The sequence below is a fragment of the Dipteris shenzhenensis genome, chromosome 23 (genome assembly GCF_047967505.1).
Source record: "Dipteris shenzhenensis isolate YYH24624 ecotype China chromosome 23, Dip_SZ_1.0, whole genome shotgun sequence".
Lineage (NCBI taxonomy): Eukaryota > Viridiplantae > Streptophyta > Polypodiopsida > Gleicheniales > Dipteridaceae > Dipteris > Dipteris shenzhenensis.
The window spans coordinates 49,289,152-49,361,240 of NC_141618.1; positions in this window are offsets into that span (position 1 = coordinate 49,289,152).

Here is a 72,089-nt window from a genome sequence, read left to right on the forward strand (position 1 = left end):
ATTGGGGTGCAAATCAAAAGGAAGAGGGTCCAAGGGAGGACAAAGGAAAAGTGAAGATCGAGGAGATCAATGCAGTCACACGTGATAGTGACAATGATGTTCTCTTCATGTCTAGTTTATCTGCAGAGTTGCTTACCACTTCAGATGATGCATATTCCCAGGATTGGATTTTGGATTCTGGTGCTTCATTCCATGTTACTCCCCATAGGGAATGGTTCTCCACTTATGATAGTGGAAAGACAGGTTGTGTGCATCTTGGAAATGACTATGCATGTGACATAGTAGGAGCAGGTGACATAAAGTTTTCTTTTGCAAATGGGTCTACATTTGTTTTGAAACATGTGAGACATGTGCCTAAGCTGACCAAGAGTCTTATTTCAGTGGGTCAGCTAGATGATGCTGGTTTTCACACCACTTTTGGCTTTCAGAGTTGGAAAATTCAAAAGGGCTCTATGCTTTTGGCCAGGGGTGCCAAGTGTGGGACTTTGTATCCCTTACATGTATCAAGGGTATTTGATCATGTTGTTGCAATAACCGAGCAGCCAAGCACTTCTTTGTGGCATTGCAGGTTGGGGCACATGAGCCAGAATGGAATGAAACTCTTATGCCATTTGGGTTATGTACCACATTTGAGTTTCTCTGATTTTGAATTTTGTGAGCATTGTCTCTATGGGAAGCAGACTAAATCAGCCCATAAAAGAAGGGGAAAGAAAGAGTTTGAAATGCTTGATTTGGTGCATTCAGATGTATGTGGTCCCATGCCTACACACAGTCATTAGGCGGCGCTGAATACTATGTGACATTTATTGATGATGCAACTAGGAAAGTGTGGGCTTATGCTATAGCTCGGAAGAGTGATGTGTTCCAGGTATTTTAGAAATGGCTGGCCTTGGTTGAGAATCAGTCACGTGGGATTAAGAGGGAGCTCACATCCCCTCGTACTCCAGAGCAAAATCCAATTGCAGAAAAGATGAACCGTACCATTCAAGAAAGGCTGCAATGCATGCTTTCCAATGCAAGTCTTTCTGGTGGTTTTTGGGCTGAGGCAATGAAGACTGCAGTGCATGTGATCAATAGATCACCTAGTAAGAGTTTGGATGGTGGTATTCCTGAAGAGGCATGGAGTGGAAAGAAGCCCTCTTACTCTCATTTGTGTATATTTGGGTGTGAGGCATATACACATGTGCCAAAAGAGCTTCGAAAGAAGCTAGATCCTAAGTCTAGGAAATGCATCTTTCTAGGTTATGGTGAAAGTGGAGAGATGGGCTATCGTCTCTGGGATCCAGAAGCAAAGAAGATCATACGCAGCCATGATGTGGTCTTCAATGAGAAGAAGATGCATAAGGCACCCATGAGGGATGTGGAAATGAGGAGAATCACTTTCCAGGATGTGAATCCACCTGCCTATGTTGATAGACAGCAAGCTGTCCATGCACCAAATGTGCAAGAAATGGTACCCCCAAGTACTCCCACAGGTATACAATCAAGGGTAGATGATGGATCATCTATTGGTGGAAATGATGAGCCAAATGTGGCTGATATGCAAGTGGGACAGCAAGCTGAAATGCCCTTGAGAAGATCATCTAGAGTGTCTAGACCGCCTGATAGGTTTGTTCCAGGGGTAGACTATGTGATGCTTACTGATTGCGGGGAGCCTTCTTGCTACAGAGAGGCTATGATGCGTGAGGATCAACGCAAGTGGGAGTATGCTATGCAATCAGAGATGAGTTCACTTATGAAGAATAAGACTTGGGACTTGGTTTCTTTGCCACATGGAAAGAAAGCATTGCCATGTAAATGGGTCTACAAAATGAAAGTCACAGGTGATGATGTGCCTAGGTACAAGGCCCGTTTGGTTGCTAAAGGGTTCAAGCAAGAGAAGGGTGTGGACTTTGATGAGATATTCTCTCCAGTTGTGAAGATGACCACACTTAGATGCATGCTTGGACTAGTGGCATCAGAGGATATGGAGCTTATGCAGATGGATGTCAAGACAGCTTTCTTGCATGGGGATTTGCATGAGGAAATTTACATGGTGCAGCCGGAAGGCTTTGAAGAAAAGGGCAAAAAGCATTTAGTTTGCAAGCTGAAGAAGAGTCTCTATGGTCTTAAGCAAGCACCTAGAGAATGGTATCAAAAGTTTGATGCTTTCATTCAGTCCCAGGGTTTTAGAAGGAGTGAAATTGATCACTGCCCCTACACTAAAAGGGCTAAGGATAGTAGCCTGATAATCCTGGCAGATCTGCAACACTGACGAAAGTGGTATTTCACCACACAGTCACTTCCTAGTGACGATTTTGCATCAACAGGCAACAGGCATGAATCTGCAACTCCCAATATCTCTGCACACATGCATACGATGCAATTTCTGTGGCACCTTTCCACCGACTAGCCGCGCGCAGCAGTGGTCGCACAGTGGTCGCACACCGAAAAACAGGGCCTTTTTCTGAGTGCCTGCGAAGAACTTCCGCCTTCAAAACGGGGCCCGAAACGGCCTCAAATCAGAAAAATAAAGTCACCAAGGGCTTCGCCCTTACCTGCAGCATATACTACGCTCCTTCCCTTCCCTTTCTCCTCTCCTCTCTCCTCTTGCTAAACTAGGTTATACTTCTTGGTATCGAAATTTGGTACTGTGACGCCAAAAATTGATATTTTTTTATTTGGCATTAGTATTGTTTTCTTCTATGTTTGATAAGAGTTTGAGTATCAAGTGATAGCCTAGCGGCTCTCATTTATTTCTATTTTCTAAGATATTGTATGGGATTGAGAGGATGAGTAGAATGGATCATTGTAAATACCATAGGTATGAATTCTAATGATACTTTGGTATGAGGTGAGAATTATTTGTGTATGCGATATTATGGGGTTTTTAGAAAATAGGAAGAGTGAGTCATATAAAGAGGTGGGCTCATGTCCATGTGTTCCAATAATATAACAGAGGCCTGTTGGGATAAGTGTGATCGAGGGAGGATCAAGGGCTTGCTCTATGGTGCATGTGTTCATCTAAGGAAGTCACATGTGTGTTTGTGTGTGTTGTAAAGGCACATCAAGTGCTATGATGTGTCTAGTGTGTGACCTAAGTGATGATGTAAGCCAAAGGCCCCCACATGGGAGGTTCCTTAAATTTAGGCTAGTCCCACTGATGTAGGGACTGATTCCTAGTGATGTAGGGGCTGATTGCCACTTATGTAGGGAAGGTGCTACCTTCTCCCCCTTTCTATAAGAGAGAGTCACCTCTCTCACAATCTATAATAGAGAACTATATTTTGGTTTCATCTTGTGCTCCCACTCCTCTTCCAAGATGCATCTATTCTATCCCATAGGATTCTACACTTGGTATCAGAGCTTTAGGTTCTAGATCTAGCTAGCCTAGCATTAGATGCTCTCTCTAGCATAAACTACTAGTTTTTCAAAGCTTCTTCATCATCTCCATTTTCCTCTTTCTTCCCCAAATCTATAAGAGCTCAATTCTCCCATTATATGCAACCATTGTTCAAATCCTCTGAGTTGTAGACTCCTCGTGTATGGGCGACCTTCCAGCTACAAGCAATTAGAGATATATTACCTGTATGCACAATGCCAACACAAACTTCACTCGCCGATGTATCACGTAATGTTGCCTCTATGGTTACCCATTTGCAAATTCCGCTAAGCTCAAGTTGGATGACACTACAGGCAAGCTACTAATGAATTTTGAGCCTGTTTGGTCAAGTATTGGAGGAGAAAATGCGAAAAGACCAATCGACTTTACCAAGCTTGGCTATGGCAACTTGGCACAAAATTGCCCGCTTCCTTGGTGGAGGACCTTCTTTGGTATAAGGCCTTTCTTCCTGCATAAAAATCCCCTTGAATAGAGCTATGATGGGTAAGTCAAAAATTGTTGTTTGTCTATAAGACAATTGATTACTCACACTATCATGGGTAGGACAACAACTGTAAAAGTAAGCAATGAATGCTACTCTTTGAACATAAAACATCACACTAGAATGTCAAAAGTTATGAAATTCCTCGCTCGAACCATCACCTCGCTCGAACCCAGTCGCTCAAATTCTGGTAATCCTCAGCTATCTCAGCTATGGGTAAGTCAAAACATCGAGCGACTGCATTCGAGCGAGCCCAAAGTTGGAGCGACACTTATGAGGAACTTTGTGTAAACCTGTAGGAGCAACAAATTTTTAGTAAAAATGGTTGAATCTACATGACACTATTACAGATTGTTTTAAATTATTTTTTGTATGATTCTTGGCAACTTACAAAGATTAAACTTACTAATGGATAACTCATAAATCCATGCAAGTCAGCAATCATTCAATGAATACCAAAGGGAAAATTCTTGGCAACATACAAAGAGAAAACCTATTCTTCAATAAATAATAAATACATGCAAGTTAGCAATCATTCAATAGATACAAAAGGAAAAATGTTGCAATGTCTACACCTCGAGGTGATCACTCAAAATCATGTAAGGTAGCACGTGAGTTGAACAAGTTTCTTTATTTTATGGAGTTACATACATGGCAATAATAGTCCCACCGATGATATAGAAGCTCCTCCTAGCAAAATCTCTCACAAACAACTATTTGTAGCTCATCGATTTTTATGCTACCGACATGATTTGATCCCATTTTGTACACAAAATGATCACATGAATAAAATGTTTAAACTATGGAACTAATAAATTATTGATCACCTTATGACCATGATGATGCTAACTAAATATGGATCACCTTCATATGTCCTTGACCATGTATACACCTCTAGGATGGATGGAGGAAACCGAGGACCCAGACTCTATATGAGAAAAATCCATGGTCATAATTAAATATAGATTTTGATAAGGTCCAACTCTCATGAAACAAAGATAAGTATAAACTTTCTAAAGATCTAGGATTTTGACACTTTAACATGATAAATGTATTCATTCATATCATTCCGATTGTTTTGACTACAAACATGACCATATTTGGAGTCCAATTGGCCAAGTTATGGCCCAAATAAAATTGGCAAGAGGAGCCTCCCAAGAGGCCGCGATATCGCAGCCTCTAGGGAGGCTCCTCCTCCCATTATTTTTTTGCCTTGAAAATGGAAATTGCACAAGAAAACCACATAATTTTACCCCTTTCTTCCACCCCTCCTTCGGTGACCCTTGAAAAATATTGCCAAACATTTTCAAAAATTGTTGTTTGTCTATAAGACAATTGATTACTCACACTATCATGGGTAGGACAACAACTGTAAAAGTAAGCAATGAATGCTACTCTTTGAACATAAAACATCACACTAGAATGTCAAAAGTTATGAAATTCCTCGCTCGAACCATCACCTCGCTCGAACATAGTCGCTCGAATTCTGGTAATCCTCAGCTATAAGCTATGAGAATTGCACCCTCCAATCTACTCTGGTCTCTGTTGACAGAATTCTGCATATTTTGGTCAAAGGGTGTTGAGCAATCACCATAAGTTTGGGGCTCTCATTATTTATGCATACTTTCATTGCTTTGATTGTACTTGAGTAGTAGAACTTACTCATGGAGCTCATAAGTGTCCTTATACTTTACATTTAGAATGATGACTATGTGATTCTCTCTTGATGAGTACTTGAATTGTAAACATGACTAAGCCCGAGCAAATAGAGAAGTTTGATGGAACTAGTTTCCATACTTGGCAAACAAAATCTAAGTTTATGCTTATGAAAAAGGAGATATGGTATGTTGTGAATAGAAAGGAAAAGAAGTCTACAAAAGAAGAAGCTAATTGGTTGATCAAAGACAAGAAGGCTCTTGCTATCATTGCTTTGGGATTAAGTGACTCATACATTCACCACATTGATGGCTTTGAAACTTCACATGAAGTTTGGGATCATCTTCTCATAGTATTTGGTGCACAAGGAAAATGCTTCAAATATATCTTGCTCCTTTGGCTACAATTGAAAAAGGGAATGTGTTATTCCATGAAGAACAACAACTTCAAAGAGAATCAAGCATTTCTTGTGAAGAAGGGCTACCTCAACAACAAAGCAAATCTGGCTGTAGGAAGAACTCCATCAACAAATGAAGAATCAAACTTTCAAAATAAAGACTATGCTTTTTAAGCACTTTGTCTTTTGAATTTTTGTTTATCATCACTTGGTCAATTTTGAGGTTCTCTGCTTGGAGTAGTACTCCAAAAAGAATATCATATGTTGTCTTTTGTAAATCACCTCTGGTTACCACCTCTGGTTACCATATGATGTAGACCATGTGATATGTGCTTTGTCTATCCCATTTCTGTGAACCTCACACCCTTGGGAACCCTTTCTAGCATGAGATCCTAGCCATAGATTTATCCTTAACCACCATGAGATTGCATGAGAAACTATGAGACTAGATGTATCCTTGACATTGCAAGAGGCATTTGAGGGAGGGTATGTTGGGATAAGTGTGATCAAGGGCTTGCTCTATGGTGCATGTGTGCATCTAGGGGAGTCACATGTGTGTTTGTGTGTGTTCTAAAGGCACATCAAGTGCTATGATGTGTCTAGCATGTGACCTAAGTGATGATGTAAGCCAAAGGCCCCCACATGGGAGGTTCCTTTGATTTAGGCCAGTCCCACTGATGTAGGGATTGATTCCCACTGATGTAGGGGCTGATTGCCACTTATGTAGAAAAGGTTCTACCTTCTCCCCCTTTCTATAAGAGAGAGTCACCTCTCTCACAATCTATAATAGAGAACTACATCTTGGTTTCATCTTGTGCTCCCACTCCTCTTCCAAGATGCATCTATTCTATCCCACGGGATTCTACAAGGCCACATGCCAAGTGTGTGGAAGGCAAGTGGAGGAGTGTGGAGTCAAGAGGAATCCTTCTAGAATTCCCATGTGGAATAAGGAGGATGTGGACATATGGAAAAGAGAGGGTCTCTATGGGCTCCATGTGGGGAGACTCTTGACTTCTCAATATTTTAAGAGTTTTGAGCATCTTTTGATGGGACACATGGCAAGAGTATCCAAAAAGGACATGGATGGTGACATACGGGCTTATGTGATTGATGGGCAAAGGAATCTATAGGTAGCAATTGTAAATGGGTAAAAGAGGGTGACAAAATCTCTATAAAAGGAGCCCTCCTCTCTCCCTCCTCTCCCTTGTTCATCATCTCTCCACAATTAGGCCTCATGTTGCTGTAGCTCTAGCCTCCTCAAGCCTCTTCCATGAGTCTTCTTTCCCTCTTGTAAATATTCTCTTATGTAGACTCTTGAGTCCATCTCTCTCTAGTTCATTCTTTATGTATGAGTAGTCTTGGATCTTCTACTCCCTCTTGTATGTATGAAACCTCTTCTTCTCTCTTGTGTTTGTAGTATTTTGAAATGCATTGGATTGGAGTCTCACTCTATTGACAATGAAGATCACTTTGTATTCCCTCTCTTGAGTCTCTCTTCCCTTTTCTTTCTTTCAAAGCCTTAAAAGTTCTTTCTATTCGGCCGCCCATTGACCATACGTTCCATTTCTCGAGCTAGTAAGGGAGTTACTTACCCTATTCTAGGAAAACTCTATGAGTGGTGTATCATTGATGAAGGTGGAGTCTTGAGGGAGCATCTTGCTCAAGTGAAATTAGCATGGGTGGAGGGCAGTTTTCATGACAATTTCACCCCCTGTTAGTGTTTTGCTCATAACTTTTTGCTTGTTAGTCCAATTTTGATGAAACTTATATTATGCAAAGCTCTCTTCAAGGGCATGTCTTTGTGTTATGAGACCTTGAATCAAATACTACGAAAAAAAGTTATGAGTCTCTGTGTTTAACAGTTTGTTTTCATGATAGTTTTTATCCCCGTTTAGTAAACCACCCATAACTTTCTGGCCGCTTCTTTGTTTCTTACCAAATGTATATCAGTGCAAAGCCTATCTCAAGGCACATCTCTATATGTCTTTGAATCTTTGGTATCATGTAGTTACCCAAAGTTATAGGCCTCTCTGTCTAATGACAATTTGCAGAGTGTTTTGAGCTACGTGTAAAGGTATCTATGAAGGAGGTGCAATGTTTCCTTGGAACCTACCCATCCGACCCAATCAGCCCCTTCAAGCTCCTTGATATTTATCAGTTCATGTTATGTTGAGCCACAAGATCTTCTTTCAACAACGTATCACTCTTCTCTTTGGCATACACCGGCTTGCTGAGATTATGGCCTCTGCTAATCTTTTCCTTCTCCATATGCTTGAGTACAACATCACTTGGGATGTTACCATCTTCATTCTCATCTAAGGGAGGAAAGTATGGTGTGGTATCTTGGCATAAAAGCTTCTTTTTAATGTCCCTTTCTCAATGATAAATATCTTTGTCACTTAGTTCAAAAGTAGTAGGAATTGAAGAGGTGTGTAAAGTTTATTACCCCCAACTTCATGTCATTGTACATAAATAAATAACTGAATAACTATTTTAGGATGCTGACTATGACACTATACCCTATAGGTACTAATTAGGACTACAACCAACTACTCAAGGGGTACACTACTAAGAAATCGTGGGTATCATGTGCGTTCAAGGGGTGATTTGAAAAACCCCTCAACTAAAACCTTTCCCCAATAAAACTACACCTCTTTACTTATGAACTAACGGGTTTGTTTCTAAAGTTGAATTAGAAAGTTATTGTAATCCTCTTAAATTTTTTCCAAATTTGGGATCAAAATACCCCCTCTTTTGAATGGACGTGGTACACTAAATTTTTTGGATGTCAACCCCTTGAAGCTAACTATAGATGCCTAGACCCCTAACAAAACACATTGACAATTTATGGGTCATGGACCTCTGCGCAATAGCTCTAGATCACATGAGGAACAAATTGGCAGGACAACTTAGGGTTGTGTTGGAGTAGGTTAACTAAAATGTCGAATCAAAGGTCGCATGAATCAGAAAACTAGCAGGTTGTAGATTTGCAAGTAGGTTTGGTGTTTTATTTTTTGAGTTTTTATGAGTTTTTATAAATGAATTTTTTAAATACATAAATATCTAGCCATGTAGTATACATATGAAATTGTATTTAAAAGAAAAAAAGCCCATTTATGTAGGGTGATATAAACATAGAATACATATATATTTATATATATATGCATGCACACGTGCTTTTGTACATACTCTTTTAATTGTAGGATTGAAAAGATTTTTCTCAAAGAAAGTGAAAGTAGGGTTTGGCATTTCATTTTTGTCTTGTGGTTTTTAAAATGGTTTTTACATGATTCTTTAATACATATATATGTATCTAAATATATATAATATGTACATATACAAAACGAAGCTATATAAAACACCTTAATAAATCTTTAGAGTCAATTCTCCAAAGGATGGGGTTGTGCTACTTCTAGATGCATTATTTCCTATTTCATAGCATATAAGGCTAGTATTGATACTATCCCTTTTAGATTGGTGTATTGTCTCAAGGTGGTGATGCCTTTGTGTTTCATATGCAAGATAAATGGGTGTCTGAGGAGTGAATGAGGATTTTTATTCTCTACACCATTGAAGACATATTGAAGGTTTGTGGGTCTTGGAAGATCTAATAGGCTAGTGGAGAGGGTCCATCTTTGCTTAGCAAGTGCAACAAGCCTTTAAAAATGCCTTGTATGACAACGACTTATGCCCTTAAAATCTAGCCTTTATTTCTTACCACCATGAAGTTGACACATGTTATCTGTAGGGTTTATAAGATGCAAGTGACTTCACGGGTCAATCTCTTTCTCTCTCTCTCTCTCTTTAGGAAGGATAAAAATAGCTAAAAGTGGACCTAAAAAAATATAAAAAAGGTGAATAATCTCTTATAGAATGACCACTAAATACATCATAAACTTTCATTAATTTCCCTTTTGTAAAGCCTTCAAAAAATACGTTTTCATGATTGATAGATGCACTTGGACTCTTTTGCCATAGGATATAAAACTCTTTCAAGATATCTTCTTTTGATACCCTTGAAACTTGGCCATAGGATCTGAAGATTCAAATGATGTAGTTACAACATCAACTTGCAATGGCACGAGAGTAGCTAGAGTCATAGGTGTCACATTAGCACAAGGAAATATAGGTGAAGCAAGAGACATGGCTTTCATGATGGGTGGGACATAAAATGGTTTAGTACATTATTATAAAAGGTGACCTTAATTCAAATGCAATTGGGGCTAGGGATAACAATTCAATGGTTATAAGTTCTCATAGGGAGCCCTAAAACCAAAAGTAAGAACAAGTTAATGATCCTCATACTACACCTTTGCACTTGGTGTTGAGATATCGAGCTCCACTCGTGATATGCCAGGGTGACCGTTGTGCATTTATGTCACTGACTTGTTGGCTGCAGATGCGGTTGGTACACCGCCCATGAATAATAGCTAGATGATAGCTATCTTTATGTACTCTAGTTAGGGGCTCAATTAGTATGCCACCTAGGTTAGCTGACTTTGGTTTGAGACCCACATATAGCGTTCATCTATTCCTTTTGTACTAAGAGAGAAATCTTTTGGCTTTCACAACTAAGAAGAAAAAAATTGTTTTCAGCCTCCACCTTTGTGTGTATTCCCCCATTGTGTATGTGAGAAAGCTGCAAGTGAGACTCCTTACCTCTCTCCCACTCTCTTGACATGGTATCAAAACTCGGTTCATGGTAAGGAGCTCAAGGAAGAAAACCAAGTTCACAGTGTCTTGGTAAGAGGATCAGTGTTGCTTTCCTTTTTCGAGTTTCAGAGTAAATCTCTGCAGGTAGCACAGCCGAAAAGTGCAAGAGTGCACTATCTCAAATTGAGATGCCCTTTGCAGTACGGCGAGAAGGTAGTAAATGCCGTTTTGGGGCCCGCTTGGTGGCAGAAGTTTTTTGCAAGCACTCAAAAAGGTGCCCTGTTTTGGCTATGCAAGCATTGGTCTACAGGTCGGTGAAAAGTTGCCATAGAAATTGCATCGTATGCCTATGCACAGAGATATTGGGAGTGACAGAATCATTCTTATTGCCTGTTGATGCAAAATCATCACTAGGAAGTGGCTGTGTGGTCGAATACCATTTTCGTCAGTATTGCAGATCTGCCCTTGTGAGATAGAAGTTGTGTTTTTTGCAGTGACATAATATTTTTGCAGTGTTCTGTAATGGCATTTGATGCTCTTTCACAGATAGTCACTAAAAAGCTTGACAAGAACAACTTCCAAGCATGGAAGTTTAGAATGATGAAATTCCTGAAGGGAAAAGGCTATTGGGAGTTCATTACTGGAGCTGAACAAGAACTAGTTATTTCTAATGTTCCCAATCAACAGGAGTTGCAAACATTTAAAGGATGGCATGAGAGAGCCAAAAACGTTATGTACTAGCTGTCTATCAGTATTTCAGATTTTATGATTGTGCATATTCAAGATGCAAGCATGCTGAAATACTTTGACAAAAATGTACAGCACAAATACGCAAGCCAGGAAAATGCAGCTCAAGCAAGAGTTGCATAATGTGCAGAGAGAAAATATGAGTATCAATGACTACCACATGAAGGTGAAGAAGATTGCAGATGCACATGCTTCCATTGGTTCGCCAGTGGAAGATGATGATTTAGTTTTTGTGACCTTGAATGGTGTAGGAAAGGATTATGCATAGTTCCAAACATCCATTGCTGTCCATGAAAAATTTCCTGATTTTGAGGAGTTGATTGCTCTGGTGGTGCATCTTCTTCAAGAGGAACTTCAAAAGACAGGAGAACTTCAAAAGAAACTATCTTCTACTCAAATGCTGGAAGAGGTAGAGGCAGAGGTAGAGCAAGCCGATCTGGAGGCTGTGGCAAAAATCACAATATGCAGCAAATTCAAGAAAACCGACTATGGAGGAGGACGTGGTAACCTTAGAGGCAAGGGGAGCCAAAGAGGTTGTGGTGGATGGCAGAGAGGCTAAAATGCAAATAGCAATGTTGAATGCTACTACTATGGTAAAATGAGTCATATGGCTGAAGATTGCTATAAAAAGCATAATGACATTATGAACAAAAAATTGCAGCAAGGCAATTATGCATCCTCTAGTAGACAGGGTGATGACAGAAATGAGCATTTGTTTATGGTGCGGCACATGACCAATTCTATGACAAGTGCAGAAGAAAGTAATGATGTGTGGTATGTTGACTCAGGTGCATCAAACCACATGACAGGTCATGCAGAATGGATACAGGATGCAAGGAAAATGGAAAAACCAGGATTTGTGGAGACTGGTGATGATACTGCACATCCTATTGTGCAGATTGGTAAAATTTCTTTGTGTATGCAGGATGGGAAAAAGAAATACCTGTCTAATGTATTTCATGTCTTGAACATCACCAAGAACCTAGTTTCTGTTGGTCAAATGGTTGAGCAGGGCTTGCAGGTCAGATTTAATCCTCATGCATGCTTTGTTGAGGATATGAAAAATAAACGTTGCTTGATACCAAAAGGGAAGAAGAAGGGCAGGATGTTTACGTTGGATGCGAACATGCCTGAATTAAGTGCAGCAATGTTTGCACATGGGACCGTGTAGTTGCATATATTGATATTTGGCATAAATGCATTGGTCATGTTAATGTATAGTGACTTAAATTAATGCAGGCCCAAAATATTGTTGCAGGATTACCTAAGTTCAAGGTTGTAGAAATGCATAAGGTATGTGAAGCTTGTCGATTTGGAAAATAGGCAAGGAAACCATTTCCTAGACATGTTCAAGAGAGTAAGAGGCCATTGGAATCAATCCATCTGATGTGTGGACTACTAAAGCTGCATCTATTAGAGGCTGTCATTATTTTGTCACTTTTATTGATGACTACAACAAAAAAGTTTGGGTGTATTTTATGATAAAGAAAAGTGAAGTGCTTCGGCGTTTCAAAGCTTTTAAAGCTATGGTTGAAAAAGAAACAGGCTTGCAAATAAAATGCCTAGGGTCAGATGGAGGGGGAGAGTACCTCTCAAATGAGTTTGCAAGGTTCCTATAGGAGCATGGCATAAAGCAGCAATATTCATGCAGTCATACCCCACAGCAAAATGGACTTGCGGAAAGGAAAAACAAGCATATTGGAGAGGTATCTCATGGCATGCTCAATGAAAAAGACCTGCCAGATTTTTATTGGGCTAAAGCAGTTGCTACAGTAGTCTACATAATGAACACGACTCCCATTGCAGCAATACATGGCATGATGCCAGATGAGAGGTATACTGGTAGGAAACCAAATATTTCTCATTTGAAAGTTTTTGGTTGCATTGCCTATGTTCATGTGCCAGATGAGTTGAGATACAAGTTGGATCCAAAGGCTGAGAAGTGCATCTTTATTGGATATTCTCTGCAACAAAAAGGGTATAGATGTTATAATCCTTCTACTCGTAAGTTTACAGTGAGCAAAGATGTTGTTTTTGATGAGATGAGCAGCTGCTGGTATAAACCAGTAAATGTGATTGATGGTGTAGATGTACAAAATGGTAATGCTGCACAGAATTCACAGCAGTAATCACAAAATATTAGTGGACCTATAGTGTCCTCTAGCTGTGGTTCACATACTTCGCTATGGACAGGCAGATTGAGATCAGAAGAATCTCCTCAAAGCAATGCAAATAGTGGTATGCAAGTATCACGAAAAGGAAAATAAAAAGTAGATCAACCCATGGTTGATGTGAATGCAGGTCATTCTTATGTGGATGGTGAATCCAGTGGCTCAGAACAGAGCCTTGATGATGAGTTGGGTATTCCTTTTGTTGTTACACCTGGAGTAAGAAAGACAAGGGATGTTTTGAGAGCACTTGGTAGTGAGCCTATTTTGCGCAGGTCTACCAGAGTCAAGTATCCTATGGATAGGCTAAAATATGATGGATTTACAGCCATTCCCTATGCCTATATGGTGAAAGTGATACAAGGACCAGAACCCACTTCTTTTGAGCAAGCCATGGGTAAAGAAAAATGGGAGAAAGCCATGGATGAAGAAATGGATGCCTTGGAAGCAAATACTACATGGGAATTTGTGCCTTTGCCTAAAGACAAGTTCAATGCAATTGGTTGCAAGTGGGTTTATAAGGTGAAGCACAATCCAGATGGTTTTGTGAGCAGATACAAGGCAAGATTAGTTATCAGGGGTATGAACAAACATATGGCATTGATTATAAAGAAACATTCAGTCTAGTTGCAAGGATGGCAACTGTAAGAGCAGTCATTGCAATGGCTGCATTGAAGGGATGGTCTTTACATCAAATGGATGTAAAGAATGCCTTCTTGCATGGTGATTTGCAAGAAGAGGTCTATATGGTGCAGCCACCAGGTTATGTGCATGCTGTTCATCATGAGTTTGTTTGCAGGTTGAAGAAAGCCTTGTATGGCTTGAAGCAAGCACCCAGAGCATGGTCTGACAAGATAGGATAGTATCTTGTTACTATTTGTTTTCAGATTTCCACGGCAGATTTCTCACTTTATGTGAGAAAAATAGAGAAAGGTATTATGCTGCTTGTCATTTATGTTGATGATTTGATCATCATAGGTGATAGTGATGAAGATATCCTTCATGTGAAAATGCTATTGAAGCAAAAGTTTGAGATGAAGGATTTGAGAGAGCTACGATACTTCTTGGGCATTGAGGTGATTAGATCCACAAGTGGGATATGGCTTTTGCAGAGGCAGTATGGATTGGACATGCTGTCCAAATATGGGATGACAGGCTGTAAGCCTATTTCAATTCCTTTGGAGGAGAATGTGAAGCTGAGTTCAGATACATGTGAGCTTCTGGAAGACCCTACTATGTACAGACGCATAGTAGGAAGTTTGATTTATATGACTATTACTAGGCCAGATTTGAGTTATGCCATTGGGTTGGTAAGTCGATTTATACAGGCTCCAAGGAAATCGCATTTGGATGCGGCTAGACACATTTTGAGGTATGTGAAGTCCACATTGCAGTATGGATTGTTTTATGAGATTAGGGTTTAGATATAGTTGCATGGGTACACTGATGCTAATTGGGCTCGTAGTATTTCTGATAGACAATCTACCAGTGGATATGTGTTTTCTTTTGGAGTGCTGCAATCACTTAGAGCAGCAAGAAACAACCTATAGTTGCCTTGTCGAGCATAGAGGTTGAATATAGGGGTGTAGCAATGGCTGCATGTGAGGCAGCTTGGTTGCATAAGTTGCTTTATGATATGCATCAGTCTACAGATGGGCCAGTTGTCATTTATTATGACAACATGTGCAGTATACACTTGGCAAATAACGTAGTCTATCATGCTAGAACAAAGCACATTGAGGTGCATTACCATTATGTGTAGGAGAAGGTTCTAGTAGGTTTTATTGATCTAGTTTATGTCAGCACAGAGGATCAGGTAGCTGAGATATTCACGAAGGCATTGGGTGCAGAGAAGCTGCACAAGTTCAGAGACCTGCTTGGTGTGTAGGAATTGGGATTGAGCTAGAGGGGGAGTGTTGAGATATCAAGCTCTCACTCGTGATATGCCAGGGTGACCGTTGTGCATTTATGTCACCGACTTGTTAGCTACAGATGTGGTTGGTACATGATCCCAAAATAATAGCTGGATGATAGCTATCTTTATGTACTCTAGTTAGTGGCTCAATTAATATGCCACCTAGGTTAGCTGAGTTTGGTTTGAGACCCACATATAGGGTTTGTCTATTCCTTTTATACTAAGAGAGAGAGTTCTTTTGGCTTTTACAACTAATAAGAGGAAAACTGTTTTCAGCCTCCACCTTTGTGTGTATTCCCCCATTGTGTATGTGAGAAAGTTGCAAGTGAGACTCCTTACCTCTCTCCCACTCTCTTCACATCACTATCTAGAATTTTTGCTCCTATCTTGTTGAATCTCACCTCATGGTCAAGGTCAGTCATGGAAGAAACTGATAGCAAATTTCTCTTAATTTGTGGAACATATAGCACATTAGATATTTTCTTAACATCTCCATTTACAGAAACAAATGAAATCGTACCTATACCCTCAATAGGGCATTTTGCATTATTACCAACCGTCATGGTGATGGGTTCCTGTAGAAGCTACATGGAACAATATAGACCCTCCTTGCAGGTCATGTGACGGGAGGCACCACTATCCAACACCTATGAATCAGTGGTTGAATCTTCTTGAACTAAGGAAGACTCTTCCTCAATGGGTAGAAATAGATCCAACTCTGCTTCCGCTATGTTAGCTATCTCTTTCCCCTTATCTATCTTCTTCAAGATACAATTCTTTTCATCTGCTTTCTTGACCCAGCAATCTACAATCATATGGCCCTTATTTTTGCAATAGAATCATTCTCCCTAAAACTTCTTCTTGCCACCCTTCTTCTTTTTATCACCACTAGTATGTGCGAGAGAAGGTTTTAGTAGGTTTTATTGATCTAGTTTATGTCAGCACAGAGAAGGGAGGGGGAGGAGGAGGAGGAGGAGGGAGGAGGAGGAGAGAGGAGGAGGAGAGAGGAGGAGGAGGAGGGAGGAGGAGAGGGAGAGGATGGGTTGCAAGTTTGGAGGAGAGGGGAGGAGGAGTTGCAAGGTTAGGACATGCCTTTGGATGGGGGACGAGCATTTTCTGAGCGAAATCTTCCGAGCGTCCGAGCGAAGGAAAAAAAAAGCTTCCAACTATGCATAAATATGGCAAAAATCGATCAGAAGAAAACATAGTTTCACTTAGAAATATGCAAAGTATTATAGCAATGCCTATTTTATACAAAAATCTTTAGGTGAATCTGTAGGAATGGTGAGAGCATAATGGGATGGCTTTTGAAGAAACCCACATGTAGAGTAGACTTCTCTATAAAAATTCCCTTATGATCCTTCTTACAACTTTTACTTAATAGGGGGTGACATTGAAAACCCTCTCTCAACCTATCTTCATGAAAGAGTTTCTTCAAAGAAAACTCATTGAAGCAAGCCATCCAGGTAGTTTCACCAGCGAAACCCCTTTGAAGCAAGTCTCCCAAGGTAGTTTCGCTGGCGAAACTACCTTGGACAGCACTTTTAAAAGTGACATAACTTTCATATCCAATGTCCAAATATAGTCATTCAACCACTCAAATTGATCGGAACACCCCATTTGAGCACATTTATGGAGTTATATTTTGGAAAATCTTTCATATATAGTATTAAATATTACATGTATTTTATGAGAGTGATATATAAGCCCAAGTTAATACTTATTTATAGTAATTTAAACTTCTTTAGAAACATGTCCATAAATATGCTATAAAAACACTAAAAAGATATTGCCATATGATATAAATGTGTTAATAAGTAATTATATATGCATAGTATTATTACATTGAGAGTGATTATGAGGAATGTTTCTTAAAGGAATCAACACTTTTTTAAGGTAATAACAGGGGTACAAAGGGATGTCTCTAAATAAGAAAATTATGTTGTGTAAAAATGAATGAGTGACTAGTCTGTATATTTTTATGATAAAGGGATCTAGTTCTAGTGAAAATAAAAGTGTAAAAACCATGTTTCCTAAAGAAAAACATTTTTAAAAATCTCTTGAAAAACACGCTGGGATAAACCTGCTCATAGGTTTTTGCTCGTAAAATTGACGCATCCCCTTTGGACGTGGAGTGCAAGGAAGCATGGACACTTGAGACAATTGCTTGCAATACGAGGCAAAAACATAATACAGAACATTGGAAAGGGAGATTGAATATTCCTTGCCTTGAGCGTAGGGTGAAAAAGGAACATGGAGGATTTCGTTGCTTTCATTGCAACCAAAGGCCATTAAGTGAATTGGAATGTGCATCTAGGATATATCATGTTATTCCATCATCAGTGAGGTACACAAGGTTTGTTGTTCATTTGGGTAGCCATAGTTATGAAGTTGAAAAGGAAGAATGCACTGATCATATCAACATCATGAGAAACTTGGTGGGGGATTATGTCGAAAGCACTATGCTACCTGCCTAAAGATCCTTGGAGCAAGACAAAAAAGGGTCAAGAAAGAGGTGTCTAGAGATATAATATTGAATAGCATAATATCTACGAGCAACAATGCCACAAATTTGATGGACAATGGGACCTTTGGTGAGTTGCTATCACATTTAGAGCCATTGACGAATCAAAGGAGGTATGTGGGCCTTGGATCTCCTTGTAACATTTCATTAACAATATCACATAAATTTTGTTGATACCACTTTTCTTTATGTGGACTTCAGAGATGGATAGAGACATTTAGAGCGGCTTCAAATCTAGCTGATCATTCAATTGATTCTATTCTGAAGCTGAAAGCAAAGTGTAAATATGAATACTTCCATGCTTCCCTGTTTCCTAGGAAACTGTGGATACTACCAATGATAGATCTTGCATTTTTAAAATGTCTACCAATGGACCGGCATCAGGTGTTGATTTGGTGAGGAGGATGCAAAAAGAAGGGGATTTATGGAGTAGAAGATGACTTACCAGATGCCACACTATTTCAAATAGATGCTATTCCAAAGTGGTGTGGAGATATCATTGGGTACATAATGGCAGGAAGACCACCCCTTGAAATGAAAGCAGTAGATGCCAAAAAATTGATTCTAAAGGCTGCACCCTATCAACTCATTGCAGGACAATTGTATAAGATGGGCAAGGACTAGATATTAAGAAGATGTGTAATGCCTCATGAGATCATGCCGATCCTGAGTGAAGTCCATGAAGGCATTGTAGAAGGACACTTCCAAGGGGAAGCCACAACAAGAAAAGTTCTCCTTGTAGGCTACTAGTGGCCAACACTATGGGCAGATGCCTATGAACATGTAAAAGGCTGTGATGTATGCCAACGGACTACTAAACCACAACACAAAGACTTCAATCCCTTAACAACAGTTGTTGCACAAAAACCATTTGAAAAATGGGGGATTGACTATGTGGGTCCCATACATCCAGCAACAAAAGGGACATGGGCACGCTAGATCATTGTGGCCACTGATTACTTTACAAAATGGGTTGAAGCTAAAGCAGTTAGAAAGGCAGATGTCAGAATCACAACAAGATTCTTATACAAAAATGTTATCACCCAATTCAGATGCCCCATTGAAATTGTGTCAGATAGAGGCACACATTTTGTCAATGAGGTAATCCAAGAACTCTTGTTTCGCTTCATGGTAATCCATAGAAAAAGCAAACCCTACTACCCCTAAGGGAATGGCCAAGCCGAATCCACCAACAAAATAATATGCATTATCCTCACCAAGGTAGTAGAACCACATTGTTCTGATTGGGCAGAGAAACTAAATGCAGCTTTATGGGCAGACAGAACCACATTCAAGGTCAGTATAGGGAACACACCTTTTCAATTGGTGTACGGCCTTGAAGCTATGGTCCCACTCAAATTTGTAATACCAAGTCTATGCATAGCAATACAGGAACACATGGGAGACCATGAATCCTTGCAAGAAAGGCTCTATTAGTTGGAGAAGCATATAGAGACAAGACTAGTCACCTACCATGCCATGATAAAAGAAAAACACAAAATAAAGGCATGGTTTGACATAAATCTGAAAGCTAAAGACATCAAGGAAGGCACCTTAGTCCTGTTATACAATGCCAAAGTACACAAGGGGAAACTAAAGTATCTAGGTCAAGGACCCTACCGAGTACGAAAGATGAATCCCATCGAAGATGTGCTGCTAGAAACATTTGATGGAGTCTTATTCAACACAACAATAAACGGGAGCCGATTGAAGTGCTACTACATCAACACGCAAGCCATCCTCGACAAAAATGCAGATTTGGGAAACCAAGTATTCCTTAGTTAGGATTAGATACATGTTTTTGAACATTATATTATTACACATGCACTCACTAGCATATGCACGTTTTTGCACATATAGTTTGCACTAGATTGTTACACGCACACTCACTAGCATATGCACATTTTTGCACATTTAGGAAGACATAATCAATTTCGTATTAGGAATGATTGAGTCTTAGTTTCCCTATTCAAGCCCACAAATAAGCATATAGTCAGACACATCACGTGCACTCACACGATTTTGCATAGGGACATAATAGATTGCATCAATAATAGTATCACACCCTTTCATTCCATACTCTCAAAGCATGCAATGAATTCACAAGAAAGACAAGAAGCTATGCCAAAACTCAAGATGAATTGGCAAAAGAGTCTGCAGCCTCAGCAATGAGACCCCCGCCAAACATCATAGCCATCTTCGATATGCAAAAATATCAGACTTGCATACAAACTTATCTACAAGTTCAATGATATGGGTGTAATTGCATCCAACATGTATGCAAGATAGCAAGAAATGCCAACCTCAACAACGAGACCCCCACCAAACCTCTTCCCAAGAAGATTCAATGTCAGAGTTCGTAGCCTCAGTAATGAGATCCCCTTTAAAATTCACAACCGTCTACCCCTCCTCAAGAGGAGATAAGCTTCTTGACTATAGATTATAAATTGTATGGTGCAAAAGCATTATAGTAGGAATGACTCGCATGCCACAACCTCAACAACCACTGGGATATGCACATGGCATCCCAACTCCAAAATCAAAATAAGCCATAACCTGAGGACAGGTAATAAAATGGATCCAAGACTATGTTGACTCTGTGACAACATGGACTTAGCTAGAACAAAATCTGTGTGCAGAGTAGCCACAAAGCTCTGCTTGTACTTGCATAAGGCTAGAAATAATCCCTCTTAGAAATCCAACTTGCATGTTCTACATGCAAGTTCTACATGCAACTCCTACAGGCGAGTTGTACATGTGAGTTCTACATGCAAGTCCTACATATGACTTCTACATACAACTCCTACATGCAACTCCTACATGCGAGTTGTACATGCAAGTTCTACATACGACTTGTACATGCATGTTCTACATGCAAGCTCTACATATGACTTTACATGCAACTCCTACATGCGAGTTGTACATGCGAGTTGGATATGCAACATCTACATACGACTTCTACATGTAACTCCTACATGTGACTTGTGTGAAGAGAGTGGGAGAGAAGGAAGGAGTCTCACTTGCAGCTTTCTCACATACACAATGGGGGAATATACACAAAGGTGGAGGCTGAGAATAGTTTTCCTCTTATTAGTTGTGAAAGCCAAAAGAACTCTCAGTACAAAAGAATAGGTGAACCCTATATGTGAGTCTCAAACCAAACTCAACTAACTAAGGTGGCATACTAACTGAGCCACTAACTAGAGTACATAAAGATAGCTGTCATCCAGCTATTATTCATGGGTAGTGTACCAACCGAATCTGCAGCTAACAACTCGGTGACATAAATGCACAACGGACACCATGGCATATCATGAGTGGAGCTCGATATCTCAACACTCCCCCTCGAGCTCAATCTCAATTCCCACACACCAAGCAGGTCTTTGAATTGCACAACTTCTCTGCATCCAATGCCTTCGTGAATATGTTAGCTACCTGAACCTCTGTGCTGACATAAACTAGATCAATAAAACCTACTAGAACCTTCTCCTGCACATAGTTAGCATGATAGACTAGGTTATTTACCAAGTGTATACTTCTCCTGTTGTCACAATAAATGACAACTGGCCCATCTGTAAACTGATGCATATCATAAAGTAGCTTATGCAACCAAGCTACCTCACATGCAGCCATTACTGCACCCCTATACTCAGCCTCTGTGCTCGACAAGGCAACTGTAGGCTGTTTCTTGCTGCTCCAAGTGATTGCAGCACTCCCAAAAGAGAACACATATCCACTGGTAGATCGTCTATCAGAAATACTACCAGCCCAATCAGCATCAGTGTATCCATGCAACTATATCTGAACCCTAGTCTCATAAAATAGTCCATACAGCAATGTGGACTTCACATACCTAAGTATGCATCTAGCTGCATCCAAATGTAGTTTCTATGGAGCCTACATAAACAGACTTACCAACCCAATAGCATAGCTCAAATCTGGTTTGGTAATAGTCATATAAATCAAACTTCCTACTATGCATCTGTACATAGTAGGGTCTTCCAAAAGCTCACCTACATCTATGCTCAACTTCACATTCTGCTCCAAAGGAACTGAAATAGGCTTACAACTTGTTATCCCATATTTGGACAGCATGTCCAATCCATACTACCTCTACAAGAGCCATCTCCCACTTGTGGATCTAATCACCTCAATGCCCAAGAAGTAACGCAGCTCTCCCAAATCCTTCATCTCAAACTTCTACTTCAATAGCATTTTCACATGAAGGATATCTTCATCACTATCACGTGTGATGATCAAATCATCAACATAAATGACAAGCAGCATAATGCCTTTCTCTATTTTTCTCACATAAAGTGAGAAATCTGCCTTGGAAATCTAAAAGCCAATAGTGACAAGATACTATCCTATCTTATCATACCATGCTCTGGGTGCTTGCTTCAAGCCATACAAGGCTTACTGTAACCTACAAACTAAACAGCATGAACATAACCTAGTGGCTGCTCCATATAGACCTCTTCTTGCAAATCACCATGCAAGAAAGCATTCTTTACATCCATCTAATGTAAAGACCATCCCTTTGATACAACCATAGCAATGACTGCAACCGGACTGAATGTTTCTTCATAATCAATGCCATATGTCTGTGCATACCCCTTGACAACTAATCTTGCCTTGTATCTATTCACAAAACCATCTACATTGTGCTTCACCTTATAAACCCACTTGCAGCCAATTGCATTCTTGTCTTTAGGCAAAGGCACCAATTCCCATGTAGCATTTGCTTCCAAGGCTTGTTTTTCCTTTCTGCAAGTCCATTTTGGTGTGGGTATGACTGCATGAATATTGTTGCTTTATGCCATGCTCCTACAGGAAACTTGCAAACTCATTTGAGAGGTACTCTCCCCCTCCATCCGACCTTAGGCATTTTATTTGCAGGCCTGTTTCTTTTTCAACCATAGCTTTAAAAGCTTTGAAATGCCCAAACACTTCACTATTCTTTTTCATAAAATACACAAAAACTTTTCTGCTGTAGTCATCAATAAAAGTGACAAAATAATGACAGCCTCCAATAGATGTAGCTTTATTAGTCCACACATCAGAGTGGATTAATTCCAATGGCCTCTTACTCTCTTGAACATGTTTAGGAAATGGTTTCCTTGCCTGTTTTCCAAATTGACAAGCTTCACATACCTTATGCATTTCTGTAACCTTGAACTTAGGCAATCCTGTAATAATATTTTGGGCCTGCAAGTCATTGTACATTAACATGACCAATGCGTTTATGCTAGATATCAATATCTGCAACTACATTGGTCCCATGTGCAAACATTGCTGCACTCAATTCAAGCATGTCCGCGTCCAATGTAAACATCCTGCTCTTCTTCTTCCCTTTTGCTATCAAGCGACCTTTATTTTTCATATCCTCAACAAATCATCCATGAGGATTAAATCTGATCTGCAAGCCCTGCTCAACCATTTGACCAATAGAAACTAGGTTCTTGGTGATATTGGGGACATGAAATACATCTGACAGGTATTTCTTTTTCCCATCCTGCATAGACAATGGAATTTTACCAATCTGCACAATAGGATGTGCAGTATCATCACCAGTCTCCACAAATCCTGGTCTTTCCATTTTCCTTGCATTTTGCATCCATTCTGTATGGCTTGTCATGTGGTTTAATGCACCTGAGCCAACATACCACACATCATTGCTTTCTTCTACACTTGTCATAGAATTGGTCATGTGCAGCACCATAAACAGATGCTCATTTCTGTCATCACCCCATCTACTAGAGGATGCATAATTGCCTTGTTGCAATTTTCCAATCATGATGTCATTTTGTTTTTTATAGCACTCTTTAACCATATGACCCATTTTACCATAGTAGTAGCATTAAACATTGTTGTTTGCATTTTGGTTTTCTTGAATTTGCTGCATATTCTTATTTCTGCCATGGTGTCCAGATCAACTTGGTCTACCTCTGCCTCTACCTCTTCTAGCACTTCAGTAGAAAACAGCTTCTTTTGAAGTTCCTCCTGAAGAAGATGCACCACCATTTCTCTGCTCTTCATAAATTAGAAGAGCAATCAACTCTCCAAAATCAAGAAAATTCTCACGGATGGCAATGGATGTCCGAAATGTGCATAATCCTTTCCTAGACCATTCAAGGTCATAGAAACTAAATCATCATCTTCCAATGGTGACCCAATAGAAGCAAGTGCATCTGCAATCTTTTTCACCTTCATGTGGTAGTCATTGATGCTCATATTTTCTCTCTGCACATTATGCAACTCTTGCTTAAGCTGCATTTTCCTAGCTTGCATATTTGTGCTATACATTTTTTTCAAAATATCCCATGCCTCCTTCAGCGTGCTTGCATCCTGAATATGCACAATCATAGAATCTGAAATATTGATAGACAGCTAGTACATAACTTTTTTAGCTCTCTTATGCTATCCTATAAATGCCTACAACTCCTGTTTTGACTGGGAACATTAGGAATAACTGGTTGTTGTTCAGCTCCAGTAATGAACTCCCAATAGACTTTTCCCTTAAGGAAATTTGTCATTCTAAACTTCCATGCTTGGAAGTTGTTCTTGTCAAGCTTTTTAGTGACAATCTATCAAAGAGCATCAGACGCCATTACAAAACACTGTAGAATATTCTGTCATTGCAAAAAAACACAACTTCTGCCTCACAAGGGCAAATCTGCAAAATTGACGAAAGTGGTATTTGACCACACAGTCACTTCCGAGTGATGATTATGCATCAATAGGTAATAAGAGTCATTCTATCACTCCCAATATCTTTGTTCATAGGCATATGATGTAGTTTCTGCGATAACTTTTCACCGACCTATAGAACAGTGGTCGCATAGCAAAAACAGGGCACTTTTCTGAATGCCTGCGAAAAACTTCCGCCACCAAAACGGGCCCCAAAATAGCCTCGAATCCAAAAAATAGTTTCATCGATGGCTTCCCCCTTCTCCCGTAGCATATACTACCCTCTTGCCATGTGGCGAAGGGCATCCCAATCAGAGACAGTGCACTCTTGCACTTTCTGACTATGCTACCTACAGAGATTCACTCACAAACTCGAAGAAAAGGAAAGCAACAGTGATCCCCTCCACCTTTGTGTGTATTCCCCCATTGTGTATGTGAGAAAGCCACAAGTGAGACTCCTTCCTTCTCTCCCACTATCTTTACATGGTATCAGAGCCTGGTTCGTGGTAAGGAGCTCAAGAAAGCAAACCAAGTTTGCGGTGTCCTTTCAAAAAACTTGGGAAGAGAAAAAGGTTGTCTTGTGGGTTGAGAGAAAAACAAAGTCCATGGGGGAAGGTGTCATCTCATATGTTTTCATGGATGACTTTCTAAATTTTAATATATTGGGTAATGATTCCATTGGTGTGGGTATTGAGAAGAAAGAACAAATTGTAAAAAGTAGCTTAGAGTCTTCAATGCAGGACATTGGTTTTCTTATCCTAGTTAAGTGGCCCATTAGGCAAATTAGTTTATTGAATGGAATCCCATTGCAGCAATATGTGCCCATGGACAAAGATGCTAGCATACATGAGATGGTCAATGATCAAATTTCACAAAAGGATGCTCCACCTTCAAAGAAAAGAAGAGACACATTCATTCAAAGGGAGCCTCCAACATTAATGTATAAAATGTCACTAGAATCGGTGCAGTAGGTGTCTTCCATCAATTGTTGCAAGAATAGACGTTGCCAACATGCTAAGCGAGATTTCCTACTATCTATGAGGAGCAATTTTTGGGGTAGCTCCTTCGAGACTCAAAAAAACTTTGTATATGATGTGTTGTCAATCACTTGGCATCATGACTTGGCTAGGAGGGTATGCTACAAGTTTAGAGTGAAGGGTTGAGAGGTGTATTGTAGAGCATGGTATGAGATGCACGGAATGCCAAGGACATCATTTTATTGATACAAGGAGAAATTTGAGAATAGTGTGGAGTGGTAAGTGCATGGAATTTCATAGATTAAGAGAAGGAGCAAGGAACACATAGATATGGGTAGGGATTACATTCAACATTTTGTGGATAATAACTCAGAGCATAGGCCTCACAAGAGTAGAACCATGTTGGATGGTTCTGGAGAGATACAACAAGAGATACCTGAGGTATACAAGCAAATAGACATTCTGCATGAGGTCAACACTTCACTAAAACAATGTGCTAATGGTAGCCTATCTAGATCTACATTTGGCAGGATTTGGATAACAAACTTCCAAAATATATCCCTTGATAAGGCTAGCGAATTCTCTAAATGTAGCTGGTGCAGTGGGATGAAATATCAATTGGCATCCACAAAAGATCAAGAGGAATGCAACTTGATGATGGAGGAGAGAAATATGCACATGATACAACAATAGAGTCATACGAACTTATACTATGCATGACAATTTTGAGATGGATCCACAAAGATATGTATGCATAATCCATGACAAGATGGAACAAAAGAAAACAATTCCAATACTATAGTGAGGTCAAAGGACATCAGTTCTACATGGAAGTTACAAGTTTCACTTATTAGAATGGTTACTCATGGGCATGGACATGGTCAGTATGGGCACTTCACCCTCAATGGTTTGTAGCAATATTACCCCAACCTAACAATTAGATTTTTTGTAACTTGGAAAGGATAGATACCTTGCTATTAATGGTATTCCAAGAAGAATCTTCAAATTATAAATGCTATATGCTCTAGATAGGCATTGAACTCTCATTAAAGTGTTGAAGGTATGCAAATATCCACTATAGATGGCTCATGTGAAACTATAGATGGCACGATTTAAATGCAAATCTAGAGACTATATCAAATGGTGAAACAAAGTTCAGCATGCATGAGATGAAAACTTCCATTGCGATGGCTATAACCACATGCAATACTTCCTTGCCATCACATAGACGTAAAAATCCAACTTATTTAAATGGAAGTGTTAATGTTGAGCCACCGTACCAAAATTTGCTAGAGAACTTGCTACTCCAACTATATAATTGTGCATTTGAGAACAAAAATAGATATCTATTTGCATACCTTTCTCTTCTTGTAGCAAGGGTCATTTTCAAGACTATTCAATTGGGCTTCTTGATGGTAGCAAGGGGCATTTCCCAAACTATTCAATTGGTCTTCTCTCCCAAAACTTAATGTAATCCCCTATCCCTGACATTATTGGAAATGATCTCTCAAAAATTTAGCAATTGATTGTATATTTGGACAACCTGTTGGCAATAATGGTCATCTCTTGTTGCTATCATTATTCCACAGTTCAATAATGGGCATCCAATTTGGTGATTTTGGATGCACTTTGTACTACATCACAGGTGTGTCACTCAGCATGAAAAATCAAAACTTCAATGTTTTTGTATGAACAACTAGCATATCTTTCCTATTGTGTCGGTAGCCTTTTGCATAATCCTTGAAATTTGGAACTTATGTAAGAAGAAATGGTGCTGGTGAGGATGATGTACATTTTCTTAATGTATAAAAAAATGAGGGAAATTGAACATTTGTCCCACTCATAATCTCTCAAAGAACCTCCTAAACATTGCATCAATGTCCTCATGTGTATTTTAAAAGTGGAAAGAATGCATCATATGAGTCCTATATCAGGCCAGGGACAGATTACTAGAAAAATTTTATTTGTCAGATCGAACAAGAAGACATCCCAAAGATAGGAGGGCACATACATTTTTGGGCAAGAACACATTCACTTGATGAGGAGGATAATACATATACTCGCATGAATGAGTTCCAAGGCTATGAGGAATTGAATGATCACTATTGCTGAGGGAGGATTTTAGGATGACTTTGTATTGCTAAGGCCATCAGACCTTGTATACCCCATATGGCTTGGGGTTGCCCAATCAAGTGTCACAATAGATACTACATCTCCTAATTTCATGAAATTATTAATTCTGTATTGGGCACCATAGGTTAAGAGGAAAGGTATTAGTGATGCAGATGTCTATGTTGATTGTTGGACAAGCATTGCCAACTAGTATGTGGTCACTGAGCATCAAGCACGAATAGAAGGATCAGTAGTCAAGCACCGTTTTATAGCAATGTATGCTAATGATTCTGAGGTATCGACCCATAGGCAAGTAGCAGCAAGTGCATCGAGCCGTGCTAAGATGGAAGGTGGTTCTTAGGTAGAAGTTGTTGAGATATCGAGCTTCACTCGTGATATGCCAGGGTGACCATTGTGCATTTATGTCACCGACTTGTTATAGCTGCAGATGCAGTTGGTACATCGCCCATGAATAATAGCTGGATGACAGTTATCTTTATGTACTCTAGTTAGTGGCTTAGTTAGTATGCCACCTAGGTTAGCTAAGTTTGGTTTGAGACCCACATATAGGGTTCACCTATTACTTTTGTACTTAGAGAGAAATCTTTTGGTTTTCACAACTAAGAAGAGGAAAACTGTTTTCAGCCTCCACCTTTGTGTGTATTCCCCCATTGTGTATGTGAGAAAGCTACAAGTGAGACTCCTTACTTCTCTCCCACTCTCTTCACATGGTATCAGATCTCAGTTCATGGTAAGGAGCTCAAGAAAGCAAACCAAGTTCACGGTGTCTTGGTAAGAGGATCAGTGTTTCTTTTCTTTTTTGAGTTTCGGAGCAAATCTCTGCAGGTAGCACAACCGAAAAGTGCAAGAGTGCACTGTCTCAGATTGGGATGCCCTTTGTGGTGCAACAAGAGGGTAGTATATGCTACGGGTAAGGGCAAAGCCCTAGTTCACATTATTTTTTTGATTCGAGGCCATTTTGGGGCCCGTTTTGGTGGCAGAAGTTCTTCGCAGGCACACAAAAAAGTGTCCTGTTCTTGCCGTGTGACCACTATTCTGTAGGTTAGTGAAAAGTTGCATTAGAAATTGCATCATATGCTTGTGCATAGAGATATGGGAGTGACAGAATCATTCTTATTGTCCGTTGATGCAAAATCGTCACTAGAAAGTGACTGTGTGGTCAAATACCACTTTTGTCAGTTTTGCATATTTGCCCTTGTGAGGCAGAAGTTGTGTTTTTTGCAATGATAGAATATTTATGCAGTATTCTATAATGGCATCTAATGCTCTTTCACAGATAGTCACTGAAAATCTTGACAAGACCAACTTCCAAGCATGGAAGTTCAGAATGATGAATTTCCTTAAGGGAAAAGGCTATTGGGAGTTCATTACTGGAGCTGAACAAGAACCAGTTATTCCTAATGTTCCCAATCAACAGGAGTTGCAAGCATTTAAAGGCTGGCATGAGAGAGCCAGAAAAGTTATGTACTGGCTGTCTATCAGTATTTCAGATTCTATGATTGTGCATATTCAAGATGCAAGCATGCCGAAAGAGGCGTGGCATACTTTGATCAAAATGTATAGCACAAATACGCAAGCCAAAAAAATGCAGCTCAAGCAGGAGTTGCATAATGTGCAGAGAGAAAATATGAGCATCAATGACTACCACATGAACGTGAAGAAGATTGTAGATGCACTTGCTTCTATTGGGTCGTGAGTGGAAGATGATGATTTAGTTTCTGTGAGCTTGAATGGTCTAGGAAAGGATTATGCACAATTCCGAACATCCTTTGCCATCCGTGAAAAATTTCCTAATTTTAAGGAGTTGATTGTGTTGAGAGTTGTGGTGCCATGAGCACATGTAGAGCAAAGGTATGAGCAAAGGGCAAGTTGCCACATGGCATGGAGGACATATCCCACATGTGCATATGGATGTAAGTACCCTCACCTATAAAAGGGAGGTTCATTTGAAGTAATATCAATCAAGCACTTTGCACTATCTCAAGATTCTCTTTATGAGTCCAAGCTAATCTATCTTGGAACCTAATTGACTTGAGGTACATGTCATGAGCACTCTCTTCATCATGTCTTCACATAGGTTCCATCCACCTTAGAGTGCTCCATAGCCTCTTGAGGCACACATGTTTTGTCATGGTATCAGAGCGTAGGGTTTAGAGGGTTCAACATTAGGTAGTTTTCTCTAGAGCTTAGGCTTAGCACTCTAGTAGCTTTGCTTAGTTTTTTAGATCTTTGCACTGTAGCATGAAGAAAATCTCTTAAGAAGAGCTTTCATAGAAGAAGCTGCAAAGTCCTGGAGAGACTCTCTGTAGCAACAATGAATCAGCCGAGTTGAAGATAAACTGCAGATAGTAAGCTTGGGATAGCTACCTCTACAAATGGCTCCCATCGCATACGGGTGACCTCAACTGTGACCTCAACTACTACTACAATGTCCTTTAGCTCCATAGCCTTCAAAACAGCAGCTCTCCCTGAATCAATGTTGTGCGTGGTGAGAATCAGTGATCCTTGGCCTACCGCTGCCTGTTCAAGCATAAATGTTGCACTAGCGTTGTGGCAATCACGAGTCTTCTCCTTCGATGCTCCTCTCCAAGCAGCCACTCTCGCCTCCAAGTAGCTAGCTGCCAAGCTACAAATGGCCACGTTCTGCTCCATAAGATCTGTAATCTTGTCCAGAATCTGGTCCAAGAATCTGACCTTTGGCATAGCCTTTAATTCACGGCCAAGGACCTTCGTTGTGAAAGCTTTTCTAGTTGCTTGAGCTACACTTGTGTTGATCACTCCGGCTAGAACATGATTCAATGCGAGTAGGTAGGACTGCTTGGCGGACTCATAGGTCATGACCAGGGCTCTAGCAAAGAAGGCTAACTCATGCAGCAATCGAATGCAGCAATCGAATGACAGACTTCACCGCAACGTAGCCTCATGTTTGAGTGGATGAGCAGCAGACCTGGGACTCCTTCCAGATCTCGAACACAAAGGTAGCTACAACTACTTGTGGACAGCCAAGCTGCCTAACGATGAACAAGAGAAGCATCACCGAATCAAAATGAAATTACATAGAAGTTTAAGAGCAGCTTGACGGTCGAGGAACCGTAGTCCGAGTCTAGCTATTTGCAAATGTCTAGTGGAATTTCTATGAGTGCAGTGCATCGCCAATGAGCACAAATAGTAATAAGCCAACCGGCTCCCAGATCTAGAGCAATTTCTACTACATTGCCTTCACAGCAGCCTCTCGTGCCCCCTCCATCGTCAATGCATCTCCATCATCGTCGTCGCGCCTCTGCAGCCTCAAAGTTTTCCAATGATGTATGTTCTCCAAGGTCTCACCACAAAATGCCACGTGGCAGATAAATACTAACCAAGGTTGGTTAGAAGCACCCTTGGTTAAGTTTGAAATCACTATGGTTAAGGTAACCTTGGTTAAGCTAATGGTTAGGTTCAACTGGACCATGGTAAAATTTATGTAACCATGGGTAAATCTATTTGTGTTTAAAGATTGCCACATGGCACAATGCCACCTAAGCACAGAGTTCCTTGCTAAGCACAGTATGGAATTCAGCATGTGAATCCCTATGCCACATCATCAAAGGCCCTTTTGTTCACAGAAACTTCGACAAGCCGTAACTTACAATCCAAGAGGAATTTGCACACGCTCCAAAAAGGAAAAGTGATCGTCTTTTTGAGCTCTATGCGCCTGTCAGATAAATAACATTGTATGCAATTAGACACTGTAAATATTGAAAGAAATCAATTGGTAAGACCTTTGCAACAAATGCTAAAGCAACGCATGAATGCAAAAAGCATGCCAAAAGCACAAGTGCATGAGATGACCATAGCACAAAGCATGGCATCCACACATAAAGCATTAAGGCACATAGAAGAACAAAGCATCATGCATCAAGCTACGTCAGGAGAAGAAGTGAACGCCATCGACATCAAGCATTGAGAAACAAAAACCTTGCCAAACTTGCCTATATTTTGTAATCAAACCTGACCACTTGAGAGTAGCCATGTAGGCACCCAGGGGAGGATTTGATCTTGTAACTCACATTTGACCACCTTGCAGTAGCCAAAGGATCATGGTACCAAGGGGAGGTGTTGAGAGTTGTGGTGCCATGAGCACATGTAGAGCAAAGGGCAAGCTGCCACATGGCATGGAGGACATATCCCACATGTGAGAAAGCATATGGATGTAAGTACCCTCACCTATAAAAGGAAGGTTCATTTGAAGTAATATCAATCAAGCACTTTGCACTATCTCAAGATTCTCTTTATGACTCCAAGCTAATCTATCTTGGAGCCTAATTGACTTGAGGTACATGTCATGAGCACTCTCTTCATCTTGTCTTCACATAGGTTCCATCCACCTTAGAGTGCTCCATAGATTCTGAGGCACACATGTTTTGTCAGATTGCTCTTCTAATTTCTGAGGAGCAGAGAAATGGTGGTGCATCTTCTTTAGGAGGAACTTCAAAAGAAATTATCTTCTACTCAAATGCTGGAAGAGGTAGAGGCAGAGGTAGAGCAAGCTGATTAGGAGGCGGTGGCAGAAATCAGAATATGCATCAAATTCAAGAAAACCAGTCCTATGGAGGAGGACGTGGTAACTTTAGAGGTAGGGGGAGCTAAAGAGGTCATGGTGGATGGCAGAGAGGCCAAAATGCAAACAACAATGTTGAATCCTACTACTGTGGTAAAATGGGTCATATTGCTAAAGACTGCTATAAAAAGAAAAATGACATCATGATTGAAAAATTGCAGCAAGGCAATTATGCATCCTCTAGTAGACAGGGTTATGATAGAAATGAGCATTTGTTTATGGTGCAGCACGACCAATTCTATGACAAGTGCAAAAGAAAGCAATGATGTGTGGTATGTTGACTCAGGTGCATCAAACCACATGACAGGTCATGCATAATGGATGCAAGATGCAAGGAAAATGAAAAGACCAGGATTTGTGGAGACTAGTGATAATACTGCATATCCTATTGTGCAGATTGGTAAAATTCCTTTGTCTAAGCAGGATGGGAAAAAGAAATACCTGTTTGATGTATTTCATGTCCCGAATATCACCAAGAACCTGGTTTCTCTTGGTTAAATGGTTGAGTAGTGCTTGCAGGTCAAATTTAATCCTCATGGATGCTTTGTTGAGGATATGAAAAGGTCGCTTCATAGAAAAAGGAAAGAAGAAGGGTAGGATGTTTATGTTGGATGCGGACATGCCTGAATTGAGTGCAGCAATGTTTGTACATGGAACCGGTGTAGTTGTAGATATTGATATCTAGCATAAATACATTGGCCATGTTAATGTATAGCGACTTAAATTAATGTAGGCCCAAAATATTAATGCAGGATTGCCTAAGTTCAAGGTTGCAGAAATGCATAAGGTATGTGAAGGCTATCAATTTGGAAAACAAGCAAGGAAACCATTTCCTAGACATGTTCAAGAGAGTAAGAGGCCATTGGAATTAATCCACTTTGATGTGTGGACTACTAAAGCTGCATCTATTGGAGGCTGTCATTATTTTGTCACTTTTATTAATGACTACAACAGAAAAGTTTGTGTGTATTTTATGAAAAAGAAAAGTAAAGTGTTTGGGCATTTCAAAGATTTTAAAGCTATGGTTGAGAAAGAAATAGGCTTGCAAATAAAATTCCTAAGGTCAAATGGAGGGGGAGAGTACCTCTCAAATGAGTTTGCAAAGTCCCTACAAGAGCATGGCATAAAGCAGCAATATTCATGTAGTCATACCCCACACCAAAATGGACTTGCAAAAAGGAAAAATAGGCATATTGGAGAGGTATCTCATGCCATGCTCAATGAAAAAGACCTACCAGATTATTATTTTGCTGAAGCAGTTGCTACAGCAGTCTACATAATGAACAGGACTCCCACTGCAGCAATACATGGCATGATGCTAGAGGAGAGGTGTACTAGTAGGAAACCAGATATTTCTCAATTGAAAGTTTTTGGTTGCATTGCCTGTGTTCATGTGCCAGATGAGTTGAGATCCAAGTTGGATCCAAAAGCTGAGAAGTGCATCTTTATTGGTTATTCTCTACAGTAGAAAGGGTATAAATGCTATAACCCTTCTACTCGTAAGTTTACAGTGAGCAGAGATGTTGTTTTTCATGAGATGAGCAGTTGGTATAAACCAATAAATGTGATTGATGCTGTAGATGCACAAAATGGTAATGTTGCACAGAATTCACAGCAGCAATCACAAAATATTAGTGGACCTATAGTTTCCTCTAGCAATGGTTCACATACTTCACCATGGATAGGTAGATTGAGATCAGGAGGATCGCCTTAAAGCAATGCAAATAGTGATATGCAAGTATCACAAAAAGGAAACAGAAAAGTAGATCAGCCCATGTTTGATGTGAATGCAGGTCACTCTTATGTGGATGGTGAATCCAGTGGCTCAGAACAGAGCCTTGATGATGCGTTGGGTATTCCTTCTATTGTTACACCTAGAGTAAGGAATACAAGGGATGTTTTGAGAGCACCTAGTAGTGAGCCTATTTTGCACAGGTCTACCAGAGCTAGGTATCCTATGGATAGGCTGAAATATCATGGATTTAGAGCCATTCACTATGGCTATATGGTCAAAGTGATACATGAACCAGAACCCACTTCTTTTGAGCAACCATGGGAAAAGAAAAATGGGAGAAAGCCATGGATGAAGAAATGGATGCCTTGGAAGCAAATGCTACATGGGAATTGGTGCCTTTGCCTAAAGACAAGAATGCAATTGGCTGCAAGTGGGTTTATAAGGTGAAGCACAATGCAGATGGTTCTGTGAACAGATACGAGCAAGATTAGTTGTCAAGGGGTATGTGTAAGAAAATAATACAACGTCTATGCTCAACAGATAACAGGATCTCGTACGCAAGAGAGAAAACAGGATAGTATGGAGAATAAAAAATTTGATTACTATAGAGCTAATACAATAGATGGCTCTGCCTCCCAACCGTGCGCTCCTGTGAAAGAAGCTTTGATGGCATGTTGGAAACAGTAGAAGACAGAGGCTGGATGCTAAGGAATCAAGGTTGTTGTAGCCAGTGATGAAATGGGCTTCACGAGCTTGCTGTTATATAGCCACTAGTCATAGTCAGTTAGACCCAATTTGGTGACCAACCTAGTTCGCCCAAAACGGTCGACTGGGGGACGGTCTCGAAATAGGCCACCGACCACACGATAGAACCGGTGCACAAAATAGTGCAACTAACCTACGATTTCGTTCGGCCCATCCAGGACCATCTGAGGCCCCAAATGGGCCCCGCAACCCAAGAATGGGTTGCCCCCGAGAAATGCTCCATCTACCCTCAGTGCGATCAGTCAAGGGATGCCTTTCCACACTTGCATGTAGCCTAGTTGGCGGTGTGCCAACTCTATCTGAAGCTGTCCATGCATCAGGCCACACATGGCCCCCATCTAGTGTCCAAACCAGGACCTACCAGATAACCGAGCTACTCAAATTCCTTCTCCTCGTATGGGGGGCTTACAAGTAGAGTTAGCTAGTTCCCTCGTAGTTACACGAAAGTGGAGCATTGATATCTAACACCCCCCCTCAATGTCCACCCACAAGTAAACTTACTTTTTTGGCCCAATGCCAAGTCGATGAAGATGCCTCTCTAGCAAGTCTCTTCCAAGAGCCTTCATGAAGATGTCCGCGGCATTCTCTGTAGTCAGACAATACACCAAGTCGACCTCTCCATCCATGATGAGCTCGTGTGCAAAGTGATATTGAATCTCAATGTGTTTTGTGCGAGTGTGGAACACCGGGTTCTTTGCAATCACCATGCAACTCTGATTGTCACATGATAACTGTGTAGGCTTGTCCTCTACACTGCACCCATGTCCCCCAAAATCCTCCTCAACCACACTGCCTTGCAAGAAGCAAAGCATGTAGATTTGTACTCGGCCTCGGTAAAAGAAAGAGCAATAGTGGGTTGCTTCTTGCTAACCCATGACACAAGTCCAGATCCAAGTGAGAAACAGTACCTTGTCACTGATCTCCTACTATCCACGTCTACAGAATCCGGTCAAGATGTTGCCCTTGGTATAGGTGATGCCATAATCAAGTGTGCCTTTGATATATTTTAGCACCCACATCCCTGCCCTCCAATGGTTCTCCCGGGGCTTATTGGAAAACCTACTTAGTACACCAATCGCAAAACTGATGTCCGACCGTGTGTTGCACAGGTAAATCAAGCTGCCCACAAGCCTTCTGTACTTCGCTTCATCCACTAGTGGTGATGAATCCTCGTTTGCGAGCTTCGCATCAACCTCCATAGGGGTACCAACTGTCTTGCACTCAGCCATGCCAAATGCCTTTAGTATCTCTCCATCATACTTCAGCTGTGAAATAAAGATCTGTTTCGGCTCCTACCAAACTTCAATTCCCAAACAAAAATGCATCAGTCCAAGGTCTGTCATTTCAAACTCTCTTCCTAGCAAATGCTTCATCTACGAGATCTTATCTTCATGGTTCCTTGTTATGACAAGGTCATCCACATAAAGGACCACGATCATACACCTGCCTCCTTCTTTGACGATATACAAATTTGCATCAGATGGGATCCTCTTGAACCCATTTTGCAGAAAGTAGGCATCAATTCACTGGTACCATGCTCGTGGGTCCTGTTTTACGTAAAGTGCCTTCTTTAGTTTGCAAACTTTACCTTCTGAATTAGGGATCTCAAAACCTGGTGGTTGTTCCACGTATACCTCCTCCTTAAGATCTCCATTCAGAAAGGCGGATTTCACATCCATCTGAAACACGGGCCAACTTCCCTAGGTAGCTAAAGCCAAAACACTGCGAATTGTGGTTAGTCGAGCTGTGGGAGCAAAAGTATCTTGATAATCAAAACCATGTATCTGTGCAAATCCTTTTGCCACGAGCCAAGCCTTGTACTTCTCCAATGTGCTATCGGACTTGTACTTGATCTTGTACACCCACTTGGTTCTGATTACCTTGCGTTTTGGTGGTCGATCCACAAGGTCCCAAGTGTTGTTCTTGATTATGGAGGCATACTGGGACTGCATAGCCTCCATCCACCTATCATCACCCTATGCCTCTTCAAGACACTTGGGTTCATAAGCACGGATCACTTCTGTCATCAAAGCATAGTTGACCAAGTGTTCCTGTGCCCTTCTTTGCTCCTTTAATCTCTTGGACCGGCGGTGTTTCGGATGGTTTCTCCTCAATGGCTGGAGGTTCTCTGCCATCCAAAAGCTGCTTTACCCACTTCGGGAATGGCCATTGCCGTTGTGGTTCTGCAGGCTCTTCTTCATCTTCTTTGTCTTGAATCCTCCCAAGCACCATTGGGGGAGTTCAGTCTGCTATTGGTGGCAGTACTAGATGGATATCCAGGTCCTGGTTGTCTAGGAAGGAAGCATCCTCCTCCATTTGATGCGGCTATTTTGAGAAGACCACATCGCGACTTACAATTACCTTCTTAGTAACAGGGTTATAGAGATGGTAACCCTTCGCCTCTTCACTATAGCCCAAGAAAATACACTTCCGGCTCTTTGGTTCCCATTTGGTCCTGGTAGCATCAAGGACATGCACAAAATAGTCACATCCAAAAATTGTGAAATGTGCAGCTGAAGGTTTCTTACCAAAAAAGGCTTGCAGTGGAGTCATCCCATTCATAGCCTTCGTGTAGCTATGATTCAGGATGTAAACTGCAGTGTTACATGCTTCATCCTAGAAAGTATTTGGCAAATCTTTCCCTTTCATCATACTCCGGCCCATTTCGCAGATGACGTGCATCTTGCGTTCTGCTACTCCATTTTGCTGTGATGTATGTGGCGGGGGTTTTTGCCTCTTGATTTCGTGACTTTTGCAGTAACTTTCCAATTCAGTTGATGTGAACTCTCCACCTCTGTCTGATCTCAACTTCTCCACCTTCCTCCCCATTTCTTTCTCGACCATTACATGCCATTCCTTGAACCTACTAAAAGCCTCGTCTTTAGTCTTCAAGAAGTATATCCATATCCTTCTACTGTAGTCGTCGACGATCAGTGTCATGAAGTATTAGGAACCACCCAAAGCTTCCATCTCCATCTTTTTGCAGAGGTCCGTGTGAATGAGCTCTAGAGGAGCCTTTGCCCTTCTGGCCTCTTTAGGAAAGGGATGCCGATGCTACTTGCCCATCATGCAAGCTTCACATACATCGGGCAGATCTGAAATTTCTGGTAGGTCTGCAATCATTTCACTTTTATGCATCTCCTTCAAAGGACTAAGGTTTAGATGACCAAACCTCTCATGCCATAGCTTAGTGTTCTTCACATCCGCTGGAGCACTGAAAGTTGAGAGTTCGTACATGTTGTTGCATCTGTGCACCATTCTTATCTAATTGAACTTTGAGGTCCTGATCCGTGATCACGAAAATGGACAACAAGTTCGTCTTGATATCTGGCACATAAATAACATCAGAAAACTATTTTACAACTCCATTTGACTTGAGAGCAATCATACCTTTTCCTTTTGCTGGACATTTTGCATCATTGCTGACTACAACCAGGATGTCATTCCCTACCGGCTGTAGAGAGGTATACCAATCCTTCCAACTGGTCATGTGGCATAATGTACCACTGTCAATGATTCATGGTTCATCTGCAGGTACATGAACTGCCTCCGTGCAAATCTCCTCAATTGCAATGAATAGCTCTACTGGTACTACCTGTGCACTATTGCTAGACTCTTTCTTTACTCCGTTCTTCTCATCTACAATCTTCTTTCGGCACTCATTCTGCTTGTGCCCTGCCTTGTTGCAATAGAAGCACTTGATCTTCTTCTTTCTCTTTTTATCATCAAAAGAAGATGGGTTACCAGAGTCCTTATCCTTACCTTTCTTTGATCCGATCCAGAAAGCCGAATCTTCTCTAGTCCTCATCTTTTGACGCATCTCCTCCTCCAGAAGCATCGCACTGAAATCCTCAAAGTTGAGGGGTGGATTTCTATTCTGCATATTCAGTGCTGTAACAAGACTATCATACTTTGGTGGGAGAATTTGTATGCACCTTCATGCTAGATTCTCGCTGGTGATGATGATGCCAATCGCAGTCATCTGATCGCCCAGATTCTTCACCCTGTGATGAACTTCTCTACCGCTTCAGACTCAGACAATTTTTCGTTCGCAAGTTGAGTCTCCAAATTCTGAATCCGCATCTGATTCATGGTGTCGTACTGATTTTTCAAGACCGTCCATGCCTCCTCCGCTATGGTGACATGTTGAATTAATGCCATGACGGAATCACTAACACTGCAAACAATAGAACGCAGTGCATCTGCATTTCTTCTTGTCCACGTGAGAATATCATCTGCAGTTGGTACTATCTGTTGTCCTGCATTGGCTAGATTCGATCTCGCAACCAGCCTCACATCCACCCCAGTAGCAGTGTCTCAAAGCTTGTATGCGCTTAGGATGGTCTTCATCTTGAACTTCCAGAGTGGATAGTTAGAGACGTCCAACTTTTTGCTTTCGCCGAATGGTGGGATTCACAGTCTTGCGGGCTGGGCCATCTCTCACAATCTGCTCGCAAACAGAAACACACTACCAAATCTTCTTGTTAGAGTCCAGGCTCTAATACCATGTGACAAAATAATACGTCTGTGCTCAATAGATAACAGGATCTCATACACAAGAGAGAAAACAAGATAGTATGGAGAATCAAAATTTTGATTATTGTAGAACTGATACAATAGATGGCGCTGCCTCCCAATCATGCACTCCTGTGAAAGAAGCTTCGATGGCATGCTGGAAATAGTAGAAGACAGAGGCTGGATCCTAAGGAATCAGGGTTGCTGTAGCCAGTGATGAAATGGGCTTCACGGGCTCACTCTTATATAGCCACTAGTCATAGCCGGTTGGACCCATTATGGTGACCGATCCAGTCCACCCAAAACGGTCCACTAGGGGTCGGTCTTGAAATAGGCCACCAACCACATGATAGAACCGGTGCACCATCTGGGATCATCTGAGGCTCCAAATGGGCCCTACAACTCGAGAGTGCGCTACCCCGAGAAATGCTCCGTCTACCCTCAGTGCGATCAGTCAAGGGATGCCTTCTTGCACTTGCATGTAGCCTATTTGGCGGTGTGCCAACTCTATCTGCCGTCCAGCCATCAGGCCACACATGGCCCCCATCTGGTGTCCAAACCAGGACCTACCGGATAACCAAGCTACTCAAATGCCTTCTCCTCATATGGGGGCCTTACAAGTAGAGTTAGCTGGTTCCCACGTAGTTACACGAGAGTGGAGCATTGATATCTAACAGTATGCACAGACATATGGCATTGATTATTAAGAAACATTCAGTCCAGTTGCAAGGATGGCAACCGTAAGAGCAGTCATTGCTATGGCTGCATCAAAGGGATGGTCTTTACATCAGATAGATGTAAAGAATACTTTCTTGCATGGTGATTTGCAAGAAGAGGTCTATATGGAGCAGCCACCAGGTTAGTTCATGCTGTTCATCCTGAGTTTGTTTGCAAGTTGAAGAAAGCCTTGTATGGCTTGAAGCAAGCACCTAGAGCATGGTCTAACAAGATAGGATAGTACCTTATCACTATTGGCTTTCAAATTTCCAAGGAAGATTTCTCACTTTATGTGAGAAAAATAGAGAAAGGCATTATGCTGCTTATCATTTATGTTGATGATTTGATCATCACAGGTGATAGTGATGAAGATATCCTTCATGTGAAAATGCTATTAAAGTAGAAGTTTGAGATGCAAGATTTGGGAGAGCTGCGTTACTTCTCTGGGCATTGAAGTGATTAGATCTAGAAGTTGGATATGGCTCTTGCAGAGGTAGTATGGATTGGACATGCTATCCAAATATGGGATGACAGGCTATAAGCCTATTTCGGTCCCTTTGGAGGAGAATGTGAAGTTGAGCATGGATACAGTGAGCTTCTAGAAGACCCTACTATGTACAGACGCATAGTAGGAAGTTTGATTTATATGACTATTACCAAGCCAGATTTGAGCTATGCTATTGGGTTGGTAAGTCAGTTTATGCAGGATCCAAGGAAACCACATTTGGATGTGGCTAGAGGCATACTGAGGTATGTGAAGTCCACATTGCAGTATGGACAATTTTATGAGACTAGGGGTTCATATACAATTGCATCCCCCCCTCCCCTTCCTCCCCTGCCCCCTCCCCCTTCCCCCCGTCTAGGGAGGTTTGGCGACCATGACCACCACTGTGAACTTACGTGTAGAAGGGTTATAGCATCTATACCCTTTCTGCTGCAGAGAATAACCAATAAAGATGCACTTCTCAGCTTTTGGATCCAACTTGGACCTCAACTCATCTGGCACATGGACATAAGCAATGCAACCAAAAATCTTCAAATGAGAAATATCTGGTTTCCTACCAGTATACATCTCCTCTGGCGTCATGCCATGTATTGCTGCAGTGGGAGTCCTGTTCATTATATAGACTGCTGTAGCAACTGCTTCAGCCCAATAATAATCTGGTAGATCTTTCTCATTTAGCATAGCCCGAGAAACCTCTCCAATATGCCTATTTTTTCTTTCTGCAATTCCATTTTGCTGTGGGGTATGACTGCATGAATATTGCTGCTTTATACCATGCTCTTGCAAGAACCTTGCAAACTCATTTGAGAGGTACTCTCCCCCTCCATCTGACCTTAGGCATTTTATTTGCAGGCCTATTTCTTTTTCAACCATAGCTTTGAAAGCTTTGAAGTGCCCAAACACTTCACTTTTCTTTTTCATAAAATACACCCACAGTTTTCTGCTGAAGTCATCAATAAATGTGACAAAATAGTGACAGCCTCCAATAGATGCAGCTTTTGTAGTCCACACATCAGAGTGGATCAATTCCAATGGTTTTTTACTCTCTTGAACATGCCTAGGAAAAGGTTTCCTTGCCTGTTTCCCAAATTGACAGGCTTCACAAATCTTGTGCATTTCTGCAACCTTGAATTTTGGCAATCCTGCAACAATATTTTGGGCTTGCATTGATTTAAGTCGCTGTATATTAACATGACCAATGCGTTTGTGCCAGATATCAATATCTGCAACTACACCGGTCCCATGTGCAAACATTGCTGCACTCAATTCAGGCATGTCTGCATCCAACGTAAACATCCTGCCCTTCTTCTTTCCTTTTGCTATCAAGCGACCATTATTTTTCATATCCTCAACAAAGCATTCATGAGGATTAAATCTGACCTGCAAGCCCTGCTCAACCATCTGACCAACAGAAACCAGGTTCTTGGTGATGTTCGGGACATGAAATACATCAGACAAGTATTTCTTTTTCCCATCCTGCATAGACAAAGGAATTTTGCCAATCTGCACAATAGGATGTGCAGTATCATCACCAGTCTCCACAAATCCTGGTTTTTCCATTTTTCTTGCATCCTGCATCCATTCAGCGTGACCTGTCATGTGGTTTGACGCACCCGAGTCAACATACCACACATCATTGCTTTCTTCTGCACTTGTTACAGAATTTGTCATATGCTGCACCATAAACAAATGCTCATTTCTGTCATCACCCTGTCTACTAGAGGATGCATAATTGCCTTGCTGCAATTTTCCATTCATAATGTCATTCTGCTTTTTATAGCAGTCCTTAGCCATATGACCCATTTTGCCACAATAGTAGCATTCAATATTGCTGTTTGCATTTTGGCCTCTCTGCCATCCTCCTGATTTCTACCACGGCCTGCAGATCGGCCTCCTCTACCTCTGCCTCTACCTCTGCCAGCATTTGAGTAGAAGACAGTTTCTTTTGAAGTTCCTGCTGAAGAAGATGCACCCCCATTTCTCTGCTCTTCAGAAATTAGAAGAGCAATCAACTCCTCAAAATCAGGAAAGTTTTCACGGACGGCAATGGATGTCCGGAACTGTGCATAATCCTTTCCTGAATATGCACAATCATGGAGTCCGAAATACTGATAGACAGCCAGTACATAACTTTCCTGGCTCTCTCATGCCATCCTTTGAATGCCTGCATTTCCTGTTGACTAGGAACATTAGGAAGAACAGGTTCTTCTTCATTTCCTGTAATGAATTCCCAATAGCCTTTTCCCATCAAGAAATTCGTCATTCTAAACTTCCATGCCTGGAAGTTGTTCTTGTCAAGCTTTTCAGTGACAATCTGTGAAAGAGAATCAGATGCCATTACAGAACACTGCAAAATATTATGTCACTGTAAAAAACACAGCTTTTTGCCTCACACGGGCAGATCTGCAAAACTGACGAAAGTGGTATTTCACCACACAGTCACTTCCTAGTGATGATTTTGCATCAACAGGCAACAGGCATGAATCTGTAACTCCCAATATCTCTGCACACAGGCATACGATGTAATTTCTACGGCACCTTTCCACCAACTAGCCGCGCAGTGGTGGCACAGCCAAAAACAGGGCCTTTTTCTAAGTGCCTGCGAAGAACTTCCGCCTTCAAAACGGGCTCCGAAATGGCCTCAAATCAGAAAAATAAAGTCTATACTGCGCTCTCGCCACACCGCAAAGGGCGTCTCAATCTGAAACAGTGCACTCCTGCACTTCTGGCTGTGCTACCTGCAGAGATTTGCTCCCAAACTCGAAATAGGAAAGCAACACTGGTCCTCTTACCAGGACACCACGAACTTGGCTTGCTTTCTTGAGCTCCTTACCACGAACAAGGCTCTGATACCATGTAAAGATTGTGGGAGAGAGGGAAGGAGTCTCACTTGAGGCTTTCTCACAATCACAATGGGGGAATACACACAAAGGTGGAGGGTGAAAACAGTTTTCCTCTTCTTAGTTGTGTAAGCCAAAAGAACTCTTGTACAAAGAAATAGAAGAACCCTATATGTGGGTCTCAAACCAAACTCAACTAACTAAGGTGGCATACTAACTGAGCCACAAACTAGAGTAGATAAGGATAGCTGTCATCCAGCTATTATTCGTGGGCGGTGTACCAACCGCATCTCTAGCTAACAAGTCGGTGACATAAATGCACAACAGTCACCCTGGCATATCGCGAGTGGAGCTCGATATCTCAACACCGCCCCCCTCCCACCCCCTTCCCCCTCCACCCCCCCTTCCCCCCCTCCAAGGGGTGTGGCGGCCGTGGCCGCTAGCCCCCCCTCCCCCCTGCCCCCTTCCCCCCTTCCCCTTGTAGGGGACGCCAGCCCCCCCTCCCCCCTTTCCCCCCTCCACGGTGCTGGCGGCTGCGACTGTCAGGCCCCCCCTCCCCCCTTCCCCCCCTCCACAGGGCTGACAACTGTGGCCGCTAGGCCCCCCCCCGCCAGCCCCCTGCCCCCCCTCCCCCTTCCCCCCCCTCGCCAGCCCCCCTCCCCCTTCCCCCCCCTCCCCCCTTCCCCCCCCGCCAGCCCCCCGTCCCCTCCCACCCCCTTCCCCTTCCCTCCTGTGCTAGCCCTTCGCCCCCCTTCCCCCCCTCCACGGCCGCCAGCCCCCCCCCTCCCCCCTTCCCCCCCCTGCCAGCCCCCCGCCCCCCTCCCACCCCCTTCCCCCCCCCTCCCCCTTCCCCCCCCTCGCCAGCCCCTCGCCCCCCCTCCCACCTTCCTGCCCCTCCCCCTTCCCCCCCCCACCAGCCCCCCGCCCCCTCCCACCCCCTTCCCCTTCCTCCCCGCGCCAGCCCCCCGCCCCCCCTCCCCCCTTCCCCCCCTCCACGGGCTAGCAGCTGTGGCCGCCAGCCCCCCCTCCCCCCTTTCCCCCCCGCCATCCCCCCGCCCCCCTCCCACCCCCGCCCCCCTCCACCCCCCCATCCCCCCCTCCAGGGGGTATGGTGGTCGTGGCCGCCAGCCCCCACCCCCCCTTCCCCCCTGCCCCCCTTCCCCCTGGAGGGGGTGCCAGCCCCCCCCTCTCCCCTTCCCCCCCCGCCCCCCTTCCCCCCCTCCACGGGGCTGGCGGCCATGGCCCCCCCTCCCCCCGCCCCCCTCCCCGTCCACCCCCCCATCCCCCCTTCCCCCCCTCCAGGGGGGGTGGTGACCGCGCCCCTCCCTTCCCCTTCCCCCCCTCTAGGGGAGGCTGCCCAGCCCCCCCCTTCCCCCCCCACCCCCCTTCCCCCCTCCTTTCCCCCCTCCTCTCCTCGACCCCGCCCCCGCCTCTCCCTCCCCTCCTCCTCCCTTCCGTCCGGCCCCTCCATCCTCTCCTTCTCCTCCCCCTGGCAGGAACCTTTCTCTCTTATCCGATGGGCATAATACTTTGCACACACCTTCAACTAGGTGGAATTGACTTACATGCAAAGTGGAATGCCCATCCCATAAGTGCATGATCAGATAACATACCTAGCAGTGTGTTTTTTTATAGATGTGCATGACACTAGAGCAAAAATAGTATTTAATGCTCAATCGACCATGCAAAGGATATCCGATAGGCACAACACTTTTGGTACGCCTCAACCTAGGTGGTATTGAAATGTTCTCAAAGATGCACACCCATCCGATAAGTACTTGGTTAGATAACACACCTAAGGGCGTGTTTTTTTACGGATGTCCATATCACTAGGGAAAAAATGGTGTGTAATGCATGAAGAGAGAGAGAGATGTACTAACTATCAATGATGTCTAATTTGATGATGTACTTACTATCAATGATTGGATACATAGATAATCTAACATTGCAAAATTTTTGGACTCAAAAAGGGGCCCTTTTGAGAACTTCTAAAATATTAGAAGATTGAATAATGGAATATGGTATCCATGAAGGAGATTGTGCCATGTGGACTTCTCTGTAACAGAGCCTCCCCAAATCTAGGGGAAATTTTATTTTTTTTTCAAAATACCCCAAAAAACGTCATTGGTTATCTTTGGTAGACCTTCCCTGACCATGTTAGGCCTCCATGTTTTCCTCCCATGGAAAACTATCCCCCAGCTAGAACTATGCTCAAAATTTCCATTGGTTCAACTGTAAAGAAATAGGGAGAGAGATAGGAGACTCAAGTTCAGCTTTCTTCACAACACACAAAAGAGAGAGAACACAAGGTTGGAGGGTGAAGCCTTTCTTCACTTTTGCACACAACAACAATACAATAGAAGAGGGAAATACCCTATATGTCAAAACCTAGAATACGTGGTTCATATGTGAACCCAAACCAAAAACATACGTGGTAGTCTAACTACACCACGAGTACAACTAACATAGGCGGTGACATAAATGATAGTCATCCAGGAGATGTATCGGGGGTAGAGCTTGATATCTCAACACTCCCCCTCAAGCTCAAATCCATCTCACGTACACCAAGCAAGCTCCTAAATCTGCGAAGCTTCTCGGTACCCAATGCCTTCGTAAAGATATCAGCCACCTGCTCCTCAGTGCTGACATAGACAAGATCAATCTCACCAGCTAGAACCTTCTCTCTCACAAAGTGATAATGCACCTCAATGTGCTTCGTTCTAGCATGATAAACTGGGTTATTAGCAAGCATGATGCTGCTAATGTTGTCACAATGAATGACAACTGCTGCATGAACTGACTGTCCCATATCTGCAAGTAGCTTCCGTAACCAAGCTACCTCACATGCAGCCATTGCTGCACCCCTGTACTCTGCCTCTGTGCTCGACAAGGCAACTGTTGGCTGCTTCTTGCTGCTCCAACTGATGGCACCACTCCCAAGGGAAAACATAAAACCACTAGTAGATCTCCTGTCTGAGACACTACCAGCCCAGTCAGCATCTGTGTATCCATGTACCTGTAATGCACACCCAGCTTCATAAAACAGTCCATAATGCAATGTGGACTTCACATACCGCAGTATGCGCCTAGCCGCATCCAAATGTGGCTTCCTCGGTGCCTGCATAAACTGACTCACCAGCCCCACAGCATAGCTCAAATCTGGTCTGGTTATAGTCATGTAAATCAAGCTACCTACTATGCGCCTGTACATAGTAATATCTTCAAGAAGCTCACCTGTTTCTGCATTGAGCTTCACATTCTGCTCCAATGGAACAGAAATAGGCTTACAGCCTGTCATCCCATATTTGGACAGCATGTCCAAACCGTATTGCCTTTGCAACAGCCATATCCCACTCGGGGATCTAATAACCTCAATGCCCAAGAAGTAACGCAGCTCTCCCAAATCCTTCATCTCAAATTTCTGCTTCAACAGCAGCTTCACTTCATTAATGTCTGCATCACTATCACCTGTAATAATCAAGTCATCAACATAGATGACTATAAGCACAATCCCTCTGTTTGTCCTTTTCACATAAAGTGAAAAATCTGAATTGGAAATCTGAAATCCAATAGTGACAAGATATTGCCCTATCTTGTCTGACCATGCCCTCGGCGCCTGTTTTAAGCCATACAAGGCTTTGCGCAACCTGCATACAAAATCGGGGTGTGCTTTATCCTCATAACCTTCTGGCTGCATCATATAAACCTCTTCCTGCAAGTCACCATGCAAGAAGGCATTTTTCACATCCATCTGATGCAAAGACCATCCCTTTGCAGCAGCCATAGCAATTACTGCTCTCATGGTTGCCATCCTTGCAACTGGGCTGAAAGTTTCCTCATAGTCAATTCCATATGTCTGTGCAAAACCTTTGGCAACCAATCTTGCCTTGTACCTGCTAACAGACCCATCAGCATTGTGCTTTACTTTGTAAACCCACTTGCAGCCAATAGCCTTCTTATCATGAGGCAAAGGCATCAAATCCCAAGTGTGGTTTGCATCCAAGGCAGCCATCTCTTCATCCATAGCTGCTTCCCAATTTTTATGCCCTGCTGCATCCTCAAAACATGTGGGCTCTGGCTCCTCTAGAACCTTGACCATATAAGCATAGTGATGTGCTGTATACCCATCATATCTCAGCCTGTCAACTGGATACTTAATACGAGTGGACCTCCGTACAACTGGATCAGTTGCAGGCATCTTTAAATCATGCCTGCTTTTCCTTGCACCAGGTGTAACAACAGAAGGAATCCCAAGTTCCTCATCAAGGCTCATTTCAAAGCCACTTGACTCTCCATCAACATGAGAGCTACCAGCAGACACATCAAACACTGGAGCATGGTCCACTTTTTCTTTTCCCTTATGTGATACCTGCACAACACTATCAGGACTGCCATGTGACGATTCACTAGATCTCAATCTCCCTGTCCATGCATTAGATCCACTAGTAGAGGACTCTCTGGGTCCACTCAAGGCTTGAGATTGCTGCTCTGCATTTATTGCAGCATTCCCATTTCCTGCATCTGCATCTCCTACCATAACAGTTGGTGCATACCAGCTGCTCATTTCATAAAAAACAACATCTCTGCTCACTTGCATTTTGCGGGTGGAAGGGTTATAACAGCGATACCCTTTCTGGTGCTGAGCATATCCAATAAAGATGCATTTTTCTGCCTTTGGATCCAGCTTTGTTCTCTTCTCATCAGGAACATGAACATAAGCTATGCAACCAAATACCTTCAAGTGAGAAATATCTGGTTTTTGGCCTGTATACATTTCTTCAGGCGTCATGCCATGGACAGCTGCAGTGGGGGTTCTGTTCATAATATAAACAGCAGTTGCTACTGCTTCAGCCCAAAAATAATCAGGCATGTTTTTCTCGTTTAGGATCGCCCGTCCTACTTCTGCAATATGCCTGTTCTTCCTTTCTGCAACCCCATTCTGCTGAGGGGTAGACCTGCATGAGTACTTCCTTTGAATTCCCTGTTCTTTCAGATATTATCAAAATTCTTCTGAAAAGTACTCTCCCCCTCCATCAGATCTTAGCACTTTAATATGCACACCTTTGTCTTTTTCAACCATGGCCTTAAAAGCCTTGAAATGGCTGAACACTTCACTTTTGTGCTTCATAAAATAAATCCACACCTTCCTAGTGTAGTCATCAATAAACGTCACATAATAATGGCATCCAGCAATAGAAGCAGTTTTGGTTGTCCAAACATCTGAATGGATCACTTCCAAAGGTCTTCTGCTCACCTTAGCATTTTTGGGAAATGCATGTCTGGCCTGCTTACTCATTTGGCATGCTTCACATACCTTTTGCATTCCCTCAACTCTGAATTTAGGCAAACCTGCAACAATGTTTTTTGTTTGCATAGATTTCAGCCTTTGTATATTCACGTGCCCAATGCGCTTGTGCCATATCTCAATATCTGCAATGACACCTCTCCCATGCGCAAACATAGCAGCTTTCACCTCAGGCATATCAACATCCAAGGTGAACATTCTGCCATTTTTGTTGCCTTTCGCAACCAAGCGGCACTTATTTTTCAAGTCCTCAACGAAACATCCATCAGGGTTAAATCTAACCTGCAGACCTTGCTCAACCATCTGGCCAACTGAAACCAGGTTCTTAGTGATTTTTGGAACATGAAGTACATCTGCCAAGTACTTTGTTTTGCCATCCTGCATAGCCAATGGCACTTTACCAACCTGCATAATTGGGTGCGCAGTATCATCACCTGTTTCAACATAACCTGGCTTATCCAAATTTCTGACATCATGAAACCACTCACCATGACTGGTCATGTGGTTAGAGGCACCTGAATCAACATACCAAACATCATTGCAAGCTGCAGCATCTCCTGACATGGAGTTAACCATATGCTGCATCACAAAAAGGTGCTCATTTCTGTCGTCACCATGCCCACTTGATGATGCATAGTTGCTTTGCTGCAACTTTCCACTTTTGATGTCATTCTGCTTTTTATAGCATGTATTCTCCTTGTGTCCAGGCTTTCCACAATAATAGCATTCTATGCTGCTATTTACTTGCTGGTTCCTTTGCCATGAACCACGGTCTCTTTGGCTCCCCCTGCCTCTAGAACTACCACGTCCTCCTCCATAGGACTGGTTTTCCTGTTGTTGCTGTTGGTTCTGATTTCCTGCACGGCCACCAGAACGGCCTCTTCCTCTACCCCTGCCTCTACCTGTATTCGAGTAGAAAGCAGTCTCTTGAGAAGTTGAGGTGGCTGAACCACCATTCCTTTGCTCTTCACTCAGCAAGAGAGCAATAAGTTCCTGAAAATCAGGAAATGTTTCACGGACTCCAATGGATGTCCGAAATTGTGCATAATCTTTCCCAAGACCATTCAAGGTCACGGACACTAAGTCCTCATCATCAACAGGTGCTCCAATGGAGGCAAGAGAATCTGCAAGGCCTTTCACCTTCAAGGAATACTCATTTATGTTCAGATTTTTCCTTTGCACATTGTGCAACTCCTGCTTTAGCTGCATCTTTCGTGCTTTGGTATTTGTGCTATACAGCTTCACCAATGTATCCCATGCCTCCTTAGGCGTCTCTAGATCCTGTATATGCACAATCATAGAATCTGAAATGCTAACGGACAGCCAATACAGGCATTTTCTGGCTTTTTCATGCCATTCTTTAAAGGCCTTCAATTCAGCAGGAGTGGGAGCAGCACCCAAAACTGGTTCTGCAGTTTCACCACTGATGTAATCCCAAACTCCCTTTCCCATAAAGAAGTTTGTCATCCTGAACTTCCATGCTTGGAAGTTGTTCTTGTCAAGCTTCTCACTGACAATGGTAGACAGATTCTCAGACATTTTACAACTCACGAATTGCAATAGCAACCTGTAAACACAGCAAATGCCTCAGAAGGGCAAATAGCAAAACTTCTGCAAAGAGCCTCACAGGGGCAGATCTGCAACACTGATGAAAGTGGTATTTCACCACACAGTCACTTCCTCGTGACGATTTTGCATCAACAGGCAACAGGCATGAATCTGCAACTCCCAATATCTCTGCACATAGGCATACGATGCAATTTCTGTGGCACCTTTCCACCGACTAGCCGCGCGGTGGTCGCACAGCAAAAACAGGGCCTTTTTCTGAGTGCCTGCGAAGAACTTCCGCCTTCAAAATGGGCCCCGAAACGTCCTCAAATCAGAAAAATAAAGTCACCGAGGGCTTCGCCCTCGCCCGCAGCATATACTGCGCTCTCGCCGCACCGCGAAGGGCCTCTCAATCTGAAGCAGTGCACTCCTGCACTTCTAGCTGTGCTACCTGCAGAGATTTGCTCCCAAACTCGAAATAGGAAAGCTACACTGGTCCTCTTACCAGGACACCAGAAACTTGGCTAGCTTTCTTGAGCTCCTTACCACGAACAAGGCTCTGATACCATGTAAAGAATAAGGGAGAGAGATAGGAGACTCAAGTTCAGCTTTCTTCACAACACACAAAAGAGAGAGGACACAAGGTTGGAGGGTGAAGCCTTTCTTCACTTTTGCACACAACAACAATACAATAGAAGAGGGAAATACCCTATATGTCAAAACCTAGAATACGTGGTTCATATGTGAACCCAAACCAAAAACATACGTGGTAGTCTAACTACACCACGAGTACAACTAACATAGGCGGTGACATAAATGATAGTCATCCAGGAGATGTATCGGGGGTAGAGCTTGATATCTCAACATCAACCATTTGGCCCAAACTTTGATTTCCTACTAACCAACTCTCTCCATATTCTCTCGCTTCCAAAACATTTTAAACATTCATTCCCACCATTTTCTAGCCAGCTAGTTTCAAAATATCTTCATTCCACTCTTGATTAGTCATTCTCTCTCTTATTTGGTCACGTTTTTCTTCCACATTCAAAAATCTCTCATAGAAAATTCTTCCTAAGCTCTGTTCATCCCTCTTCTCTTCCATTTATTTTCTACTCATTTCACTCTCTTAGAAACCAAATTTGCGACCTAAATCTGCTTGGAAGGAGTGAGGAAAGTGCATGTTCTCTCAATTTCGGTTCTTTCCCTACCTTTTTGGAGTATAGAGAATCAAATCTCAAAGTTGCAACCTAAGTCTACTTGGAAGGAGTGAGAAAAACGGGTGTTCTATGATTTTTGGCTCTTTCTCTACTAACTTGGGTGTTGTAAGCAATGAGAGCTTTAACATCCTCTGGTCCTTCTTATTCTTCTATCTCTGCTTCTTCCACAAGGTTTGCAGAACATCTCTTCTTTTGCATAACATTCTTTTTCAAAATGTACAGGTTTTCCACAAAAGTTGCACTTCATTTTGATCTTGCCCTTAAAGTTGCTTTCGGCTAAATATGCCCCATGTTCTTTGTAGTCACTTCTTTGTTTGATTTTCCTTTCCTCTTCCAAGAGGAATGCCTCAATTTCCACTAGACTAATCTCTGGTATATTGGTGAGTGTGGTGACAATACTGCCATATTCGTCAGTTAGGCTTTTGAGTACGATATCAAGGAAATTGTGGAAAAGCTCGCTCGCTTTTTTGGGCCACAAGGATAAAGAAAAGTGACCATAACGTCCTTGACCATGTCCATGTGTTATCATGCCAGTCAAAGCCACGAGGAGATGAAAGGACTTGTCTGTGTCCGTCGCTGCAAGCTGAGCCTTGATTGCACTACATAAACCACACTTAGAGAATTCACTTGTTTTTGACAAAGTTACATGCTTGAATTCAGAGTTCCATATGCGGTTGAATGTGGAAGTTGACATCTCTTTACAACCCAAACTATGCTTTAATTGCATGTTAACTTCATAGAGAATATCAACCTACTTGTATACATCCGGTATCACCAACTCTGTTTCCCTTGATCCATCCTGAAGTGTTCTACTTTTGTGTGGCATACGCTCAGAATTGTTATCCACAAAATCTTGGATTATGGCTCTACCCAGTTCTGTGTGGTCCCAACCTCTCCGCACGATTCCTTTATTACCATGTATGCACCTTCGTATACCAATTTCAAATTGCTCCCTGTATCGATAAAATGTTGTTTTTGAAATACCATGCATTTCATACCGTGCTCTACAACAAACTTGAATACCATTCAATGAAAAGACATATTTGAACTGCCCATTGTCATTTTTTCGACAAGCAACCCCAAGAGTGTCATATACATAATTGGTGCGAGCCTCCAAACTTTGGCCCCAATACTCTATGCGTAATTTGGATATCATTTGACGATCGGCAAATTGACAACAATTTTGTTTACAACAATCAATCATAGATACTTTTATGACTGCATCCCTTGTGAGTCTAGATGATGCTAATGGCATGCCATGTTTTTTAGCTTTTCTGTTTATCATGCAATAACGCCTCTTTTTTGTGGATTTTTCCATTGGGTCCTCATCTTCCATGTGCTTTTTCCCAGAACCACTTGAAGAATTCATGGTGTCATCGATTCTTAATGAAGTTCCATCTAAAAAGGTTATTTGTGCAATGGGCCATTTTATTAAGTGGATGGTATCGATGCCTGATACATCACTATGATACTTTTCAATTCCCACACCTAGATTACCTTCACCAAGCATCTCAAAATTTATAGGTTCAAATGGGTAGACATACAAAACAACACCCTCTGCAATGCTCTTGGTTTTCTGCTCATCCCATATTAAGACTTTCTTGTCCTTCCATGATTCTCGAATGGAAAACTCATCATATTCACATAGAGGTTCAACATCAATGGTATCTAATGTTATATCATTCATTGATACAATAGCTCCATTGACATTGTCCACACAACTCATTGATCGTGCTTTCCAACGAACAACACTACCCAAAGCCTCATAGACTAAGAATGCATCCATTGTAGGAAATGGAAGAAGTGCACTTTCATCCATACAAATATCGATCGCCACTGATACATTGTTTTCTCCCAAGGGCACACCTTGGCACATGTCATCATGTGATGTAGAGAATATTGTCCCAATGGCAACAATCTTTCCACTGACAAGCAAGTTGACTTTAACCCCCACTTTCAATGTGGCACCTGCATAGTACATAGCATTTGTTATAGTTCAATATTGATATCTGATGGTGTGACTTAGGATGAAAATGCTTTACAAGATTTCATTGCAAGACCAAATCTTCCTAAACCTTGGTGCTTTGAATTTTAGGCAGCAAAATTTGGCTACATGGCCAAATCTTCACAAACCATGGTGCTTTGAAATGGAGATAGCAAGATTTGTCCACACAAACAAATTTCTCGAGACGCTGGTGCTTTCAAGAAGCCATCAAGATTTATCCACACATCCAAATCTACTTAGACCTTGGTGCTTTGAAAGAAGCCCACAAGATTTGGCCACATGGTGAAATCTCCGCAGACCCTGGTGCTTTGAAAGGAGCCAAAAAGATTTGGCCACATGGCCAAATCTCCTAATACTGCCATATTCAACTGTAGCTTTGGAATCCCAATTGCCATATTCTGATTCCGGAGATCTAACAAGTACTTGAAGTTGACATGACCATATCTCTTGTGCCATTTTGCAGATAGTGGCATCTGTTGCATTTGAGCTGACATGGCATGTTTATCTGGTACTGTAGCTAGCATCCTGTATAAGCGTCCTTCCTTGACACCTTTTGCTACTAGCTGACCTCTTTTGGATTTGTCTCTGATAGTGCATTCATCACCGTCGAAGATGACTTTGCAGTTGTGTTCCGTCATTTGACCTACTGCTAAGCTTCGGAACATAGAGCACATCTTTGACTAATCCTTTTGTACCAGTGAAATTGTTCATAGGGATAACACCTGTCCCTTGAACCGATGTATTGTCTGCTGTGTAGATGACATTCTTTTGTCCTTCTAATGGCTTCATTTCAGTGAACCATTCCTGGTGATTTGTCATATGAGATGATGCACCGCTGTCGATGTACCAAGGATCCTGTTCCACTTGGTCGACTTGATAGCTGAAATCCTCTTTGAGATTGAAATCAGTGTCTAGGTGCATTGTATCAGTCTGATGCAATTCCTCACTTGCAAGAAACATATTGCCATGTTCATTTGCAAAATGACTGTGACTAGAATGTCCACCATGATGATTTTCTCTTCCTCGGGAATTCCCTCGATTACTGCTGGATTGACCGCCTTGGTCGTACTGCTTCTTGCGGCAATCTCTTTCATAGTGTCCAAACTTGTGACATTAGTTGCATTGAATGTTTGACACATTGGTGGATGCATTCCCTCGTCCTTGGAATCTTCCTCGGTTGGAATGATTTCCTCTTTTTGCTGATTCTGATGTTGCTAAGGATGATGCTGATGCTGACTTTGATTTTGTTGATGATGACCACTTTTCTGATATGATCTACCTCTGTTTCTGCCTTTGCCTCTGCTTGTGTCTGAAGCTGTGAATGCTTGATCATTAGAATGACCTTTACGTGCTTGAATGGCTTGAGTCCTGAGTTCTTCACCAAGTAGAACTGACTGAAGTTCTTCCAGTGTTGGAATTTGCTGTTGTGGATGGCAATACTCTGGTCTAGATTCTCATATCCATCTCCTAGTCCATTTAGGATTACTTGAACCATTTCTGGAGGATTCATAGTCTCTCCTGCTGCTGCAAGTTGATTGTTGTAGTCTTTGATGCGGAGTACATAAGCATGACCGGTTTCATTGCTATTGCGGAAACTCTGGTTGATCTGGTTTCTCAGGGTGAGAATCCTAGATGTGTTCTTGGACTCGTTGAGAGCTGCGAACATATCCCATGCTTCTTTTGATGTCTTAACTGTGTTGAGCTGTCCTAGCATGACATCTTGTACGTTCTGCTTAATCAAGTGATAGGCATACTTGTCTTTCTTATCCCATTCTGCTTGAGCTCGGGCAATGGCAGGATCTGTTACTGGTGCGGAAACTGTTTGTGTAGATGTAGATCCCGATGTAGATCCCGTTGCTGGTACTGTGACAACAGATGGAGTAGAGCTACTGGTGGCTGGATCGGCCAATGGTCTAGGTATAGATCCATCGACATACTCCCATTTGTCCTGAAGCACAAGAATGGTCTCCATTCGGTATTTCCATGTATTGTAATTGGAGTTGTCTAACTTAGTAGATGCCTCTAGATTGAGGTTGCTAGTCGACATGGTGCAAACAATGTACTCAAAAGTGTCCTGAAAAACTCTGTATGAATCAACTGCAAATACACTGAAGATGCCAAGTGAAATCTCTGTACCATCGGTGAAGATAGAACTGCAGTAAATAAGATCTGACCTATGTTACAAGGCTTGTGGCAATGATGCCGGGAATAGCCAAGAGGCTTGACAAGGCTAAAAAAATGATGTGCACGATGCCGTGAGATAGCCGAATAGGCTTTACAATGGTGGCATGTGTGTGTGAAATCAAGTGCTATCTGCCCACTGAATCAATCTGCAATGCCTCTGAACTCTGAAGTCTGCTCACTGAACTGATGAACATAAGGTTTCAGGTAATGTAATGATGTGAAATCGGATGTGAGCATATGGACTCCGAGTAGGTACTAGTCGGGAATTTCGGGCATGGCTTAGATTGGCAACTTGGGGAATTCAAAGCGTCCCCTCTATGACGATCTAGTCTACTCTGATCTAGATCTAAACCAACCGTCGATCGATGAAAGAGCAGCAAATAATTCCTTTTCTTTTGTTCTTTTTAAGTGCTGGGTCAGATGTGTCGATGTAGAGGCAAATGTGCGTGAAGGAAGTGGTTTTGTCGGCGAGGCTCAAATGTGACTATAACTTGCGCCAAAATGTGCGCATGATGTAATGAGCGTGTAGAGCATGAAAAACGAGCGACTTTCCTTTTTGGAGCACCCTCAAATTCTTCCTGGATCAAGAGATATGACTTGATCTAGGTGGAGGGGCAAAAGGAGTGCAAATGGTGCTCAATGATGATGTGTCACTGTGAGTCACATGCAGTGATGATGTGGCACTGTGCTTAGCAAGAGGTGTGCCAGTGAAGCTCTGTGCTGAGGTGGCAGGAGTGTGCACATGCAGTGTGTGCACAGTGTGCCTGGCAAGGGATTGTGCCTGCAGAGGGTCAGTGCTGACTGGACTGCTGAGGTGGCAGTGCTGAGGTGGCACAGATGATGTCAGCAGGGTGACGTGGTAATGCTGACATGGCACTGATGACGTGGCACTGATGATGTGGCACAAGTGATGTGGCACTGATGACGTGGCACAGGTGATGTGGCACTGATGACGTGGCACAGGTGATGTGGCACTGATGACATGGCACAGGTGACGTGGCATTGGATAAGGTGATGATGTGGCAGATGCTGGAGCCTACTGACATGGCAAGATAAGATGCCACGTGGATCAACCCTATCCTTTCCTAACTGTACCCGGGTTAATCGGAACCCAAGGTGAGTGATAGGTGCTGAAATCTGAAGATTCCGTCGACGGATCTCCTTTGGGTGACCTTCGATCGGCGGGTCGCTTGGCCAGTGGCTATCATCGCTGGTATTTTTCTTGGAGCTGAGTTTGGAGGTTCGTTTGGGCTGATGAAGGAGCCGTCTGTTGCAGAGGTGCTGTAGAGGAGGCAGACGGGAGCGATGGCTTATGGAGGCGGAGCTCCTCGTCGAGGGAGATCGTAGAAGATGGACCAAAGTCTCTGACTTTGGTCTCTCCAAGGAGCCGTTGACAATGTGGCTGGGAGTTGTCGGTTGGGCTATGAGAGCTTCATCCAATTGGATGAGGCTATGGCGAGTTGGCTGTAGGAGGCGTTACCTTGTAGAAGCTTACAAGGGCGGTTGCAGCAAAAGAGCAGTGAGCGGCTTGCAGTCCGAGAAGGAGTCCGAGGAGGTGCCGTCAGCTTTTCTTACCTGCGATATTGTTTGAAGAGTAGATGGCAGCTGGCTGCCCGTGTCAAATCCGTTGATGGAGTTGTGGGTCGTTGTTCGTTGTTGATGGAGCGCAGGCCAGCGATGGAGCCTTAGCTTTGATGTGGGTGGCGTTTGCCGTGGAGCTAGGAGCTAGAAGCTAGAGCCGCGAAAGAAGGTTGCCCATCCATTGTAGGCAGTGTAGAAGATGCTTTGCAGGAGGCTAGGTACATCGGTTGGAGTCCCCTTTCGATAGCGCAGCTTGAGGAGACTGCGGGTTCAGGGCACCGATTGCCATGAGCATGGAGGCGGCTCCCAACGGCTGACTGTTGAAGGCCTTGTGTAGAAGACCTTTGAGGCTGCCTTTGAAGCGGTCATTTGACGAGGAAGCTTGTGCATGGGCATTCGTTGGAGAGGTATTAGCTTGCAAAGAAGCAAGCTAACCTTTTCTCAAAACAAGAGGCTCTCCCTCAAAGGCTCAAAAGTACTCAGAGAAAGTACACATCTCTTTTTCGAAATTCTCTCAAAGAGATCTCTTTCTCTCAAGATTTTTCTTTCTCACAAATCTCAAAGCTCTCTCTCACTCAATGGACGGAAATTCCTCTCAAATGGACGGAAATTTCTCTCAACGGAAGTGAAGGGAAGGATCTCACAATCACTCAAGAGAACTCTCAATCTCACAATCTCTCTCACACTCTCAAGAAACTCAATGTCTCAGCGGAAGACAAGGAAGCTCTGATACCATGACAAAATATGAAGAGGGGAGAGGAGAAGAGTGGAGATGAGGAGAGACGGCACAGCTAGAGAGCACACCACAAATGACTAACTGTACACTAGAATTAGTTGAAAAAATAGAATATATACAAACCCTTTTAGGGTTAGGGTTAGGGGATCTAACCCTTTCCTTTATAGCACTCTATAAGGTTGGTGCTATGCACATATGATCACGTGATGGTGCTATGCACACATGATCACATGATGTTGAGCGTGAAATCTCAACACCTTCCCTCAAGATCAACATCATGAAGTAGGCCTTCGCTCAAGATGATGATTCTGGGGAATCGAAGAAGGACTGAGCATTACATTCTATCAGATTGAGATCAGGAGAATCCCCTCAAAGCAATGCAGAGAGTGGTACGCAGGTATCACGAAAAGGAAAAGAGAAGGTAGATCAGCCCATGTTTGATGTGAATGCAGGTCACTCTTGTGTGGATGGTGAATCCAGTGGCTCAGAACAGAGCATTGATGATGAGTTGGGTATTCCTTCTATTGTTACATCTGGAGTAAGGAAGACCAGGGATGTTTTGAGAGCACCTGGAAGTGAGCCTATTTTGTGCAGGTCTACCAAGGTTAGGTATCCTGTGGATAGGCTAAAATATGATGGATTTACAGCCATTCACTATGCCTATATGGTCAAAGTGATACAGGAACCAGAACCCACTTCTTTTGAGCAAGCCATGGGAAATGAAAAATGGGAGAAAGCCATGGATGAAGAAATGGATGCCTTGGATGCTAATGCTACATGGGAATTGGTGCCTTTGCCTAAAGGCAAGAATGCAATTGGCTGTAAATGGGTTTATAAGATCAAGTACAATGCAGATGGTTCTGTGAATAGATACAAGGCAAGATTACTTGTCAAGGGGTATGCACAGACATATGGCATTGATTATGAAGAAACTTTCAGCCCAATTGCAAGGATGGCAACCGTAAGAGTAGCCATTGCTATGGCTGCATCAAAGGGATGGTCTTTACATCAGATGGATGTAAAGAATGCCTTCTTGCATGGTGATTTGCAAGAAGAGGTCTTTATGGAGCAGCCAGCAGGTTATGTTCATGCTACTCATCCTGATTTTGTTTGTAGGTTGAAGAAAGCCTTGTATGGCTTGAAGCAAGCACCTAGAGCATGGTCTGACAAGATAGGACAGTATCTTGTCACTATTGGCTTTCAGATTTCCAAGGCAGATTTCTCTCTTTGTGTGAGAAAAACAGAGAAAGGCATTATGCTGCTTGTCATTTATGTTGATGATTTGATCATCACAGGTGATAGTGATGAAGATATCTTTCATGTGAGAATGCTATTGAAGTAGAAGTTTGAGGTAAAAGATTTCGGAGAGCTGCATTACTTCTTGGGCATTGAGGTGATTAGATCCACAAGTGGGATATGGGCTCTTGCAGAGGCAGTATGGATTGGACATGCTGTCCAAATATGGGATGATAGGCTGTAAGCCTATTTGGATTCCTTTGGAGTAGAATGTGAAGTTGAGCGCTGATGCAGGTGAGCTTCTGCAAGACCCTACTATGTACAGATGCATAGTAGGAAGTTTGATTTATAGGACTATTACCAGGCTAGATTTGAGCTATGCTGTTGGGTTGGTAAGTCAGTTTATGCAGGCTCCAAGGAAACCGCATTTGGATGTGGCTAGACGCATACTCAGGTATGTGAAGTCCACATTGCAGTATGGACTATTTTATGAGGCTGGGGTTCAGATACAGTTGCATGGATACACTGATGCTGATTGGGCTGGTAGTATTTCTGATAGACGATCTACCAGTGGATATGTGTTCTCTTTTGGGAGTGCTGCAGTCACTTGGAGCGGCAAGAAACAGCCTACAGTTGCCTTGTCGAGCACAGAAGCGGAGTACAGAGGTGCAACAATGGCTGCATGTGAGGTAGCTTGGTTGCATAAGCTACTCTATGATATGCATCAGTCTACAGATGGGCCGGTTGTCATTTATTGTGACAACATGAGTAGTATACATTTGGCAAAGAACCGAGTCTTTCATGCCAAAACAAAGCACATTGAGGTGCATTATCACTATGTGTGGGAGAAGGTTTTACTAGGTCTTATTGATCTAGTTTATGTCAGCACAGAGGATCAGGTAGCTGACATATTCACGAAAGCATTGGGTGCAGAGAAGCTGCGCAAGTTCAGAGACCTACTTGGTGTGCAGGATTTGGGATTGAGCTCGAGGGGGAGTGTTGAGATATCGAGCTCCACTCGCGATATGCCAGGGTGACTGTTGTGCATTTATGTCACCGACTTGTTAGCTGGAGATGCAATTGGTACACCACCCACGAATAATAGCTGGATGACAGCTATCCTTATCTACACTAGTTCGTGGCTCAGTTAGTATGCCACCTTAGTTAGTTGAGTTTGGTTTGAGACCCACATATAGGGTTCTTCTATTTCTTTGTACTAGAGTTTTTTTGGCTTTCACAACTAAGAAGAGGAAAACTATTTTCAGCCTCCACCTTCGTGTGTATTCCCCCATTGTGCTTGTGAGAAAGCCTCAAGTGAGACTCCTTCCCTCTCTCCCACTATCTTCACAATATGCTCCCATCTTTCACTAGGTATGGGTAATGGATAAAGTAATCCTAGTGTCTTACCATGATCACTCTTGACTTTTTGACAAGTTAAGCACCGTTGGACTAAAGTAGTTACGTCCTTTCTCAATCTTGACCAATAGAAATTTCTATCAATGGTTCCTCTAATACCTCCAAGGAATCACCTTGTCTTTGAAGTAATGCATCATAGATATGTTAGATATCAATGCTCCACTCTCGTGTAACTATGCAGGAACCAGCTAACTCTACTTGTAAGCCCCCCATATGAGGAGAAGGCATTTGAGTAGCTCGGTCATCCGGTAGGTCTTGGTTTGGTCACTAGATGGGGGCCATGTGTGGCCTGATGGCTAGACGACTTCAGATAGAGTTGGCACACTGCCAACTAGGCTACATGCAAGTGCGGGAAGGCATCCCTTGATTGACCGCACTGAGGGTAGACGGAGCATTTCTCGAGGCAGCCCACTCTCGGGTTGCGGGGCCCGTTTGGAGCCTCAGATGATCCTGGATGGCTATGGGACGAACGAGGACCGTAGTTTAGTTGCTCTATTTTGCGCACCGGTTCTATCGTATGGTCGGTGGCCTATTGACCCCCAATCGACCGTTTTGGGTGGATTGGGTCGGCCACCCAATTGAGCCTAACCGGCTATGATTGGTGGCTATATAAGAGAAAGCCCGTGAAGCCCATTTCTGGCTAAGTCCTTCCACACCCATTGCACATTTAGGAGATAAAATTTTGGCTGTTGATTAGTTTGCTGAAGATGTGTAGGAAGTACTTACATAGGTTAAATCACATATTCAATGAGCTCAAGAAGTGTACAAGAAGTCTACAAATAAGAAGCGAAAGGATGTACATTATGAGAAGGGAGATTGGGTTCTTTTAAAGATTGAAAAACGGTGTATAAAGACAATCTGAAGAAATACCTAGTTTGTAAAGCTAGCAGTAAAATATTATGGACCTTTCCAAGTTTCAGAGGTTATACATCCAGAAGAAACTCCAACATCATACAGGTTGACATTGCCTACTAGCTAGAGAATGAAGAATGGTTTCCATGTTAGCATCTTGAAACCATTTAAAGGTGAACCACCAATGAGATCTATTGAAGAAGAAGAACTAGAACTTGAAGATGGGGTAGGATTACTTGTTCTGGAACAAATACTCTTCCATGAGGTCAGGAGTACCAAGAATAGACAGAGATCTCGATATTTGGTGAAGTTTAAAGGATATCCTATGGAAGATGGTCAATGGTTCGATGAAGATCACTTGAAGGATTACCCCACACTTGTTGAAGATTATTTGAAGGCACATAGATGAGGACATTCGCTTTTCTAAGCAAGAGGGCATGTCACGACATGATTATTTGTGTTAGATCCTAGTGGATCATTCTAGGGAATCTAGCAATTACCCTATGGTTGTAACATTATAAATTGGCCAATTGAATATAATAAAATATGCACGTATGCATTAGGTCCTAGGATGGTTAGGAAAGGGTAGCATTGTGCATGGGTATTGCATTAATTAATGGTAGGCATAAAAGAGTCATAGGCTAAGGGTAGAATAATGGGGTATGCCCAAGGGATGTGACCCCAAGGGGCATGAGGGTTGCACCCTCTCGTGTCATTCATGGTGTGTGAATATGGGCATTTGCATGCATATGTTTGGGGATTGTGTGGAGCATGTAGAGAAGAGTCTAGCAAAAATACACTCATGTGGGCACTCCTTCCACCCCACTTGGAGGGCCAATACTTCTCAATTTATGCATCATCTACACACATGTGCATCTTTGCATTGAAGAATGTGACATTAACTATAGGGGCATTTTAAATCTATGCTTGCTTGCATGTGTCATTGAGAGCAAGATATCCTTATACTCAATCAACTAATGGGTTGGATGTATAGGTAAGTGTTAAAGGAATCTCTCAAGAGATAGAAGATGAAAAAATGCAAGGTAACAAATTCACTTCCAAAGTTGTATAAGTGTTGATAGAATATAGACTCCAATATACTTGAAAATCGGTATATGCTATGTATTTGTTTATTTTGTTACTTGTACAATATGCATAGTTGACTGAGCTCTTGAGTAATCACATTTCTAGAAAATGAAAAAATGCAAGGTAACAAATTCACTTCCAAAGTTGTATAAGTGTTGATAGAATATAGACCCCACTATACTTGAAAATTGGTATATGTTATGTAGTTGTTTATTTTGTTACTTGTACAATATGCATAGTTGATTGAGCTCTCAAGTAATCACATTTCTATGGTCGGGTTTGTGCTTCCATATATGAATTTAGCATATATTAATTATTTATTTTATGTAGAAATGTGCATGGTAGATTGAATGAAGGATTAATTATATTTGTATGGTTAGATCAATTCTTTAAAAGCCTTACATTTAGTATATTTAGAAAGGTTTTAATGGATAAAGAGAAATAGTGATTGTAAATTTATGTCTATTTGAAAGGCTTATGTTTTGTGGTAGAAACTTTGAAAGATGATTGGGTCAAAGGAGTATCTTTATTAGCATTCCTCCTTAGAGGGATAGAGACCTTTTATGAATTTCCAATTGTAATCATTGCTTTAAGAATAAGATTGATTTGGTGAAAGGTTACATTAATCTAAACTAAAGCATAAGCTTTAAATAAGACTATGAGATGCTCTATATACTTACAATTTGTATAAGAGCACACTCTCACTATGCCCAGCTCAACATTGAGGGCTGTTTTTGTCTACAAAATCAAAAGCTACATGAGGACTAAAATTTATTTTTGCTTTGTCAATTTTTTGGCAATTGCAGCTATATTTTGAAGTCAAACTCGATGTTTACATTGGCTGCAATGCTATGAAAATGGTGGACATCTAATTTTGATCCTTATTCTCTTCATTTTCTTGATGGTGCAAATGTTGGGAGCATCAATTTCTGGCTCATTAAAAATTTCTAAAAAATGGAAGATTCAATGTAATGTGGGAATGTGCTCCAAGGTATGTAAGCTTCCCAATAGTAGAGGAGACATAGGTGGGGAGAGAGAGAGAGAGAGAGAGAGAGAGAGAGTGAGAGAGAGAATTTGGAGAAGACATAGAGAAAGAGAGAGAGACAATGTGAATTCTGAGAGAGCTATGTTTATGGGTGATAAGAGAGAGGATGAGAACTATTGTTAATCATATGGTATAAGATGAGAGCTATTGTTAATCATATGGTATGAGAGACCCTTGCAAGTGAAGAGCAACAATTTGTATCGGAGACTGCTAACCTAGCATCATACATATGGTGATTGTCCCCTCTCCTCGTTGATTGAGAAGAGTATGTGTTCCTCCATGACATTGAGGTGCTTTTTGGACTACAGGAGGATGAGGCACTTGGAATCCTATACGGGTTTGAGTTGACATAAGTGTCAAAGATCTCGAGTTTTTAGGTTCAAAATACCAAACAAGGGAAGACTTTCTAATAACAACACTAGCTATATAGAGAGATGCAGACATGTCAATATATGATGCACAGCCCTCTGATGTAGAAGCTTCCACTTCCAAGATAGAATAGGAGAAATCTTCCATCTCTCAGATGGAGCACTATATGTCACATGGATCCATCAGCATTACAAGTGAGGAAGGAATAGAAGCCAACGATGCTGTATTGGTAAGTTGGAACAATGTTTTGTGTTTTGATGGTCTTTTGGTATAACTTGTTTTCTTGGTCTTCTACTATTTGTTGAAATGTTGCAGGAGGCATTTGAGGTTGATGAGTTCTCATCTCAATGGGGCAATGTTTGTAGCACATTTGGGCGATACCATTATTTATCCCATTACCTCGATGAAGTGGCACAACACATCGTGGTATTCCACATCAAATTTTCTCCTCGAGGGCATATGGAGCTGCTAAAATGCAAAGCACCGTCACATGCTATTGACTATTCCAACATCACTCAGAACATCAACAAGGTCATTTTTGGTCCATCCCTAGTTATCATCAATGCATTTGGATCAAATATTCATGGTGGTAGGGCATAACTATGTCGTTGGCAATAGGAGAGGATGATTTTAGTGTTGTTACAACTAGGTTTAAATCTAGGAGTACACACAAGGATTCAAAGACCCCTATTTTGATGTATTAGAAGTAGCTAAGAAGAAAGATAGCCTATGAGGCCTCTTGTAATACATTATGGAATACACACATCTATTCTAATGGATACATGTCTTTCTTATTTGTTTTAAGTCATCGTTGTACTTGATAAATTCCTCCACGTTTAAGATATTTATTCCATCCAATTAATTGTGTAAACATTGCAAATTTTCCCTGCTTTACTGTTGTATTTGTTTAAAGTCATCAATGTTTTTTTAAATATTCTTCCATGGTTTAACATATTTATTCCATCCTATTAATTGTATAAAAATTGCATCCACTGTTGCATTCTAGTGAGTTATGTATGCCCTTTGCTAGTTCTAGGCACTCTGATGATCATTTTTGTCAAATCCAAGAGGAATTTCACCATGCTGTGGAAGGCAAAGTTGTTCAGCATGTCGCAGGGAACACAAAAAGCATAAAACTTGCCATGGTGCAAATTTGGCCATTTGGTGTCTCCCTAATGGCCAAATTCGTGCTGTAGCAGGTTTTGTGCTTTTTGGGCTCCTTGCAACATCCCAGACAACTTTGCCTTTTGCAACACGGTGAAATTCCTCTTAGAATTTACATAGATGACACTTCCATCATGAAATCACATATTTAACCTATCAGAGTGTAACAAAATAATGCATAATCTAAAGATCTTTCATGTCAAAGCATATATATTTATGTTTATCACTTTCCAAAGTAAAATTAAATCCAATTTTATTCTGTTGGACAATTCTGGGCACTGTAGCCATCGCTTTTGTCAAATCAAGGAGGAATTTCACCACGCCATAGAAGGAAGATGTCACAAGGAGTCAAGAAACCCTAAAACCCACCATAGCATGAATGTGGGCATTTGGAGGCTATGCAGATGCCCAAATTCACACCATGGTAGGTTTTAGGGATTTTGGGCTCCTTTTGACATTCTAAACAATTTTGCATTCTGCAGTATGGACCAAGCTGTTGGAGAGATTGTAGATATGCTTGTGAAATTCTACCTAGATTTGATTGAAATAAAAGTGCTAAATAAATAATTTAAAAATTGATAATGAAAAGTACAATGCATCATAAACATCGAAAAGGTACTCAACAATGCACTAATGTAGAAAATCAAAATATATTTTATTAAAAGAGCTTGCCCTATGGGCATCAGATACAAAGTTGTGCCTCCAAGGCTAAGGGAATAGTCTAAGTCCTAAGGCTAGTCTCCATGATATTCTATGGCCTAAGGCTAGGACCCATCCATATTTGCCAGAGCCATATCTTTGTCCATCATAGTGACATACTTTGCTTGGATGGCACACAAGTTCACATCCTCAAATAATCCAATTGTAACTTGCCCTTCAATCTCCTAGAACACCACCATAGCTCATGTAATGAAGTGCACATCATCCTTGTATCCCTATGTGATCTCTTCTGCAACATGTTGGAAAAGAGCACATGGGATAAGGTTCTCAATGCTCTATTGTAGCTGTCTAATTTCTATGAATTTTGATGCCTTTGCATTTTTAGAGATCAAAGTCCTACCTAGTAAACATTAAAAATCTAGTCAGATGTCTCATGCAATGCATTGCTACGAATGATACCACCACCATGCCTTGAGTTCTTGAAGTAGGCTGCCTTGGCTCTATAGTATGACTTCTCCATTACTTTTGTATTCTAAATGGACAAAGGGACCCAATTCTATACAAACCATGGCCCATGCACATAGAGAATATGTTGCAAACATGACAAACAACATTTCACCAAAACAAACAATTTTAATAAAGCAAGTGCTACATATTATGATGGTGACGAGATTACCATGTAATACGTAATGTGTGACTCCCCCCATGATTTCACCATTAATTTCATTCAAAGTCTTTCATAGCCATCTTGAACCTTTCATAATAGATCTCATCGTTTTGATCCTGGCGAAGCAGTTTTATCAATGCATCTACCTTTGTCCATACTTTAGCTCTCAAAGTTGCTACTTGAGGATGTGTAGCCTTATTGGTCGTGCATTCAGACAATGATTTCTAGTAGGACATTGAACAAAAATATGTGGAGAGAGGATCAACATGCAAGGAAATATTAACGCCACATGTAGATCTTAAAAGAATGTTGAAATTGGGTGTACCAAGGTGGTAAAAGTTCAAGAAGTACTAAGCCTGTTCAAGTTTAATGAATGCCTTGGAGATGCAAATGTTGCCTTCTCAGAAATAAGAAAATACCAACCAACCTTTAATTAAGAAGGGAAGAACAACAAAGATCCTCATCCTATATGAGAAGTATTTTTCAAACCTCAATCAATCAACTATATAGATGAAAATTTTGTATCATAGATGAAGAGCTTAAAAGATCATTGAATTACAACACAAGTGTCAACAAGTTACAAGTCAATAAGTATTGTGCTTGTATGAAAATAGTAGATCATTGGAGAAATAGAGGCAACTAAGTCAAACTCAAAAAATACCAATCACCCACTAATTAAGAAGGGAAAATGGCAAAGATCTGCCTCCTAGATGTGAAGCATTTTGCAAACCAATCAATCAGCTATAATAAAATTGTATTGCCATAGTGTTAAGAGACCCCATTAAGTAAAGGGGAATGATCAATGGGAAAACATTCTTGAGAGGAGATTGTAGGCCTTGAGGAGATTTATGGAAATTTTCGAGCAGGCCCTCGAATATGAAAGATCTAAGGCTAAGGTTGAATTCTCAAATTCAAACTTATCTAGCCTAGTTTGACAGTAATGAATGTTTGCAGCATGGTGCCAACATATTCCAAGAACATGTAGAATTCTAAATAGTGTGTAGTTAAATTTCTTGAAGGTAGCTCATGAGGCTCTTCAGGTAAATGATGAGGCCTTAGCCCATAGATATCAGGAGGCTCTAGGATCACTTTGAACCACTCAGCTGACTCTTGAGTGCCAATGCCAATTGACTGTACAACAGAATGAATGGCTCTGATCTCTTGATACCATCATGGCGAAGCTACAACAAAGCTACTAGGAGAATGACACTCTTTGAGAGTAGGTGGAAACATCAAATCTACTAGGAGAATGGCACCCTTTGACAGTAGGTAGCATCGAGGTAGCATCTCCTCTTGATAGCATCATGATGAAGCTACAACAAAGCTAGTAGGAGAATGGTACTCTTTGACAGTAGGTGGCATCATCAAATCCAATTGATGTGCTAATTCACAAGCTTGACAAGCCTTCAGAGCACTTGAGCATTCCTCCAAGTCAAGATCTATTTGATGATGTGGGTTGGGAGTAAGCACAGTATGGTGTCTCAAATAGTACTATTTTTTGACAGGTACTAAATGTACTATTTTGGCACTAATAATTGTGTACTTGTGAGTACTTTGATTTTTTACATGTCATACTAGTGCACTCTTTGGGTTTTATGTTGGATGCAATGTTTTATATAATAAAATGATTGAGAATATATTTTCACATTGGACTTTAGTACTCTTGATTTTTTGTACTATTTGGCACAACCTAGCATGCTTAGACTCGATTCTCATGGGCAAGGTGGCTAGGCATAATTACTTGAGCAAATGGACTAGTCAAGTGTAGCCACATCTATTCCAAGACAAGAATAGAAACTTCAGTTGGGCTAGCAAAGATGTCAAGTAGAGTGGAATGGGAAAGATGGTCATAAATATAGTGCTACTCCCCTTTTCTTAAAATATGTAAATTCAAAATTCATATATAAGAAGTAGCCATAGTATTTTATAATGCTATAGAGTAGGGCTAGCACTTCCCTCTCTGTTGTGCTATAACAAAACTATTTTGAAGGATTGATGACATGATAAATTCCGGATGGTTTAGTTGTACCAATTGACATAAAGATTTCATAGCTATACTTGAAGCTAATCAATCATGAATACCTATTCCACTCCTGTGGATTCTACTCTTTCACTATCTTTTCTTCTTTCAATTGATAGCGGGTTAATAAATTCAACAAGACAATTCTATGACATACTTTGATGCACAAGCATGCAATATCCCAATTGGGTGCTCAAAATGGTAATGCTATAAGAATGTCCATCTTAATGGGTCATATGAATATTCACGTTCATCTAAAGGTTACTAAAATTTGATATAGGATTTTTGTAAGCATTTTATATGGGGAACCAAGCTTTTATAATTTCCAACATTCCCATAAACACTTGTAGTTATATCTCATTTTGAGGTTGTAATGCCTACTCTTGGTATTTAGTGTCTTGAGATTATGGAGAGTTGGAATTTAAAACATGTTCAAATTACATATCTATAACCTCTAATAATTATCTTGACTTTTTGTTTACAATGGATATATAGATAACAAAGGTTCCTTGTTGTGACTTAGTTTTGTACTATTGGATTGAGAATTTTGTTCCATTATGGATTGCATAGATGTCCCAAAAACCTTGATTTTAAACGTTATCAAATTATTTCTAATGATTAGGAGCTTGATTTTAGTTGTGAGGCTCATAAGTAAAAGAAAATTGTATGTGCACACAACACATTGAATGATGTTTTTAGAGATGCTAATCCCTCTAGATGGAATCCCCTTTCAAGATCACCCCACACTCCTTCAAAAAGAAGATAAGCATCTCTCAAAAAAAGAAAAAGAGAAGATGCAAGGGGGTGGAGATCAATGAAGGCCATCATAGATTTAACAACCAAGCCATACTTCATATGCCATTTATAGTGGCTTTCCTATAAAGAGAAAGACAGCATTATCGTAAAACAAAAGAGGAAAAGAAGCATAGGAAGTGATTTTGTAAAGCCTAATTGTAGTAGTTATTGATCATATGGAGTATGGCTTCCTCATAAATTATTCTCTCTTGTTTGCCAAAATCATCAATTAGGCAAAAATCCTTTGCGATTTCTTGGGCATTGTAGGTACTAACATTACCTAGCACCCATTGCTACAATTTTGCAAACGTCATACAATCTTTTTCCCAAAGACAACAAGGGTTAATTGGAGGTATTGTCCACATACAGGATATGACAATTACATCACGTTGGAAAAGTTTTTGCATTTTGAAACTTTTATATCAGGTCCATGTGCCATGGGCATGCACACTGACATATGCCTTTGGAAAAGGCAAATTTAATATCCTAGGGATGAGTCCTTGCCTTCATCTCTTCCTAAAGTTAGATGCCCTACATGAAATGGCTTGATTTGATTGCAATTTTCCACACAACAATAGAGGCCTAATTTTTTTATCACATAAAAGACTTCCAAATATATTAAAACATTTTGAAACTTACTATGTTCTATACATCTACATCCTTAGATCCTTCCTTATCAATATTGATGGAGATTTTTATCTCATAAACATTCATGGTTGAAGGGTTAGCGAAGAATATGCTTCTTGCAAGTAGGATCTCTTTGCTTCCCTCTTCACATCCATTCAAGCTTTCAAGTCAAGGAGTTCATGCTCTTGTGCATATATATGCTTGCTCATAAAATGATATCCTTGGACATCGAGGTAGTCGATAGAGCGAGCGAGGAAAAGCGAGCGGGCCCAAAAAAGCGAGCGAGCTTTTCCACAATTTCCTTATCGAGGTATTCAACATAGCTTTGTGGAAACCACTATTTGGGAAAATTATTTGGGAAAATTGTAGAAAATAAAACTTATGTTACTATGTGTAACTATACCAATATTGCGAATTATAGTCTACCTTAACTTCCAATTGGAGCCATACTCACATTATGCAGCAATAGTATGTGGTTTGAAAGAAACCGAATTTCCACTCCAAAGCAGATTCCATTACTGATACAACAATTCTTTTGCATTTGAAATGGGTCTTATTATCAAACTCGTTCAATAATCAAAACAAATGCGTTGCTTGATATGTTGAACTTAGTAACATAAACATCACTTCACCCATATGTGGGGAAAAAAAACTTTCTGTAGACTTCATAGCATGGGATTGCATCAACACTTATGACATTCGAAATGGTTCTTCTTATTAAAAGTGTTATCAACCATGAAAGAAAATGTTTAAAAATAGTTCACCCATATGTTGAAAAACCCAAGTGTCATTTATGACATTCAAAATTGTTCTTGCAACCATCCTGTAGTTCCTAGAGATTTTGCCCATACTTCCAACCCCTTCCCTTCAACCACTAAGAGGTATCTAATAGTTTTATAGAACACTTGAGATATCATCACCTCCTAATACAAAACCATTATTACTATTTGTAGAACACTTGAGATATCATCACCTCTTAATACAAGACCATTCTTACTATTTGTAGAACACTTGAGATATCATCACTCCTTCCCTTCAGCCACTAAGAGGTACCTAATACTTTTGTAGAACACTTGAACCATTCTTACTATTTGTAGAACACTTGAGATATCATCACCTTTTAATACAAAACCATTCTTATGGTTTGTATAACACTTGAGATATCATCACCTCTTAATATAAGACCATTCTTAGTATTTGTAGATCACTTTAGATATCATCGTCTCTTAATACAAGACCATTCTTACTATTTGAGAGATTAATGGATTAAAGGTTTGAAGCTCATAGGAGACGAAGGAAGAGAAAGTCAGTTTCGACATGAGGACAATAAAACTAATTGGAATATTTTGACTTATGTATTATACCTTTTTGAAGACTATGAATTTAAGTCAGTTTCAACATTAGGATGATAAAACTAATTAGAATATTTTGACTTATGTATTATATATTTTTGAAGACTATGAATTTTAATGAGGAGAGGCATGCACACTACTTAGTAAATACACTAGTACTACTACTAGCCTACGACTATTAAGCCTAGTAGCACTAGTGTGATTTTGAGCCTTGTATCAACCTTTTGATAATTTTCTTTCATCTTTAGTGCAATAGAAATTATTCCTTCTATCAGAAGAATCTTGCCAAATTTATTCAAAGTGATGATTTTGTAGTCTACAGCCACTATCCTCTGACTCTCAAAAATATATTAAATGTGAGCACCCATTTATCTTGTTTGATCAACCCTAGACTATGCTGCAATAGGACATTACTAGAACCAAAAAAAAAAGAATTGATATGGCGATGTTTAGTAAGAAATAACCAAATTAAGGATTTAATAAGAAAGAAAACAATTAGAATCAATAGGCTATTCAATGGCTCAAATCTACACAGAAATTATAATGTGCCTCCCAACTCTTATGCATTCCAGCTCCTCATGTTTGACAAGAATGCAAACAATAATGAAATCACATTATCTTTAGTTTCAAAGTAAGCAAAGCACCAAAAATAAATGCAAACGTATTGGATGACGAATAAATAGGTATAGATATAGATAGACCTATATATATGCATTCATAGATATAATGATGATTAAAGTTGGACGGTATAATAATATTATGTGTACTATCATTGGGATTAGGACTACTATTGGTAATATTGTATGTAGTAGTAGGAGAACTAC